We start from the raw sequence: 71106 nt of genomic DNA, 5'->3' as shown, positions 1-71106 counted from the left end.
GTAACCCTTGAGCTTGGAAGTCCCCTGCCAAGGCTGGGCACCTATCGCTACACAGCTGCCAAAATAAACTATTTACTTGGCTGAAGTAACACAGCCCTCTGTAGGATGAAACACCGCAAAGACACCTACCCAGTTGTTCAGTGCCTTTTATCTAAATTGTGCTGAAGGCGGGAATATTATGGTGACAAACTATCTAGCTAAAACACAGCCCAGAAACACTGTCTCTGTTGCCAGCCAGCTGAACAGCTTGTGATCCCATGGCTGCACGGTAAATGGTGCTGGCAGGGGATGTTCCTTGCACCATCCCCAAGGGATGGTACCATTCAGACAACACTATCAGACCAAGAATCTTTCCCACCCCACCCCCACCCCCATTTTCTAGGGATGGCACCTTGTCCTGGATCAGGTAAGTGAAATAGCTGCTCTGTGCTGAGGAGTTCACTTTTTATTAGCACCTGGGCTGGGGCACAGCATAGTCCCTTCCATACCCTGTATGACAAAAAATCTTCATTCACAGTCTTCTTTGAGCCCCCTGCAATAGCCCCAGACAGCTCTGCTAATCCCCAAGGGAAGCTGGAGAGCTTGAGGCACAGGTCAGGGGGATGGGAAGGGACACTACATTTAGGACTGATTGCTGAAGGGTTTGAACGGTTTTAAAACATTGCTGTCTGTCTGTTAAATCCAGCTCTGGCGCCTTAGCTCCCACACCTCAAGAAAGTCTGAAACTTTGCTGTCTAGGTAAGAAAAAGAGGCACCAGACAGACAAGTTGAGACCTTTACCTATGGACAGCTATGGTGGAGGGCTAGCGTTGCCCTAAAAGATGACTGAATCTGTAGGGGAGCTATGTATGTAGCACAGTCAAGGGGCATGTCTAGCACATCCAGCTGTCTCCAGCAGCTGAAAACTCTTGTCTCTGCTCCTCAGCCCACTCTGTGCAGTTTTTATTCCTGAAGCTGTCCAGGTGCTACTATCCCATTCACTTCAGTACCTGCCTTAAAACAGATAGATCCAGATCCTACTGATCCTTGTCTCCCAGGGCACACCTGGTTCATAAGGAGAGGGACAGAGAAGCCTTGTGATTAACAAGTCCTGATCAGCAAAGGCTTAAGGTCCCTAAGAAACACTGGTAGATGTAACCCTGCCACAAATCCTGCCTGCGATCTTCAAAAATAACAGAAACACCCAGCCCCTGCTGACTGCATGGGGTTTGTTACTCACGTCCAACCAATGTGACTACAAGCCTCAGCATAGTCCCTTTACCCTTGACACTTCTGTTGGGCGCAAACAATTTTATGCCTCCCCAGGTCATTCAAATGTTCTCAGAGGAATGCAGTCCTGGTCCCTGTGGCCGCTCTGGGCGTTGGAGGGATGCTGGTTTACTGGCTGAGGTCTAGACACAAGATCAAGACTATTGAAATGGGCAATGGACGGTGGGGCTCAGATGAAAGACCTCTAAAAGGGAAAGAAGATGAAAGTATCTGTCCCTTCAAGACTGAAACATCTGACAAAGAAATTGAGGTGCCCGTGCCTGGGAGGTAAGGAGGGGCAGAAAGCTGCGAGGTGGAGCCAGTTCATCACCCACCTTACTGCTTTGAGGTGATGCCTTGGGGGCAATAGCCAGCGCAGGTCCGTTAGATGATGCTCTGGCTCACTGCCCTTTATGAATGGGATTTGAGCTCAGATTCACTGCAATGTCTTTACGCTTTCTGAGACCACAGACTCTCAATGCAACCTGGGGCTGCTCCTGCAGAAAGGCCATGCTTTGAGCAGCAGAATTTGACAGCAGGTCTGCAGTGGTGGAATGGGGTGGGAGGGCACCGGGATAGCAAAGGCACCAGTAGGTCAGGACTGAGGGGCTTCCGCAGAGGACAGGGTTGGAAGGGTGAAGAAGGATGGGGTCCTTCCTTCTGTCCCTACAAGCCTGTCACTAATTATCTGGCCAACTAGCAGTCGGTAGCACAGGCTGAGCTGCTTATTCTTCTCTCAGCTGGCAGTGCTGGCAAGTTCCTAGTGCCCAAAACCCTAAAGCGAGTTAGCAGTAAGGCAAGCGTAGAACCCACTACTCCTGGGTGCCCTAGGGGAACTGCTAACCTGTAGAGAAATATATTCTCCATATAAATGATTCAGGAAGTTATACAGAGTATGGCACTGCTTCAGGAGGGCTTGTGGTGTCCCAGAGAGAGACACAGAAGCCGGTGGAGCCAGGAGAGCCTGTTCATGCCTGCCTTAGCATAGGGCACATGCAGGCATCTGGCCAGCCTTGCAAGAGCTCCTGTCCGCAGGACCTGCATCGCCGCCTGGAGCAGGCCCGCTACACACCGCAGCTGGAAGGGGCTGCCTTCCGCTACGGCTTCACCTCCAGCTACCTGCAGAAGGTGGTGGCCTACTGGAGGAACCCGTTTGACCGACGCAAGCAAGTGGAAATCCTGAACAAATATCCCCATTTCCGAACCACCATTGAAGGTGAGGGGGTCTCTGTGGCTTGAGCAGGTCTCACTCTGAAATGCACAGAGAGAATGGGGGGCTTTAAGAGGTTACTCTATTAAGACAACAGTGTGCATAACAGCTTAATGAAGGATCAGTAGTGGAGGCTATGTTATTAGTAACCCTCTATAGATTAAGATCATTGCACAGTGGTGATAAGATTAGATCTGCTTGAAGATGGGCTTCATCTGGCTCTGAACCTGCACTAAATAACAACGAGGTTTTCTTCTGCTATTGCCTTGAAGCCACCTTTGAAAACTGTAAAATTTACCCAGGCCCTGAGGTTGGAATATCCACCACCACCACCCAGTTTAGCCAGGTGAGGTTAGCCAGACTTTAGATAAGTGATCTGCAGGTTAAACTTATATCCTGTGCTTACTTTTTCCATGTTTCTCTTTTTATCACCCACACATTTTGTAATTTAGTCATGTTTTTGCACGTGTCTTAGCTGCATTATGCTATTCATTGAAGTGCAGCTGTACTTATATACTGTAAGACCAATTTCTCAGGAGGTGGATGCTCAGTCTCCTGTGACCCCAGTAACTGGGACTGGGATCAATACCTCTGTCTGTAAGTAAAAGATGAGACACAGGTAAAATACCAGGCATGTCCTTTCAGCTAGGCATCTTCTTGCCATGGGTTGATTGTGTACCTTCTGCTGTGAATGCTAATCACAGTTTTGCCACCCTCCTTCTTCAGAGTTTGGAACAGAAACTGTGATGGAACTAAGGCTTTAATTTATCTGTCTGGATGTGTGGCAGGGATTGATATCCATTTTATCCACGTGAAGCCCTCCTATGTCCCTCACAGTTGAGCTGCTCAACCTCTGCTGATGGTCCACGGCTGGCCTGGCTCCTTCTACGAGTTCTACAAGACCATCGCTCTACTCACAGAGCCAGCTGAGCATGGCCTGAATGAGGGTGACATGGTGTTTGAGGTCATCTGCCCATCCATCCCAGGATATGGCTTCTCTGAGGCACCACACCAGAAAGGTGAGCGATGAAAAGGCGCTGTTGGAATTGCCAGGTTCTTGGAGCCTCAGTCATCCCTGGCCCTCACCAGGGAATGCAGTTTGTGAATGCAGATGCTTGGCTCTGCACTAACACCCATGTGGCTGAGGCTCTGGGGCTGGCTGTGGAGATCTGGAAGGTAATGGTAGCTGGAAACCAGGTCTGCTTTCCACTTTATCCACTTTATCCACTTTCCACTGAATTTCCATCTTGTGTTCACTGTATTGCCAAGGAGCAAGGCAGAGCAGCATAGCACACTGTGCCTTTACACAGCAGCATACTCATGTGCCTCTGTCAGACCATGATCTTTGGCCAGGGGATGATACACCAAGACAAACAGGTTTCCTCTGTTTCTCTTTACCTACAGGCTTTGACAGCAAAGCAACTGCTCGGAAATTTCATAAGCTGATGAATAGATTGGGCTCCAAAGAATACTACCTACAGGGAGAAGACTGGGGATCTCTTATTACCACAAACATGGCCCAGATGCTGCCACAGTGAGTAGCAAAGGGAATCAGTGCAGAGAAGGTTTCTCCAGTTCTTACCCTACCTTCTGGCTCCACGGTCCGGGTCCTGCCTTCTGTTTGCCCTGCCTCTCATCGCCTTCTGCTTTGTTTTCTCCAGGGGTATCCCCACCCCTGTGCATTCAGTCATATTCACGTGCTTTGCATTGACAGTGGTATTTGCATTCTCACGCTTTCTAAATTTCATAGAATCATAGAAGCATTTAGGTTGGAAAAGACCTTGAAGATCATTGAGTCCAACCATAAACCTAACACTGCCAAGTCCACTGCTAAACCAGGTCCCTAAGTGCCACATCTACACACCTTTTAAATACCTCTACCACTTCCCTGGGCAGCCTGTTCCAATGCTTGGCAACCCTTTTAGTGAAGAAATTTTTCCTAATATCCCATCTGAACCTCCCCTGGCACGACTTGAGGCCATTTCCTCTCATCCTCTCACTTGTTACCTGGGAAAAAGTGACCAACACCCACCTTGTTACAACCTCCTTTCCTGTAGTTTTAGAGAGCAAGAAGGTCTCCCCCAAGCCCCCTTTCCTCCAGACTAAACAAGCCCAGTTGCCTCAGCTGTTTCTCATAGGACTTGTTCTCTAGACCCTTCACCAGCTCCGTTGCTCTTCTTTGGACACATCTTTCTTGTAGTGAGAGGCCCAAAACCGAACACAGTATTCGAGGTGCAGCCACACCAGTGCTGGGTACAGCATCACTGCCCTTGTCCTGCTGGCCACGCAATTTCTGACACAAGCCAGGATGCTGTTGGCCTCCCTTATCTAGGGAAGAGTTGTACAGAGAAAAATGGAGTGCTGTTTGGCTTCTCTTTCACTAGGCATGGAAGTAAGCTCTGCTGCATTTTGATTTGAGACCTCAAGGATCATCATTCTAAATCAGGAAGGAGATAAATTTAAAATTGGCAGGGAGAAAAGGAAGGAGCTCAGCCTTTCAGCAGCTGATCAGTACCACGAAGTATAGGACTTTCCTGGATGGAGATGGCACCAGCTGTACCATTTTTAACTCTCCCAAATTTTTTTTGGAAATCACGATAAATGTGAAGGGCTTATGTATTTGGCTTAGTGAAATGCTTCTATTACAGCTCCCGTCAGACTTATTTTCTAGAAAATTTGGAAACAGAAAATGGCTTGATTTAACCTTCTATTCATTAACTTGATTTCAGATCTGTGAATCTTATCTTCGCTGGCAGAGAAGGTTTGAGAAGGATGATTTCCGTGATGCTTGGGGCTTATATACCATGGCTCATAGGCTTTACTAGGGAAGATGTTCGACGTATGTATCCTTTCATCCAGAAGAATATACATGAACTATTGCGAGAGTCTGGATACTTACACATCCAAGCCACCAAACCAGACACTGCAGGTAATGAACCTTCTCTATATCACTATGAACTTTGTATACTGACTGCTTAAGGCGTATAAACACATAGTTGAACAAAAGCCAACCATGTTTGAGAAGCAATGAATTCTGGTGACTGAATGCAAGACATGGGGACAAGAGCTGTGTAAAAGGAAGTGAAAAGGAACCGCTTAAAGAAAGACGGAGACTACAAATATCACTTTTCAAGGTCTGTTAAATGGCATACCACTTCTCTATGGCAAAGAAACCCTTTGCAAAAAGCCTCTTAAAGTAAAGCACAGGACCCTGACATTGAAGCTTCTAGAAATAAATGTGGATGAAAACAAGAAAAATACCATAAGCAAGTGCAATGTGAAACTTGCAGAAAGGTAGACACAGCCATAATACCTGAAGCCAGAAGCATGATGTAGTGGGACCAGTAGATAAGGAGTCTGAAGAAAGGTATGGCCATCTCAGAAAAGTTACATGATTTATTTGTATAATATTATCAAAGATTATGGGGTATTCCTTTATTGAAATAAACCCTCATCAGGAAAGACAGCAGAGTTGTCTCAGACTGGCATCAGGTACGGAGACCATAGAAGGAATAGCACCCCATCCTGGCATTTAACTGGAAAAGAGGAAACTCAAAGTGAAACGTCAGCTAATGCCTAGTCTGTTGCTTGAACTGATTGCAATATCAGAGAAATAAAAGGAGACAAACCAGATACCAGGTTGGGGTTTTTGGGGTTTTCTTTTCAAAAGCCAAACAATGAAGACAGCCCCCAGAAAAACAAAGACCAGTATGTCTAGTGTCTGATCAGAAAACTATCAGAAATGTTTTTAAAAGGAGAATTCATTTACAGGTGATAATATCACAGGGAAATCATGCTTCAAATATCAGAGCTCTGGCAGGATCAAGAAGCTGTGGATCTAGTAATGGAACATATTTAATTTCCAAAAAAATTTTTGTTGAGGTTCCTTCCCCCAGTGTTCTTAAAGACATTAAACTGCCTTAAGAAAAAGATAAAGTTCATGGGTTAATAACTAGTTAACATGAGAATTCATGAATATAAATAAGTAAGCAAGTTCCAGGGGAGAGAGAGTATCACAAAAATCTGTGCTGGCACCCGTACCTTTCAATATGATCTTAATTTCTCTACAGATAAAAGTTAATGGTTAAGTGAAAATCTGACACCTATCCAGGGTTTGGTTTAATCTAAAGATAAATGGTTTGGTAACTCTCTGCAGTTAAGTGACTGGTTGATTAAACTGGCCAATAAAAACTGATGTCAACAAAGACCAAAGCAATTTAAGCAGAGGAAGAAAATCACAATGGGCTCTAGTTTGGTTGCTGCTATGTGAGAGAATCCAAGAGTCAAGGACAGTGCTTTGAAATGTCAGCCAGCTCAGACTTTAAGAGAATCTTACAAACTCTTAAAGAAAGCAAAAAGAGAGTAAGACAAAACACTAAATCCATGATATTTAGAATCTGTTCCACCCCTGTTTCATTAATATATTTTATAATCAAAAGAATACAAGAAGGGGAGAAAAAGAACCCTAAAGTGACCAAGCAGCTTCCCTACAAGCACTGTACGTAGTCTAGGACTCTTTAACCTGGAAAAAAAGAAGAGCAGGGATTTTGTAGCACACTGTGAAAGGCAGAAAATAAATAGGGGGAAAAAATACATATTCCCTGCTTAGTCTCAAAAAATATCTATATTATCAGTTTAGTTCTCATTAGGCAGGTTTAAAGCAAAGCTACAGTATTTTCACTCACCAGAAGCTGTGGTACCTAAGATGTGTACAGGTTGAATCATTAGTAAGCTGCAAACAAGACTGGTATTTCTGAGCATCCAGTCCATGAAAGTTGAATACAGTGATTCGGAGACAGCTTTCAGCTCAGAAAATGCTCACCTCCAGATGGGTCATATGTTAGCTGGCACATTTTAGCCTGCCCTACCTTTGCTGGTCAAAGCATTTACATGACTTTGATGTGTAGCAAATCACTTTAGGCCTGACAGCACAGGGAAACTGTTGTGCCAATGCACAAACTTACTTTGCATTAACTATGTCCACTATTAAATTGAAATCACATTGTGCATCATCTTCTACGCAGTCATTCAGTGCTAAAGTCACACTAAAATACACTTGAGAGTAGGCAATTCTATGGATACTGTAAAACTACAGCCTAGAGTGTGGTACAGGAATTTTCCCAAGGCAAGCTCTACCACTGCTGAAGTAATCCCCACCCGTTTTACAGGTTAAAACACAGATATAATATGCTGTGTTTATAATGTTTGTTAGCATTCCCCAAAGGCAGGAGCAGATAGCAGATACACAACACTCCACTGTTGTTTAAATTACATAGAAAGTGAACAGCACTCAGGGTCCCAGTTAGCCATCCTAAGCAGGACAGTGCTCCCAAACAGTTTATCTGAAATTTCTTTTCAGAGTGTAATCCCTTTACATCTGAATTTGCTCTTTCTGCCACACATTACCAAGAAGCCCAGAGGATTTTCTTAACTCCTATTTTCTTTTGTATAGGAATTGCTCAACTTTATAGTGCTGTCAGTTATAGCCAAAATTCCATTGGGGTGAACTTTTCAAGAATAAAGTACTACCAGGGCTAGTAAAACGCACTCTTTACTGAATTCTCATAGAAAACTCTGAAGAATTGATGTAAGTCCAGTTTAACTCCCACTGAAGTATTTGCAATGCCAGGCAACTGCAATGGTTCTCTTCTTCTCTTGAATTAGGTTGTGGACTGAATGACTCCCCTGGGGGGCTTGCTGCATATATATTGGAAAAATTCTCTACCTGGAGAGATAAATCATTTCTGCATAAAGATGATGGAGGCTTGGAAAGGTAAGAAAACAGGTGCTCTTCCATGAGAGGACTCATTAAAAGAATGAGCAATGGTAACTAATGAGGAGATAGGTAAAAGACTGGCCAAAGCTGAATTTTGAGCATGAAAGGTTACACATGACAAGTAGTAGTGTAAACTTACAGCAGACCGCCTGCAAACTACTGCTTCAGCACCGGGCAGTTTTGCTCTGGGCACATGGGTGCCAATTAATTTGCTGCTTGAAAACAAGTGGAGAACAAGAACAACTGTTCTTCAGGGCATGAGCCCAATATAGCGTATTGAGAAACAGCTTCCAATGAAACGTCTTCATCTTTTTCTATCAATAGCAAATACACTCTTGATGAGCTTTTGGCCAATGTGATGATTTATTGCGTGACATCCTCCATTGTGTCCTCAATGCGATTCTACAAGGAGAACATCTCCAAGGACCCTGGTCTAACAGGTGATGCCAGGTAATGAAGTGGTAGGTGTAAGAAAGATTTGCAAATGAGATTGAACCACGTTTGCCTGTATAAACATTTAGATTACTTTAAAACAGCAAACTTAAGTTGTTAAAAAAAATAATCTAAGTTCTTATTTTCTTTTGATAAAAATAGTTGAGTCATTTTTCTTTTGAACCTGTAATTCACACAAAGTAGCTTGTAGCCAAGACAATGCAGCGGACATATCAAACTATATTCAGTCTTGTGTTCAAACTACAGGTCTATACACTTAGTCACCAAACAAATGTGATCTCTGGCTCAGTTCAGTTAAAACAAAACAGAAAATCAGGAGCATTTCCAAGAGAGACGTTTAAACTGAATTAGGAAGCATACGGCTTAGTGGTGGATAAAACTAACGACTGCAAGTGTTAAGCACAAACTTGGGGAAGCAATCTGGAGAGCAGTACCTTCTAACAAACCAAGCACCTTCTAACAGCCACTGACTTTAAGATGACTATAAGAGAGGCTGACCAGAAAATGCTGCAGAACGGAATTCCATGTGATTGATCACACAAACAAATAGAAGAGTCTTTTCCTTTGTAGACCGAGCCAGCTTACCTTTCCTCAACTCATTCGTTACGCTGGTACTATAAATTCTAAAGTAAACTTGAGCAGGCTCATTTCTGACTGTCACAAAGAGGTGATGCGTCTTGCCATTTATCGCAAAACTGTAAAACAAGGTAAGTTTAAAAATAGGAAACGTTTCAAGATTGAACCGTGTGCGAAGTTGGCTCTACTTTACGTTTTTGGGTATAATATTCTCATACTCAAGGAGACTCAAATACAAGCAAAGCTTTTCAGCAGAGTACAAACCACAAAATGTGTCGCTGCGGTGAAGCTCTGCCAGCTGACTGTGGCAATTACTAGAGTCAGGAGGTTTTTATAGAATTTCCCCAGGACTTTTTTCAAAAAGGCACTTAGTTAATGTCCTCTAGGTTTGCAGTGTATGTTCCCACAGGGACTGCAGCTTTTTCCTCAGGAGCTAGTACATACACCACGGGTCTGGGCAAAGGAGGTCTTCAAGAACATCATCACTTACTCTTACATGCCACGTGGAGGGCATTTTGCTGCCTTTGAGGAACCAAAGCTTCTGGCACAAGACATCATGCACTTTGTCAGAAAGGTGGAACAGCTGTGAACATGCACTTTAGATACATATATAGAACAGAAGCAAGTTGTTCTGCCACCAGCAGAACCTTTACTTTGAGGGATCAAATAAATCCAATGTAATCACATAGAGAAAACAACATTTCATTTTGATAATCATTACAGTACTAAAATTGTTAATGAAGCTCTAAAGCTTTTCTAAAGAATAAAAGAAAAAACCCCAAAATAAGCAACTTGTCTTCTTTCACTCCCGGCACCGTATCATTGCTGCACTCATAGTTCAAGTGTAACAGAATACATGAACGGTTTACTGCAGTAACACTGCACTCATCTGGGGAAGAGAGTAGAAAGAAACCAGCCCCTTGATCCTTAGAACGAAGGCTTCTGTTTAAAAGCTTCTTTAAACACTCGAGTGCTAGCGTCTGAAATATGCATCACAAGCAGCTTTGGTGGAAGTGTAAAGGGTTTTGATCTCCTGAGCACAAACACTCCTACGTTCAAGTTATGTTTCATTCAAGAGACCAGGAATTACATATTCAAGTGGGCAGCTGCACACAAGGCAGCTTTCTTCATTCTAACAGGTTTTCCCCCTACGGCTAGCTTTAGCAGCTACTACACTATGTAAACAGATGTTTAATGGATAACAAGGCAGAGACAGCGTTCCTAGTGTGCTCCAAGCTCAAAAATACCAACTTAATTTCCTCTTCGTTCTTTATCATTCCATTCCAAATGGTAAAGTTAAAATATGCACCAAGCGTAGCAGGTTACTTCAACCTTTACCCTCATTTCAAACGATTCTTATCACACCATCGTGCAATTTTTGCTAGCAAGAAGCTGCAAGCAACCTTGCTACCAGTAGGCTCGAGTTTCTCTTCAAATGGGATAGGGCTGTTTGGAGCTGTTAAGCTCACTACATTACAGACACTTCTAAGTAGCTGACTGAAGGTTAAGTCCAGCAGACACCTAGTTTTGACACACTGTTCAAAGCTCTCAAGTGTTTCTCACCCTCCCTCCTTCTCCCATTCTGCACTAGACACCAGGCCAGAAGAAAGGGCTCAAGTTCTGCTCCCAAGTAATACCTTCTGACTTTGAACAGGAGTTTGACAAGTAAAGATAGTGCTGAACTTGATCACACTCGCCTCACCGCCTCTTCACATTTCATAAACATTGAAGAGTCTAAGACTTAGAAGTAAAAGCAAGCAAGAAACTAACTTTTATTGTTGTTGTCTTAAGTGAGAACAAGCTAGCATATTGGGACAGGAGTCCTATGCAGGAGCGGGCTGGAAACTAATGGGAGAAACAGCTAGGTATTGTGAAGGAGAATAGGAAAGATAAACATGGTTATCTAGTGTTTAATAGGTGTCTGCATGCTTGTAGAGATATATAGCTGTGCAACGGCATGAATGATTCCTGCCCTGAGCCTGGTGGCGCATACAGCTGCGGTTTGTGTCCGGGCTCAGAGATGTAAATAGGGGCTTCTCTGTTTTGGTGGAAGTGTTTCTCTTTGCATAAAAAAAGAGGGAACGAAGGGAATGACCCCAGAGGTATGTTCAGAGAAGGCACACTATGTTTCGAACTTTTTGACTGAACCAGTTCTTGTTTGGTGTGCCCTTCCACCTATGTATAATGTTAATCCAAAAGAAGATGATACTGTTTACACTTTGAATGTCGATCATTGTCTTTCTGTAGATGCTAATGTAGTAGGAGGCTATGATGGGAACGTGTCGCAGCGGTTCTTCTCTTATCCGGAGTAACAGCAGGGAAAGCATTAAAGAGTTAAATCACCTTGTTTGGTAGGCAGTTAAGCATGTGAGTCAAAATTGCCACTGCTTTTTGTTGTTGGTTCAAGGACATGGCTGTGAGGATTTGGATGGTATGTGCTGCGGGGATTTTAGGCGCCCCATTGCAGCAACATGGTATCAAAATCTGAGAAGATGTCAGCCTTTTTTGGCATCCATTCACTCAATTGGCAGTCTTGGCTGTTACCTTGGTTGCTGTCATGTTTGCAAGGGCCCTGCAGAACATGGCAAACCTGGTCCTAGCTGTTCAAAAACAAAAAGGGGCAATTGTCAAATTGTACGGAACAAAGACAGCGGGTTATTTTGACACTGATAATATGTCTCAGTTGGTTTTTTATTTGTTCTATTACTTATACCTTGTTTTTACTCGTTCGGTTTCAAAGGTTCTTTTTGTGCAACAGGAAGGGGGAGATGCAGGAGCGGGCTGGAAACTAGGACCATGCGTGGCAATCCGTTTGCTGAGGGGAATGTGCTCGAGCTTGTCTAGACAACAATTAACATGATGAGGCATGTTTGCAGAGCACAGGGGAGTGGGAGACGGATGGCGCCAAGGAAAGATAACACCTTGCTGTTAATTGATGGCAGCTAACCACCAATCGGGGATTGCCTAGTATGCAAGGCTTAGCTTCAAGAACCAATCTGTTTCAAACGCGCAGCTTCTGAAAGTGTATAAAACCTCGTGCTTCTGTACAATAAGTTGACATTTGCTTGCATCAAGCTGCCTCCCGTCTCTTCATTCGCCGCAGTCCTACTTCCTCTGAAGAGGGTTAGAGCAGAAACCGCTTGCTTTTAGTTCTAACTGTATATCTAACTGACCGTCAAGGCTGTTGGGCTAAAGGTTAGTAAAAAAATAGGAAGACGTGCTTCCCCACTTCCACAGGGCCAATCAATCTCTTTTTGTCACCAGTACAAGACCTCCCAATTACTCAGAAGTCCCACTCTTTGTTTGGGTTATTAAGTAACTGAAATTGAGTTATAGAGAAGTCTAATTTTATCAAATAGATAGGCAAACACTCGAGTACTCACTCAAGCCTGATCAGACTACAAAGGTCTCCTTTTACGGGTAAGAATGGCTATAGCCTTTTTAGTAAAGGCCAAGTGTATTAATTAGTCATGTACATTACCCAGAGAGAGTCCCAAGCAATCAGCTAATTTAGTAATGGCCGCATTAAAACTCGGGAGGGAAAAGGTTTATCCAGTATTTGCCAGTTCAGCAAGTACACAGCAGGAAAGTTTTACTCCCAACGCGCCAATTAGTCTCCTGTACCATAACTCAGGTCCCCAAAGAATCACTGTATCTTTGTGCAGCTGTGCCTTAAAGGGTAATTGCTTTCAACAGCCATTCAGGAGATGAAAACAGATGGACACGGTTGAACTACAGGAAGGTAGTAGACACCCTGAATAAAGGATCCAGACAGACAAGAATACACAGTTGTATTTGATAAAGTTATCGCTTAAAGCGGCACCAAAGGTTATTCGATATTCCATTAAAGTTCTACAGAGTGTGGGTCATTCGTGAAAGCCTTTGAGCGCCGCTGGTGCTTGAAACCAGACATAGTCCTCCCAAGTAGAGGTCACATGCTGAGGAGCCGAGGCACTTCTGTTGATGTCTCCATCGCAGGACAAGTTAACAGCTAGTTTCCTCCCTCGAGTCGGCACTTTATAGTTGAGCTTGGGCCGGAACCAATCAACACCACAATCACGGTGTCCTTGGAGCATAACAACAGTGCCCATGACAGGGAGAGCCTTCAGCTCACTGAAGACATCCGCAACAAAGAGTGAGCGAAAGAGCTTGCTTGAATTTGCTCAGCTTGCTTGAATTTGCGCGCCGTTGGTGGAGCAGGAGACTCCCCGGCCGCCCAGCGCTGTTTTGCTTACTTGTCGCTTGCTTTAATAAATCACATTTTCTAATTGGCCAGTCTCTGGCATTTCATTGGACAGGTAAACTCTAACAATACCTCTGGCACGACTGATTTCCCTCCAACAACGAACAACGGTAATGCTGGGGAGAGGCAATACAGTTCACCGACTTACACCCAAGCTGGTATTTCTCCTGCAGATGCCTGCTCTGTTTCAATCATGATTTCATGCCATCATACCTCAAAAGCATTATTCTCCGGAAGCCAAATCACGACCAAACACACGCAAAAACTACGCTGGCCTTAACGCCGAGTGGCTCTGCCTGCCGGTAGGCAAGCTGTAGCGCTCAGGGCTGTGCCCCCCCGACCCCAGACAGCGCGGTGCCCCCCGAAAGCCGGGCTGCAGGCAGGAGCCGCCCCGGGGCCAGCAGCCACCGGCAGGCGGGCAGGAGCCTCCCTGCCTGCAGAGAGGGGCTGGGGCTCGGCCCGCTCAGCGCCTCGGGGGGCAGCCAGGGCAGGGGGAGCTGAGCCCCACCGGCCTGTGAATACAGAGCCTCTGGCAGGGGCCTGCGAGCTGCTGGAAGAAAACGGGCTGCTGAAGGGGTAAGGCTCAAGGACACCGGAGTACAATCACTGTGGTGGGGGAGATCCCGACGTCCTACTCAAATGGCCCCCCGAAGAGAGTGAACCCCCCCGCCCGGGGAGCATGGGGAGGAAATTTAAAATGAACTCTACCTTTAAACTGCAGCGAGAAGGCAACTAACCCATAATTATCTCGTAGGTGTAGGCTTTGGGCAGAACTAACCAACTTCACTGTGTAAATAAGTATCGTGAGTAAAACTACGTGTGCAAGTTAGGAGGAGCGACCCCCCTTGCACCCGGCACCGCAATAAACACCCCGCTTTATAACTTACCCCGAGTTACAGAGTTTAATTCCGCACGTCAGACGGAATAAGCAGCCTTTTCACTAAGCAATTAGTTCTTCACCTACCATTTCCCCAGCTGTTCCCTCGCCTGAATACGCTCAAGTATCGACCTGCAGTAAATATCCAGTTTTCAGGCAGATACAGTTGACCAGAAAAGCTGGTCATTCAGCCTGTGCTGTGCACAGGGGAGGTGTCACAGCTCTCCTGCATCCACATCTAAGTCTTATCTTCTAAGCAAAATTGTGGTGTCCATGTTACATGATGGGAGTGATGGCGCATATCAAATTGCATGGTAGGAAGCTGCCTGCATTTTTCTGTTTGTGACCTGAGTGAACATTGGTGAAGTGACAGAAGAAGTCTGGTAAGCGTACCTTCGTGGAAGGAGAGTAGGAGGAACAACCGTTTGCTACAGCACGTGCTGGAGCTGCCTGGCTGGAGAGCTGCTTTGCTGGGAATAGCCAGAGGGTCTTGGCAGAAAGTGAGCTGAGAATGAGCCAGCAGGGTGCCCTGCCGGCTGAGAAGGTTAACGGTGTCCTGGGCTGTATGAAGAGCAGCATAGCCAGGGGACTGAGGGAGGGGATTGTACGCTGCTACCTGGCAGTCCCTGGGTTGTGTCCAGCTCCCTGGGTATAATTTTGAGGCCCCAGTGCAAGAGAGAGTGGTCTTTCATCCGTGAGCGAGTTCAGTGGAGGGCCATCAAACTTTGCCAGGAGCAGGACTACTTGCCTTTTGGGGAGAGACTGGGGGAACTAGATAGAAGAGACCCCTCTAGCAGCTCCAGGTTCCCAATATCTTATTCCCCAGGTTCGTCCTAATAGCCATCCGTGGTCATTAGGCTGCAGGATTTCTAGTACATAACAAGCTTACAGTTGCCAAGATGGGGGTCCTCTACGTGTCTATCCCAGCTAGGAGCTGGCGGATTGCATCCTCCGGGTCCCCATGTTATAGTTAAGAATCTATTTTTAATGGCTACGTCCCAGTTTGAAGCTATGGTTTCACATCCCCAGTATGCACAGTAATAGTGATTAGGGAAATTGCAATAGCTTTTCCCTGGATTCGAACTGGGGCAGAGATAAAAAGGTTTTATTGTTCTTTCTCATCGACCGGGTGGGTCTAGTTCATAAAAGACTAAATCTTCCAATTTAACTTGGAATTTTGGGGATCCGGCTGTCACGTTGTACCGAACTTCTATTGAATCTTCCCATCAACCTAAGGTCCAATTGAAGGGTAATGCTCATTTTTTTTTTGTTTTTTTTTAAAGTCATGGTAATCAATACCATTAATAGGATACTAGCTTTCATTTCCCCACTGTTCAGTACCTCTCTGCCTTCCTCGTCTACTCTTTTGCAGAGAGCAACGGGATATCAGTATCTTCTCGGCAGCAGCAGGTAGTCTTGAGGGGAATTTTGCTGTTATCCTGTCAATAATTTCCAAGGTCTAAAGAGTTAGTTATCTCTTAAATATATTTCCACCTGTTTGGTTGTTGTGTCCGTTTCCAGGCGAATCTTATAGTACACTTCTTAAAACTCTGTACCAGTCTGTTTCATGTACTTCCCAAAGTTCAGGTACTGACAGTTCCCATCCACAAAATAATTTACGAATTTCCACTTGATCCTCTGGTCCCCTGGTACGTATCGAATCATTGTGACATTTCATACAGTAAGGTTGTCTCTTAAATGAAACACAGGACCAATCTCTATTACAATTTAGACATCGGCAAACAACCCAACATACATGTCTGGAAGTGGGGTGTTTTAAGCAGGGTATTCCCCGGACATCTCCTATTCTGGGTGATTCGGGTATCTCCGTCTCTGTGTTGTTTTGCGGTCAGCCAGCAATGGTGAGACAGATAGCGATGTCCCAATAACGTCCTTCACACCGCCCCGTGGCTCAACATTGCTGCTCCGTGGGTGGCATAGATAGAGACAGAGAAAAGATTCTGCCAACTATACAAAGGAGGTTAACAATCTTTATCTAAGCATTAAACCCATTTACCATTATCAATAAACAATAACAGGCAATAACTACAAATGACTAACAAGAACTATAAATCCCTAACAAACGTTAGCTAACAACTCAAAACTCAAACATGTCATAAGCTAATTTCAAAACATTATCATAACAGGATGACATAACAAAGCACAATAAAACATTTCTTAGCATATATAAGGTTTGTTTGTGGGGGTTAAGAATCAAGAGCCAAGAGGTGGGCATTTAAAGGGGTAAATTTTCATGCCCCTTTAAGGTTAGGCTGCGCATGCATTTTCATTGTGCAGTTTTGGTCAGGGCGTTAGCCTGAATCTTGACCAGGAGGGTCACGGACCAATTCGTTTGTCTTGCCACAAACAATCCTTATCATTTTGGAAAAGATGGGAGCAGGAGACGACACAGTCTGTACGGTTTTGCTGTTCAGCCTTTGTCCCATCGTGACTACAGTAACCATCAGTATGTGCTTTTGTGAGTGTTTTTGGTCACGCCGGTACAGAAGAGTGCGATCTCTTCCTCGCAATCCGCCCCGAGAAGTGGAACCCATGGGATACCAAAGCAGAGTGCGAGAGACTGTTATATAAACAAAAGAAAACTGTTGACCTCCAGCAGTTACCATGTGACTTGTTATTTGTTTCTGTTCATTTTCATTACCTCGTGAAGAAAAATACCAAGGACCAGAGACAGACTATCGTGGAGGGAACAGATGGAGTTACCACCCCGACATTATTCAGGACCGTGCTGGACTCACGAGTGAAGAAGCCTGTTTTCCACCTCACATGAGACTTTGCTGGACTGTTATTCTACTTCTAGTTCATGTTTGTTAAGAAATTGTTATTTGTTGTTTACTGGTTGTCAAATGATTCATTGAATTTACTTTACATCTAACACATGGTTTTCAAAATAAATCAAAAGGGTTGGGTAATACATATAATAATAACCTACAAAAACAAAACCTAAAAACAACACTTATAACTATACATTCCACTTAAGTAATAAATGAACTATAAATACTATAGTTTCTTTAAGCATTTTTATATATATATATATATATATATATATATATATATATATATACATATATGCGTCACTACCATGGCTAGACTACAGGGATTTCGCATGCGCGGTCTTTCCAGATTGTTCCAGTACATTCTGTGGGGTTTAAAATTGCGCATGCGCATGTTCAAAGGCATACACGATGAAAGATGGCTGCTGAGTGTCCAGATGAAGTCTTGGACCCATTTCCCGAGCTTACCACTCCGGTAAGTTTGTTAATGGTAACATTTATGGCACTATGGCCAAATGACAGGTCCTTGCTTTCAATGCAATGTTTTCTCACCATCAGACCGCCACGTCACCTGCCAGGGAGGAAGGGTCTGGAGTGCGCATTTCCCCCTCTGAACATCCCGTAAGGTGAGTGTTTTTTAAACGTCTAACCTGTATGGTTCATTATAAAGGGGAATCAAACCCCCCCTTTTTTTTTTTTTTCCTCGTTGTTTAGGCAGAGGGTGCGTTTTTCTGCTGTCACACGTCAAGAACTTATGGCGGAGGTGGAAAAGTATAAAAGATGTTACCACATCCCCGTCTGTGCGTTCCTGATGGTTGTTTTCTCTGCTATTCTACTTGTATTCTTCATCAGCCTACATTGTTGTATGAATTGTTAATAGTTAATTATTCCCAGATTCCTGTTTGCTGTTAAATTGTTATTGTGTTAACTATATAATCTGTATTGTCGACTGTACATTTCGGCGTACTACTAGAATTTGTTTAATGCCATTGGGTGAAATCATAATAGCAAATTGCATGTTAGTTACAACGTGTTGAATTAATCTTATAAAACATGGAACAGCACATGGCAAAAACAATAAGGTGGCTAAACCACATAACAAAATAGGATTCGTTTTACCCAGGGGCTCCCGAGAAGCCAGGAAAACAAGTCAATATTCCAGTCTTTCCGAGTTCGGATGGAACATGGGCTAACTTCCCTGTCTCTGATGTGATTTGTTTAACTCCCTCACCATTGCCATCAATTTTCAAATAACAATTGGAAACATTTAATTTACCACAAACACTTCCTTCTTCGGCTAGCAGGTAATCGAGAATCATTAGAATAGTTTGGCTCCTGATCTGTACTTACAGTTTGGATTTTACCATCTGGTATTAAGGATAATTCCTCCTTTCCTACCTCCTCTGCTGCTGCAGAGTGTCATCTGCACATCCCATAACAAGTCACCGTCATGGTAAAACACACAGATTTACATTAGTAGAACTGCTACAGAGTGTATTTTATTTGAGTTTTTCTGCCAATATTCCCCATAGCCTTGCTGAGCAAGGGATATTGTTTTACCTGAACTAGGCAGACCTTCCCCTTATCATTTTTACTGTAACAGGTAAAGCATTTTTTCCTTACCTGGAATTTATTTCCAGATATGCCTGGTTAAAGATTTCTTTTCCACTTAAAGATTTTGGTGAATTTGGCATTCTTACTTGTTTTCTTAGTTTGTACTTTAAAGGTTTCAGGATGTTTTCCTGGTGGCCAGCAGCTCCCACAACTGTAACAAATTCTTTTCACTGAGGTTTAACACCAAATAAGTTGGTTTTGTATTCACCAACTTTTCTACATCACGATTACCTTAGTAAAAATCAACTCGAACCTTTATCCAGTCCTATTCACAACTGACTTTCAAACATCTAAATTTCCCCATCAGAGATTCACCTTTACTCTCCTCAGACCCGCTGCCTGCCCTAGAGGGGCCGTTACCGGTCCTATTGTGCTGCAAATGCTGCAGCAATCGGGGTGACATTGTCAGGTCCTTCTGCTCAATCGTCAGCAACAGCAACCCCCTCCTCCCCACCAGCAGAAGGGTTCGGGGCAGGAGATGCTCTTCCTGCTCTGCTCTGCAGGTTACACAAGCCTGCCTCTGCAGCAGCACTTCTGTTTTAACTCTTTCTTACCCTGAATGCACATCTGCTGCTTGTTGCTTTAAGTCTGTGTTATTACATATCAGCCTTCGCAGGCAAACAGCAAACACCCTGCCATGCGTCCAGCGTGACTCAGCCGCACCTTCGAGGGGGTACGGGGCTTTGTACAAACTCACCCCAATACTTTAACACTTTCACAGGGTTTTTTGACTCTCCACCCCCCCCGGCTTCAGATCTTACATACATTAGCACAAGTTTTTTTATCTTACAACGTGTTTCATTCTGGTTGCTCCATAGAAGGAACCACAACCTCCCCTCTGATCCTTTTCCATTGCTAATATTAAGGGATCTTGTGGAGCTAGGTTAATACCACACTCTTTTGCCACTCTGGGTGATTCCTCAGAGTGAAAAACATACCAGCATACATTACTTCATCCCATTTTTCCTCTCGCCTTAAAAATAACATTAATTTTAGCAAAACATTATAATTCAGTGTGCCGTTTAAGGGCCATTTTCTCTGTCCCCTAACTTATACAGGGGCCACCACTGATTGCAGTACTTAGCCAAAGTTCTCTTATTCACGCTTCCCCCAGCTGCCCCCCCCATTTCCTTCCAGTGACCTTTCTTACTATTATCTCAATCGCTATCCCAGCCACAGAGACTCTAATTTCACTTACAGCTCTCTCTCTTATCCCAAGGCGTCCAAACCTTACAGTCAGGGCGTTCAATTTCTTGTCGCCACCATACATATAATAATTCTTTACACCATATACACTTTAAAACATACAGAGGTTCACATTCACCCCTCGGATGTTCAAGACAATAACCACATACCAACATTTGTAATATACTGAATACAGAAATGTTCTCACATTTCCAGCATAAATGAGTATAACAATTATTAATAACCTTGTAATTATTAATTAAAAGGCCACTTTTCTCCACATTCCAGCTTACACTCACAGAACACACTTATCACTTACAGAATTACTACTTACAAAATGCAACACACAGGTATCTTTCTACAGCAACACCAAGAGCTCACTATTATTATAAAAAATATAGCCAAAATCACAGTAACAATTAGGGTACTGCTTCTCTAATCCCCTGAATTACTATAGTTCTCAGGTCCTGCATATGAGTTCTATGCGCCGGATCCTGATTATCCCAATTAGGTCTTTGGAGTGGCCATTTAATATCTGCTTGGGGTCCCTGGGTTTCCTCGGTAGTAAATAATTGACAAAGGATAGATTGCATCTTATCCCAAGTATAAAGATTTGGTCCCAGAAATTGATCTAATCTTTCTGCCACTCCGAGTGGGTCCTCAATTAAGTGTCCCATCTCGGTCCTTTTAAAATCTCATAGGTCAGCCGAATTTAGAGGCACAGAAATATATCCGATCACAGGTTGAGGTCCCCCCATGGGCTTTTCTCTTAGGGGGTATATTTGAGCTGCCCCTTTTTGACTTCTAGTTACGCGTCTAGGAAGAGGGGGAGACCCTTGTTCCGACTCTGGTGGGGGAGTGGGCGCTCTGGGGACCTCTGCAGGAGCAGGAGGAGGAATGTAAGGAGGGGGGGTTAGAAGGGTTCCATCTAACTCTCCCTTCTTTTTCTTTTGTTTAGTTTTTTTATTTCATTCAGCGGGTAAAGTCTAGCTCCCGGTTTTTTAGCCACACCTCCGCATATTGACTCTCCTCCGGGTTAAGGGTTTTTTTTTATTATTAACCCAGAGGTTTAATTGCTGTCTTACCCAATCTTCTTCTGACCCACAGACTGGCCAAAAGACATTTTTAGAAATCTTCTTCCCTCCCCATATCTTAGTACAATATTCTATCACTTTCTGCTTATCTTTCCCTAGGGTTCCAGGGAAATATCTCCAATTGTCCAAGATATATGCCAGAGGGGTATTCTTAGGTACAGTGGGTACCCTTCCCATGGGATTCGAAGGCTTGCTGCCCTTCGCCCCCATCTTCTGGAATATCCACAAACACACACTCACTCGCTCCCCTTGTTCCTGGCCCAGTCCCTCGCGGGAGATGGGAGACGCAGTACTTAAGAGTCCACACTCGCTTGGTTCAGTATATCGAACCTCTCACTCGTTATATTCCAGGAAACCCAATCCCGCCCGAACGGCAAACCTTGCGAACAAATTCACAATATACTTACGCGTCCTGCATCTTCGTCCGGACTCCCGTGCACAGAATTTTTATGGGATTTTACCGGTTTCTCCTTTGCTCATTATTCTAGAATTTAGGTTCGTCGGTAAGGTTGGAGTAAGCTGTTGGTCGCGGGGCCGCGAAATGTCGCGGGGCGCCTCCCCGGAGGACCAAAGCCCACTGTTCCTTATCCGAGTCACGGCACCAGAAATTGTTATAAATTGAGACCACAACGGATCATAATCCAATTAAAATTTTATTAATTATAGCAAGTAGAATATGAGCAAAGACAGCGCTGGACGGCAGGGGAGTCTGCGCTCCACCAACTGCCGCCCTGAGCAGTTCAAACAGTCCCTTTTTATACATCTTTACCCGTGTTCATGAAGTAGTGGAGGTATTGACCCTTCACCCATATATCCTTATGTGGGGTTGTCTGTCTTGTTTCTGTCGGTTCCTGGACATCTGGCGGTTATCTTATCTTTCACAAGCAGTGTCTGGTAGCTGTTTGCATAAGCATTTTCATATATTTTGTTGCCTAAACTTTACATTGAGCTTAACATAAATCTTAATAAACAATACCCTAGTCCATAGTTTCTCACACCCACGGTGGCCACTGCCTCCCAGCAGTGCCTGCCAGGTGGCCAGGGACACTGGCCCTGAGGGATGGAGGCCAGACTTCCCAGCCCAGGGATGGATTTCACGCTCTGAACACTCCGAGGTTGCTTTTAAAGAGGACACTTCCTCAGCAGAGAACTGGGATTATTTATTGTTTGTTTTCCTCCACAGCAGCCTCCTGCGGGGACAGGCACAGCCATCCCTTGGGGTGCGTGGGGATGCCACCTCCTCAGCCTGACAGAGATGAAGTGTTGTAGGTTGCTTTCTTCAGGGTGTCCAGGAAGAACTGCTCCTTCTCTAAGAAATCATGGTCCTAAGAGAGGGATAGATGGCACGGATATCAGAGTGCCACAGAAATGGGGTCACAGGCCAGGGTGCTGCTCACGAGTGATGGGAGTATCCCAAACCCTCCTCCGTGCGGCGAGCAGCGGGCAGGTACCCATCTGTGGTAGCCCCCGGGGTGTATGGGCTCCCCACAGAGCCCATAACCTCACACCGAGTGAGGCCCACAGAGGAAGGCTCAAAGAGCATCCCTGCCTGGGGAAGGACCCAGCAGGGAAGGAGGGGGCTGAGGATGGGGACATCATGAAGCCAGAGCCCAGCAGAGCTGGCTTCTGCCACCCAGGGATGGGGCAACGCCATCAAGCCAAGGATGTTATCAACCAGCCTGAAACAAGCCGTGAGGACGCACCAACCCTTGCTGCTGGTATCACTCTTCTAGGTGCCCACGGCTTCTGCGAGCCCACCCAGCCCAGCAACGATCTCACACCCACCCTGTGGCCGTCAGGCTCAACCCAGGCTTCACCCAGCCCTGCTCCCACCCAGCTGGTCTGAAGCCCTTTCCAGCCCTGGTTTCCCACCACCTCACCTGCTGGGCCCTGTGCTTCAGCAGCAACAATGTGGCGTAGAGCTCGGTGGGGCCAGCCCCAGTGTCCCTGCTACCCCCTGGGCTATGCCAAGGGAGCGCGCTGGTGGGAAGTGGAAAACCTGGAACAAGAGCCCAACCGTGTGGTACCGCTGCCGTTAGAGGAACAGCAGACGGACAAGTGTCCCTTTTTTTGCTGCCTGCATGTCCCTGCAGCAGGGTCCTCCCCAACCTCCCACTGCAAACGGCCTTTAATCCACCTGCCTCTCCCTTCCTGCCCCCTCTGCCCCCTCCTGGCACTGCCCTGGCTCAGAGGTCTCTGCTGAGCTCCTTCAGAGGATGTGAGGAGGCCAACTCACATCTGAGTGTGTGATGAGCCCCCAGGAACATCCCAAGCCTCCTGAGAAGTGGAATACAAGTGCAACTGGCCCCCAGCATGTCCCGTCCCCCCCTCCCCCAGCAGCGTGCAGGAAGCCTTACACGGTGTGCTGGAGAGGCCTCTCCTAGGGGCACTGAGGCCCTGGTTTGTGTTCAGCAGCATCGCAGAGTTGATGGGCAGTTCCTCACGTATCTGTTCGAGCTGTCTCCTCTGGCGAGCCATGCTCAGCCGCTCCTGCCCCATCCCCGGGAGAAAGAGAGAGAAACTGTTGGCAAAGGTTCAGGCCCTTGGCACAGCGGCCCCAGGCCAAGAAGGAAAGGCAAGGGAGTATTTGCCTCGTGAAGACGCTGTTCCTGCTGCTTCAGCTGCTCCAGCTGCTGCTCCATGACCTGCAGCCTCCTCTGGTGCTCGGACTCTATCCTGCACGCCTCTTGCAGGGCTTGCTCCCCTTCCTTGTACTTCTGGGATGAGAGCTGCAAGGCAGAGCAGCTGAGGAGGCTGGGGACAGGGACCCTCGCTGCCCTGGGGCAGGGCTCCTTTGTGCACCCCCTGTTCCCCTCCCAGGACAGCGCTGGGATTCAGCACTCAAGGAGGGATGTGAAACCCCAGCTGTGAATTGCAGCGCAGATGCTTCACTTACCTTGGTCGTGCTTTTAATCTGCTCCTCCTGCTGCTGGATGCGCAGTGTGGCCCTGTCCACCTTCTCCTTCTCCAGCCTCAGCTCCTGCCAGGACTTGTCCAGCAGCTCCCTGTCCCTCACCAGCTGCTCCTCCCTGGTTTTCAGCTCATGGCTCCAGATCTTCAGCTCTGCCTGCTCCTAGGATGGGCATGGGGAAAATCAATGCACTACCTGCCCTATCCTGGACACTATCTCATGTCCCCCCAAGTGATGGGAGAGATCTGCCCCTGTTTTCCTTCTTGTGTTTGCCAGTTTGGGGTGCAGAGCAACACCACCAGGTACCCAACCAATGCTCTCATCCACCCACCCTTGGGCACCAGGGTTGGCAGAACTGGGATTGTACAGGCACACACACACACACACACACTCCTTCCCCAGAAAGGACGGAGCCCCTCACCCATGCTACACACTCTAAAACATGCTCAAGGCTTGGCAGTTTGTCAGCAGTGCAAACACCCAGCCTGAATGGTTATTTTCCACCCTGGTAGCCCTCAGAAATGCAGCCCTGCCACAGTCTGTGCCACATATCTCCTCTGGACAGCTCCAGGGGGGAGAACTGGCTCCAAACATGTCCCCATGGCATGGGGAGGTTCTGTTTAACCCACCATGGGGGTTTCCTCTCACCAGACTTACAATGGAGGCGGCTGTGCCTGGTCTGGCTGCCCAAACTCCTCACAGGCAAAGGGGAGAGACAGAGGTGACTGATGCTTCAGTCAACATCTAAAACAGGCTGGTGGAGGCTGCTCCTGGAACAGCCCGATTCTCACCACCGCAGTGATGTCTCTTAAAACTTGTTTTAAACACCTGAAGGCAGGGCTGAACATCTCCCCGGTGGGCAGGACCCATCCGTGAGCTGCCAGGTGGTGCTGGAGGCCATGGAGAGGGGCTCTACTGTGGTACCTTGGCCAGGCTCATGATGGTGCCCTCTCTCTGTGAGTCCATCTTCAGGGCTCGGTCCATGTTGCGCTCCATCTGCTCCTTCCTCAGCTGCTGCTGGGTGTGAAGTTCAGCCCACTCGGCTGCCAGCTTCCGTTGCTCCTGCGAGCACTTCTGCATCACGGACTTCTGCTCTTCCAGCAGAGCACTCTGGGGAGCGTTGCCAGAGAGGGAGAGAAGAAGCACTAAGTCCCATTCGCCACAGGATTTTTCTCCTTTAACCCATCTCTGCCGTGCAACATCTAGGGGCTGGTTCAAGCCCACGGTGCCTGGTGTGAACCCTGTCACCGTGAGCTCTGGTCCCGTGTTCCTCAAGAACCAGCACGTGCCATGCGCACACACCGCGGCCTCCTGCATCCGTGAGCCAGAGGGCTGGCCTGACTGCGATTCCCCCTGTGTGAGGCTGAGGAGGCAGAGAGCTGCAGAAGGATGCTGCAGCCCAGCACCCAGCTCTTGCCTCCACCACACAATGCAGTGCAGCCCTGGAGATGTCTGCCCCACCTCACCTTCGCCCTCTCCAGCTCTGCTCGCTCCATGGACAGCTGCTGGGTCATGACTCGCCGCTGCTCCTCCAGTGAGTGCTGCAGTAATTCCACTTTGGATTGCTCTGCCGTTGCCCTCCATCGCTCCTGCGTTCAGACACAGAGGTGACAGATGCTATTCACAACCTCCAGGCCAGGAACCTCCAGTTGGTGAGACACATACCCCATACCCAGACAGGAGGGCCGACCCGGGCAGAGGACACAGTGTGGGCTCACCTGCTCCAGCAGCCGAGTCTGCTCACTCAGCCTGGCCTCCATTTTAGCGATCACCTCCTGGAGTCGGCTCCGCTCCTCCTCCATGTCCCTCTGCTGCTGCGATAGCCTGTCCTGGAGCACTTGGGGAGAGGCACGAGCAGCATGAGGCGGGAAGTTCTTCCCTTCTATCCACACCATGTTCACAGAAAAACTGTGTGTTTGTGCTCATCACCCCTGGCACATCCCCAGGACACTGCTTTGTAAAGGGAAGACCCCGAGATGTCCAGTGACCAAGGCAGGCAAGGCTTTGCCAGCCTCAGCTCCCAGCCTCTGGCTGACTCAGAGCAACTTCTCCTTGTTTTCTGGGTACCCCCAGCTCCGGTGGAGACCCCGCAGCCGTTCCGGCACAGAGGAACAGCAGACATACCCTTGAGCTGCTCGTCCCGCTGCCGTACCCCCATGGCCAGCTCCTGGGAGGTGGTGTGGTGTGTGGCCTCCACCTTTCGCGAGAGGTCATGCAAGTTGCTGGAGAACTTCTCCATCCGCTCGATGATGCCATTCAGAGACCTGCAGAGAGAAGTGAGGGGAGGGTCACCCCTGTGGGACACACTTCATCTCACCGCAATGGAGAGGGGGATATTTGGTGGCCCAAAGGCCGGGCAGCCCTGCCCTGAACCTCTCTGGGTCACAGCAGAGCAGTAGGAAGATGCAGCTCCTGCTTCCGGGGGGCACTGACGGGTATTACACAGCTCAGCATCCCCGCAGGCAGTGGGTGGGAGAGGGGATGGCCCCTGTTGCCATGGTCCAAGCCTGGTTCGTGTAGGACAGGGAATGCTGTGGCCAGGGACCAATGTGGGAACACAACTGTCAGTACCTGGTGTACGATGTGGCGCTGGTCACTGCATCGATCTCCTGGTCTTTCAGCCGCTTCAGCCGCTGGAGCTGCTCTTCGTGGTCTTTGCGCATCTCCTGGACAGACACCCTGCGGGACACGGGGAAGGAGCCTGCCACAGGCTGGCACAAACCAGTGCTCCCCATGATAGGCATTGTGGGAGAGGCTTGGTTGTGGGGCTGAGAATCAGGTGCCAGGAGCTGAGCTGGCATGGGGGTCTGTCCTGGGGCATTCCACCGACAGGCATCCACATTTGGGATGGGCCCAATTTTGGGGTTATGAGCTCCTCTACCAAAAACTGATTTGTCATTGACCCAAACTATGTGGACATCAGTGACTCACTGAACTCACTGACCTGAATAAAAGAGATTTGGGGGAAGATAAAACACTGGGTTCAGCATCTTTCAAAATACAATGCATTCACTCTGAAACCACGTCTCCAATCAGATCTCCCTGTGTCCACCTACAAAGCAAATCCCCGTTCCAAAAGGCACCAAGCTGCCCACAACCCAGTGCTTCTGGAGTCTGGTTTCTCCTTTCACCATGTCCCCAAACCACTCCCTGGTTCCTTCGCTGAGACTGTGGGTACCAGCCACACGTGTGTGCCACTCGTGCCACTCTCACCTCTGCAGCTCTTGCAGACGCTCCATCTCCAGCTTGTTCTGCTGCTCCAGCGTGGCCAGGCGCTGCTGGTGCTGCGCCAGCAGCTCTGCCCGTGCCCGCTCCGCATCCTGGCTCTGCAGCAGGAGCTGAGCCATCAGCTGCTCCTTCTCCAGCCGCAGCCTCTCCTCCCGCTGCCCGTAGGTGTCCTCCACCACCTTCACCTGGTTCCTGCCCCGAGAGGTCACAGCCAGGAAGAAGTGTTGCTTCCACAGCAATACCCAGCACTCCCCCCCCCCCCCCCCCGCAGAGCGCACACAGGGGTTTGCGAGCAGATCAGTGTTGCTGTGTGCATGGCGAAACACGCAGACCTGAGCCTTGAACCCTCCTGCTACTGCCCACTGTGCTGCCTGGTTGGGGGTGCGCTGGCAATGGGACCAGCCCCTCCTCCTTGTCACCCAGGGGACAGTGGTGATGAGAGTGGACTCCCATGTTGGCTCACCTGTGGGGCTGCTCTCTGCCCCCACCACGTCCACATCGACATGGCTCTGCGCCCACCTGCCCCAGGGGCGGATTTGGGAAGCATCCCAGCACTCCCACCCCAGGAGAGACAGAGCTGTAGGCGAGGAGGGAAGCACAGGTGAGAGGCTGGTACCTGTGGGTGCTCTCAAGGAGATTCAGTTCCTCCTGGTGCCGCTGCTGGAGATTTTCCAGCAACAGTTTGTGCTGTGTCCGCTCCAGCTCCAGCATTCGGACCTGCCAGGCACCCGGAGAGAAAGTCCTTGTGCTGCCCTGGGGACAGAACTCCCACAGCAGCACTTGGTGGCCATAGGCGTCTCTGGACAGGGAGGTTTCACCTCTCTCCCCTGTCACCCTGATGCTATTGGGACAGGATATGGCTCCTTCTCCTCCCTCTGGGTCACCCGTGGTCCCCCATTCAGCAGGCAATGGGGCTCACCTGGCTCTCCAGCTCTGCCACACGGGCCTGGGCGCTCAGCAGCGCTGCCTGGCAGCCTGATGCATCCTCATGGAGCTGGGCTGCGGGAGCCCCCTGCCTCGTCTCATGCTGCAAGCCCGGGGCTGAGAACTCTGCCTACAAGGATGGAGAGAGAAGATCGAGGCCCTTCAGGATCAGTGGCTTTGTGGTGCGGCCATCAGCCTCCAAAAGAAGGCACCTGCCTTACCTGCAGCTGCGGGGCAGCCTGGACATGTGCCCTGGGTGCAGGAACCTGCGGAGACACAGGGATGCTCTCAGGGAGGTAAAGCCCTGGGGAGAACATCTCCTCCTAGCCTGGAAACGGCGATCCATCTCCAGCCTACTGCAGTACCACCCCCACCCCCTCCCCAGCCCAATCCCCATGCTGGCGTGGGTCCCTTCTCCCCAGGTGACACTCGGCAGCCCCCACCCCAGACACAAGCATGCTGCGCTCTTCCTTCTCTGGGGGCAGAATCAAGGCTGAGACCACAAGCCCTCTGGGAGACAACATGTGTCCCACCACCAGGGCAGGGCGAGGAGCCCAGCTGGATGAGAAGGAGAGGCTTCAAAGACCAAGCAAGAGCTGCCTTCTCTGTGAAAGGCTTCAATTCTCCTTCAGTTGTCTAGAAATAATCTCAGAGCATCTTCAACACTATACTGGGGAAAATCAACTGAAGAAAAAGTCCTTTATCACCTGGAGCCTCTGTTGTCTAGTTAATATAATATGTATATATGCCTGGGGAACTGTGTAAATGCTGCTCAGGCCATGCAGGGCTATAAACACACATGATTTACAAAGCATCCATAGCACCCATGCTTTGGCCTGATAAACGCAACTTGTGGCACCTCGGGGAGCTCCAAACTCTTTGCCTCCATGGACACGGCTTCCCAGAGATGCAAAGTGGGGCACATCCTTCCTCAGGCCGAGGGAGCACGGACAGAGCGGGATGGCGGCGAGTCGGCAGCGGAGGGCTCGCGATCGCTGCCCTGATCCTGCACCGCTCGGGGCACGGACCCAGCACACCTACCTGAGTGAGCGGGGCAGGGCCTGGTGCCTCCTGCTTTCCTGGGAATGAGCCTGTAGAGGCTGAAAATTGGACAAGTCCATGATTTGAATATAGCAATGGGAACCATCCCCTCCCAGCAGGATGAGGGCCTGGGTCTCCTGGGCACAGCGATGAGGGTCGCGCTCCGCTCTGGGAGCTGGCAATGAGGGCAGAGGGTCAGACAGGCTTGTCCGTGTCTGCATCCCCACTCCACACACAACGGTGGGACTCTGCTCTGCAGAGTAAATCAAGGGACAAAGCACAGCTCCTCCTCCATCTCCATCACCTAGGGAGGAGACTGGGTCCCCTAAGCCACTTTCAGCGGCCTCTGAACCGGCGCACAGCCACAGCCCAGAGCAGAAGGGGGTCTTTCCAGCACATAGCACTGGTGGGACAAGTGTGGGGGCAGCAAAGGGAAGACAGATGGGGCAGCGTGAACTTATGCACACCCATTGCTCCGGCAAAGCGAGTCCCTCACAGCCTTCCGAAACCCCAAAGGCAGCACTGCGGAGCTCAGTGTGCCCCAGCACACCAGCAGACATGGGGATGGTGGGATCCTGCAGCTCAGCAACCTGCTCCGACAATGGCTGGTCAAAGCCTGGGCAGCATTCATGTGGCCAAGGGAAGTGCTGTGGTTCCTGCCTTTTTTGGGGGGTTGGTTTTGGGTTTTTTTCAGGGCAGGGAGACCCTTCTCCGCATACCAAACTGTACAAATCTCTGCTGCCCGAACCGTACAACCACAGGAAACGCACCCAAGGCACCGGCATTTCTGGAGGGATGCCCCTTCGCAGGATCCGATGGTTGAACCGAGGCTTGTTTCGTGGTGCTGAGCCAGGGGACCGGCTGCCTGCGTGGGCACAGAGACACAAGTGACGCACAGCAGTGTCACAGCGCAGGGAGAGGCACGCAGACATTATCCCGCTTGGCATTTTTGCAAGTTTAAAGCTTGGCTGTCGCACTGCGATCGAACAGGCAAGGGCCCGACGATCCTTCAGCGCTGCCTTCCTTCCCGGTTACACAGGTCCCAGACCAAAGTGGTCACGGCTGGCTACCAGCCCTCCCCGCTCCCCCACCTACACATGCAGCCGCTTCCCACAGGAATTCTCCCTTGTGGAGGTGTCTGAAAGGTGAAGGAGGCCTCACCTGGAGCCATCTGCACTCGCTGCCTGGTCCTGCGGGACAGCTGCCTGCTGCGGTGCTCCTGTGGGGCTGGCTGGCTGGCTGCAAGCAAAAAACATCCCATGGGGGAGAGCCCAGGAGGCAAGGAAAGACAAGATCCTTTCCCTCAACACCAGTTCCTGCCTTGCAGGTGAAAACCTATCCCACTCAGCTGCGGCAGGATTCAACCTGTTGGCTTCAGAGGGAGCAAAGACACCTCAGAACCTCCATCTCTGGAGGAACACCAGTTCCTCCTTGCTGCATCCACCCCCTTCCCCTGGGCAACATGCCCCTGCCCACGACACACGCGGCTGCTTCTCTGCAATTCACTTCTGAGTCCCATCCCAATGGCACAAGCCTGAACCTGTCTGTGCCAACTCAGCTGGAGGAGGTGGTTTTCCTGGAACTAGGAGGAACGAAGGGGAAAGAAGGCAGGAATGAGGAGCATGCGTGGAGCTCGTGGGGGTATGCTGATCCAGGACAATCCCACAGGACCTGGGGCAGCACGTGCAATCTCAGCCATGACTAGAAGGAGAGCCCAGAGGTGCGATGGCCCTGCAGGCTGCACCAGTGGGAGAAACCTCTGCGTTATTAACCCAACCCGAGGCAAGAGAGCACTTAAAATGGATTTCTTAAATCCGAGCAGAGGATTTCTGAGACGTCCTCTTGGAGCAGCTGCATGATGGGAGCCCTGTGGCCACCAGCTGTGCTTTTACCTGACAGGAGCGTGGGGATCCAGCCCTCCTTCTGGGGACTCCAAGGGCTTGGCACTTTGCTCCTGAGCCTTCGCCTGTGCTTGGGCTTTCTTGCGAGACAAGGCAGCGCTCAGCCAGTTGTCTTCCTCCAGCAGGTCAGGTTTAGCCAGCGCTGCCTCTGCAGCCGGGAGCTGGCTGGTGGGGCCGGGCTGCTGGGCTGTGCCAGGGCTGGGGTAGCTCACTGCAGGATTGGCTTTTGCTGCAGATGTTGGCTTCGCATCCATAAAATCCTCATCTTTCAAGCCCAGCCAGTCACCTCGAGTCTGGCTGCTCCGCACAGGGCTGTGCCTGGCTGAAGGAGGACATTTGGAGCGGGGTTCTGGTTTTGGTTCGCTGCTGTTCTCGGCTGGAAACCTGCTGCAAGGAGAAGCAGTCACATACGTGCCTGTGAGAGGACCCCGGGGACCCTGCCCGGGGACCCTGCCCGGGGACCCTGCCCGGGGACCCTGCCCGCTCTGCCGCGGGGGCAGCGTGGCTGCTGGCTGGAGCTCCACACGCAGAGCACAATACCTCACAGGCTGCCTCCTCGCCGGCTGGCCCTTGGGCATGGAGGCCACCGTCGGCTGGTACGCTCCAAAGACAAAATCCTCCTTGTCCCAGCCGTCTTCCTTCTCTGTTCAGACAAGCAGCTTTGAGTCAGCGCCTAGAGGAGCGGCTGTTTGCAAAGACACCAGCCCTCCTCCTCCTCCCCTGCAATTCCCACTGCGATTGCTGCCTCTGGGAAGACACAGCTGGAAACATCTTCCCTGGAAACCTGCAAGCAACGTGTCTCCTCCACGTGGCTGGGAAAAGTTGCTTTGCTGAGAATCAGTCCATGTCCAAAGGCAACTGAGTTACAGCTGCTGTGCAAATGCCCCCAGGCTGCCTCGAAGGCAGGGTACAACACTTTTGCATCAGTCACCTTTGCCCCAGAGCTGACTGGGAGCCCATTAGCCACCCTGCTGACCACTACAGAAAGGGTATTTCCCCTTCAAGGACATTAGAAATCAATCTCGCCCTCCCAAGCCAACGCCATCACCTCTGCAGACCTTCCCAGCATCCCTGGCCACGCTCACCTGGCTGCTTTTGGTACTTCTTATCCAGTTTGAACTCTCTGCGCTCTCCTGTGCCTGGCTGTTCCAGGATTTTGGCCACAGAATTTTGTCCCAGCAACTCATCCAGCTTGGAGCGGGCTGGCCGGAGCACCTCTCTGTTGGTGACACAGTGGCAGATAGGTTTCCCTGGGAGGCAGGGCTGTTTCTTGTCACACAGCCTTGCCAGGGTGCTCTGGCTCTTCTCTGTGAAACGAGGCTGCTCTTGCCCCTTTCTGGGACCCACAGGCAGAAGCTCCAGCATCCCCCCCCCCCCAGCATGCTGGCACCATCCCAACGCACAAGCCATCCCCTGCTTTACTCTCACTGCCTCTTCATTGCCCTTACTTTTCTGCCTTCTTTCCCTGCTTCTCAGCTCCTTTTGAGCCACTGCCAAGTCCCAGCGCATGCATCAGGTCGTCATCAGTATCTTCAAAAGTGAGCTCAGCCCTCCTCTGGACCGGGGCCACGGTGTGCAGGGGCGTCTGGGGTGGAGGTGGCTCTGTGGATGGGATCACACATGGTAAAGGTTTGATCAGGGCTTTTTTTTTTTTTAAACAGGAGATCAAAGCATCCCTGCCTGCTCTTATCTCTCAGGACCATTTAAAAAGTAATTTTTAAGATCAGCGAACAGATCTCACAGCAAGTAACACAGCGGCAATGCACTACTGCCTGGTCTGCAGCCATGCATCCACTGCTGGGACACTGCTGGGTGCCACTGACACTGGGGTTTCCAGCTCTGGATAACGCCAGGAGCTTCTTTAGCTTTGAAAGTTTCCAGTCAGATAATTCCTGTCCCCTTTTGCCTAAAGTCCCTCTCTACCAACACACCTTAGACCTTGCCCTAACCCACCAGCTGCTACTTGCATCCAGAGTAGATTTATCAGGGTGAAAGGTGATTTTAGGGGACCCTCAGACCCATTAGCATCCCTGCTGCAGGAACAAGAGGGACAAGTGCCTGTAACACAGCCACAGCTGGATCCCACCCAGAGGTGCCCCAGTTGTGGTGTGGCACGGACTGGTGCTGCTCTCAGACACGCAAATCCTGACCCAGAAAATTTGTTCTCATTTGGCAATGCGTGCAGAACGGGCTGGATGAGGTCAAAGGTAAGATCAGAGCCTCCATTCCTGGAAAGGAAAGCTCAGCTCCATAATCTGCGGCGCACTGCAAGTATCAAGCACTTGGTGAGCTGTGGCACAATTAACCCCGTTACCAAGCTGCTCTATAAATTACGTTACTGGCTAATAAGAGGTAGGACTAGGTGGCTTTCAATGTAATCATTTTGGATCTCACACAGACTAATCCATGCTGCTGATTTATGTAATACAAAGAGGATGCACTGAGCAACCCCACTTACCTTTCTCTTTGCTCTGTTCTGGTTTTTCCTCAGAGCTGCTTTTAGCGCCTGTTGGAGCTGGTTTCTTGGGAGCATCCTGCTCCTCATCAGACAAAAGTCCTGCCAAAGGATCATCTAAATCTGGGAATTACCCAGCAGGTACAGGAAAAGAGAATAACAAAACAAACAAACAAACGCAACGTTATTTAGAAGAAGAGCTCTGCACTACGCCAGCCACTGTTCCCCACAACGTGCACGTGGGGACAGCAGAGTGTATCTGCCCAAAGCCATGAGCGCGGGTCCTGCAGGGACCTGGGATACCCTTGAGTCTCCCTGAACTTCAAACACTCAAAGACTTAGATTTCCGTTCAGTTTTTCCACGTTTTCATCCTCCCGGAAGAAAATAACTCAAAAATTTGGGTGCTTTAATGCCTGAACACAGCTTAGGCAAAGAAAAAGGGGAGAAAGGCCACCTAAATCACCTAAAGCCCATTAGGGTTTTTGTTTTGTTTTGTTTTTTTTTTAACAGATTTTAACAGATCCTGATCTTTGTTAAAGCACAGGCTTTGAGAACCAGATTTCAGCTGTGCCAGGAAACCACTCCCCTGTTCAGAAGCTGGACAGAATCCCCCCTGACACAGGGGCTCCCAAGTGTTACAATCATTAAAAACCAAAGCACATATAAAAATGCAAATGCCCCCAGGAATCACCCCCCAGTCCTGTCCTGGGGAGGGCCTCGAATGCAGAGGTTTTTTTCCCTTTGGTCACCTCTGAAGGATTACATTTGCACTAGCATCATAGGGGTGAAGGACTCCGTATCTTATTAACCAGTCAAGCCTCCAGCTAACCGAGGAGGCAAAGAGCACGGGCAGAGCCCCCAGTGCCCCCCCGCAGCCGCGTGAAGTGAGATCCCACCTTCAAAGTTAAATTTCTTGTTGTGTCGGGGAGCGGCAGGGGATGAGAGCGCCTTCTTTTCCATCGCAGGCACTTTCTCTCCTAGAAAGAGAGGCCACGGCTCTCAGAGACAAGGTACTGCAGAAATGCCCCGGTCCCACCCTAGCTAAGGGTCGCTTTTTGGGTGGCAGCCCCCTAAAAGCACCCGCTGTGATGGACAGACCCCCCCACAGCCCTGCCAGGTGCACATCTCTCCGGAGGGGTCTCCTTGCAAGCAGAGGAGAAAAGGGCCAGGGGAAGATCAGGGCACTTTAGGGGCTGGCAGATCTGAAATGCAGCTCCTCTGGCTCTCCTTGCCCCCAGAGCAGGGGGCTCCCCACCAGAAACACTTTGCACCGCCCCAGGGAACAGCCGAGTGGTGTTTGGTGGGAGGTGGCAGTGGCTGCTGGTGTGAGTGACGTCCAGGGATCTCCTAAGGGATAACACATGGCCAGAATAACACTCCTGCAAAAAGCAACCAGGAAAAGCATTTTAGGGAACAAATCCACTTTTTGCTCCGTATCCCAGATAAGGATAGGAAAATATCCCTGCTCGTTTACAATCAGGGTGTGAAAAGAATAGCAGAATCTCCTTTTTACCTTCCTCAGGAGCTACCAGCTTCCCTGTGTTTTTTACTCCTCCTCCCAAGAAGTCACATTTCCCAGGACCTTTCACAGTTGCCTTCCCTGGCCCAGAACTGGGTTTCGGGATTCCCAGGAGATCAGCTTCCATGTCGTCCATATCCTGGAAAGCAAGAGGACAAGGATGGGGAGCAGGGTGAGAGCTGCTTCTCCCTTCGGAGGCTGGTGCTGGAGGCCATGGCAGCGCGCTGGGGCGGAGATGGAGGGGATGGATGGAGATGGAGGGGATGGATGGAGATGGAGGGGATGGATGGAGATGGAGGGGATTTAAGGACTTGCCTTCAGGGTCTGCAGCACAGCTTGTGGGTCTGTGTCGGAGACACTGGATCCCTGCATGCCAGGGAGGGGAGACATCAGAGGGGAAGAGATTTTTGGAAACTCCTCACCCCTTACCCCATATCCCTTGATATCCGTTTTATGAGATAGAAGAATACATGCCCAACTCCTCCTGGTGTCCTCCTCTCTGGAAACCCCCTGTGCCCCAATTCCTTTGCTGAGATCCTGCTGCCTCTAGGAGAAGCATCAGGAAAACCCAAGGCCGTTGCTCTGGGTGAAGGTCCTTCCTACAACACTTTACCCAAAGTGCACGCAGGAAGGCTGGGCTGCAGCAGCACGTGCCCCCCAGCTTTGCTCCATCTCACCCAAGGCACCAGGAAGCCCTTCTTCCACCACCACCCCCGCCCTGTCCTGTCTTCCCCACCCCACTGGGATGCTGGAGAGGGGTTACCTCTTCAGCCAGACATCACAGCTCATCGCTGGCACGCCACTGCTGACCTGGCCGGGGTGATACCGCCGCAACCTTGGCCCGGCTCAGCCCCAGCCCTCGGGACTCCCAGGCTCTTTCCTGAACCTTGGACTCACCTCTGCAGAATTTATGTCCTTCGCAGGGAGTCTGTCGAAGAAATCATCTTCTAAAATGGACCTATGACACAAGCCCGGGGGTTAGCAGCACCACACGTGAGCTCGGCCAGTGTGTCCAGGGACAGCCAAGCCAGGCCAGGCAGCGGGAGGCAGAGGAGACCACACAGGGCTGCCACACCAGCCGCATCGTACAACGCAGAAAATGAGGCTAAAATAGCACTGGGATAAAGGACGGCAGTGCTGGGACTGCTCTATTTAAGCAACTGTTACAAAGCAGATTTACAGAAGATGTACAAGGCTGGGGGACACCCAACTCTTGCTGGAAAGCTTCGGGCTCTGGGCTCCCAGTTCCCAAAGGCATCGCAGAAGATAACTCGCCTTCCCAGGCAATCACTGTTGGGGCAGGGAGGGAGGTGGAAAAGCCAAGGATGGGGCAGATCAGAAGGATTTGGGGAGGACAAAGAGATCTTCAAGTGAGATCTCTCACAGGAGAGGCTGTGTCTGAAAGGCACTCACTTCTTTCTGGCCTGCAAGCCAGTGTCCTGGGCTCTCCTACTGCTGCCCACAGCCGGCTGGGAAGCTTTGGCAGATTTAACAGAGGTTTCATCTGGAAACAAGACAGGGAGAGATGAGGATGATGGACACGGGCATATTCCTGACCTAGGCACTCCAAAGGGGGATCTGCTGTCTACCCCGGGGCCACAGAGGCTTTTAATCAGAGGTGAACTTCACTTTGCCTCCCCAAAAGCTGATGTCCAGCCTATTCAATGGCCTCTGACTCCGAGAAGCCCTGCTCCCTGCTCCATCCCCTCCTCACAGCTGGAGCCCCCTTGCAGATCAATGGCTGTTGCACCAGCACCTCCTGCTCCCAGGAGGGGAGTAAGAATAGAAGGACGCTGCCCTTTCAGCTGAGAAGAAGGTTCGTTTTACCATCATAGCCCAGGAGGTCACCAAGCACATCATCGATGGAGCCTGAAATGAGACAAATTAAGCTGTTGAGGCAGGTGAGCTCACCAAGCAGGCATAGGAAAGCTCCCAGTTTCAGTATGGCTTGCTCTTTGGAAATCTGCTAGAATAAAGTTTTGGTCTTAAGCATCATCAGCGTCAGGCCTTCCTTGTCAGTCTAGAGAGAACTGCCAGGACCTGATCAGTATTTTGTGGATAAAAAATTTAGCTTCACTTAGCCAGAAATGGGGTATCTTTATCAAATGAACCAGCTGCTTTGTATTCAGTTAGTCACTGGCCACAAGCAGCACTTAACCTGTGAGCTCTCACCCCGCAGGATCTCGAGTCCCTGGGCAACCCCAAAAGCACTGCTTCAGTATCAGGGGCTGCAAGAGGCCTCCAAACAGTATCCCTCCAAACAGGGATAAGGTGATGGGAAGAACTGAAACAAATGCTTATATTCTCCCCTGAATTTGGGAAAGCCCACAAGAAAGGAATGTGGGACCTCAATAAACAAATCCGCTTGATGTGAGAGGCAGGTGAAAATTTCTGGTTCAGGAACGACATGATGATGCACTCAACCATCTGCAGCTTTCAGACAAGGATCATGAAACATTTCAGTAGCCAGGACTGCCACCTGAGAGTGTCCCCCCCCCCCCCCCCTGCCCCAGGCATTCCCAGCAGATCGAAGCACCTACGGACAGCAAAAGGAAAGCCTGCAGCATATGTACGTACCTCTTAAACTTTTCTTGGGTTTTGTAGCCTGGGGAGAAAGAAAAATTCCCTCATTAGAAAATGAAGCAAGTCTGTCCTGGACTTTCTCAAAACACACTAAAGCCAGAGGCAGGTTTCTCCAGAGCATCCCATAAACAGCAGCGAGGCCCTCCTCCTGCCCGTGCTGTTTGGGAAATGACACGTGAAATGCAGAACTACAAAGGTATTTCCAACTTCAGAGACACGGGTGAGCACAGCCCCTCCCGACTGCCAGCTGGGCAGGACCCTCCAGCCCTTGGGATCACTTCTGCCTCCAGGCAGAGCTGCCAGAGCATCAGATCCGGATTTCCCAGCCCCGCCTCAGCCCCGCACCGCAGGGCCACGCTCACCATCAGCGTCCGTTTACGGATTCTTCTTCCACGTTGCAGGGGGACCCGGCACCACTGGTCACATCCACACCCACCTCCTGCCTGAAGGGAGAGGAGGGTTCCCCGATGTGCCACCACGGCCGGAGGCACCTCTCCCACAGAGATGTCCCTCTCCGGCTCGGGGGGCTGCAGCCTGCCAGGCTGGCTCCGCGCCGCGCCCACCCCCCGAGCCCCTCTCAACAAGGCTCCATTTGAGTGTGAAAAACACCCCCCCCCCGCTCCCCAAACCGGCTTCGTGCTCCTGCAGCCCGGGGGGGACATCACACCCCCCCCAGGGAACCAGGGAGGGTGAAGGTTCCGGCCGCCCCCGACCCCAGCACAGCCCGGGGGGTCCCGCTTAGCCCAGAGCCTGCGGAGCAGCCAGGGGCAGAGGGAGGGAAACCCCCCCCCCCACCCCCCCTTGGGTCCGGGGCACCCGCGGGGACCTGGGACAAGCAAAGCGCTGCTGGAGGCGAGGGGTGCGCGGCCCGGAGGCGCGGAGCCCCCCACTTACCGCTCAACCGCCCCCCGGCTCCGCCTCTGCGCATCCCGTTGCCATGGCGCCCGCTGCCCCCTGACCCCGGCGCCCCGCGCCAGCGCCCGCCAGACCCCGAAGCCCCCCAGGGCCGAGCCCGCAGCCCCCCGAACCCGCAGCCCCCTCACCCCCAGCCCCCCGAGCCCGCAGCCCCCCAGCCCGCACCGGTAGCACGCCGGACACCCGCCCCCGGAAGGCCGCGGCTCACCCGGCACGGCACGGCCCGGCCCGGCCCCTCCCCCCCGCGGGACGATGGGATGTGTAGTCCCCGCCGGGCCGCCGGAGCTGGGGGTGCCCCCAGCGCTGCACCCCCCGCACGAGGGGCTGAGAGCGGCTGCGGTGCCCCCGGCCACCCCCAGCACGTGCCCTGGCACAAAGCGGGGCTTTAACGCCCTGGCCTGGTGTTTAATTGTTGTTAATTGGCGCCAACAAGGAGCAACGCCAGCCCTCCTTTCGAGACCCCCGGGCACCAGCGGGAGCACAAGGAGCCAGCCCCAGGCCAGGCACCGGGGGATTACAGCCCCCAGCCCCGCCATGGGGCACCCAGCGCCCAGCCCCCTGTGGAGCACAGCAGGCTGGGCGCAGGAGACCCCGGCAGCCCCCCCGTTGTTATAAATTGAGACCACAACGGATCATAATCCAATTAAAATTTTATTAATTATAGCAAGTAGAATATGAGCAAAGACAGCGCTGGACGGCAGGGGAGTCTGCGCTCCACCAACTGCCGCCCTGAGCAGTTCAAACAGTCCCTTTTTATACATCTTTACCCGTGTTCATGAAGTAGTGGAGGTATTGACCCTTCACTCATATATCCTTATGTGGGGTTGTCTGTCTTGTTTCTGTCGGTTCCTGGACATCTGGCGGTTATCTTATCTTTCACAAGCAGTGTCTGGTAGCTGTTTGCATAAGCGTTTTCATATATTTTGTTGCCTAAACTTTACATTGAACTTAACATAAATCTTAATAAACAATACCCTAGTCCATAGTTTCTCACAATCCCCCCTTTTTCTTTTTATCCTATTGTTTATTAGACGCTACTTTCATTCTCGGCACTGCAAGTAAACCTTTTTCCACAATCCCAACATTTATCATAACACTCACAAGGTAATACGTCACAATTACAATAGGCATAGTTGGGTAATACATATAATAATAACATACAAAACCAAAACTTAAAAATAACACTTTTTCTTAACACATTTCTTTTTTTTTTTTTTTTTTAACATGCGTCACTATCATGGCTAGACTATAGGGATTTCGCATGCGCGGTCTTTCCAGATTTTTCCAGCACATTCTGTGGGGCTTTAAAATCGCGCATGCGCATGTTCAAAGGTATACACGGACCATTCGCGTGATCAACAATGGCTACTGCGTGCCCAGATGAAGTCCCAAACCCATTTCCCGAGCTTACCACTCCGGTAAGTCTGTTAATGGTAACATTTATGGCACTATGGCCAAATGACAGGTCCCTGTTTTCAATGTAAGGTTTTCTTACCACCAGACCACCACGTCACCTGCCAGGGAAGAAGGGTCTAGAGTGGACATTTCGCCCTCTGAACATTCTGTAAGGTGAGTGTTCTCAAAACGTTTAACCTATATGGTTCATTAGAAAGAAGATCAAAATTTTATATATATATTTTTTTTTTTTCCTGTTGCTGTTTAGGCAGAGGGTGCGTTTTTCTGTTGTCTCACGTCAAGAACTTATGGCGGAGGTGAAAAAGTATAAAAGGCGTTTCCATATCCTCGTCTTTGCGTTCCTGGCGCTTGTTTTTGTTGCTATTCTATTTTTTTTTTTTACTCAGCTTACATTGTTATCTGAATTGTTAAGAGTCAATTGTTTCCAAATTCTTGTTGGCTATTAAAATGTTATTTTGTGTGTACATTTTGTCATACTACTCGCATTTGTTTAACGCCATCGGGTGAAACCATAATAGCAAATTGCATGTTAGTTATAACGTGTTGAATTAATCTTATAAAACATGGAACAGCACATGGCAAAAACAATAAGGTGGCTAATCCACATAACAAATAAAATAGGATTCGTTTTACCCAGGGGCTCCCGAGAAGCCAGGAAAACAAGTCAATATTCGTCTTTCCAAGTTCCGACGACGGGAACATGGGCTAACTTCCCTGTCTCTGATGTGATTTGTTTAACTACCTCACCATTGTCATCACCTTTCAAACAACAATTGGAAACATTTACTTTATCACAAACACCTCTTTCTTCGGCTAGCAGGTAATCGAGAACCATCCTGTGTTGATAAGTTGCATTTCACGTCAAAAGCTTTAGCTGTTTGATTAGTAATAATTTCCAAGACAGCCTGTAGACGAATGATATGATTCAGGTTGTAGATAGGTTCTCGAGCACCGTTAATAAGTTCATTAGGATTCCAAGTTGCAGGTTTATAATACTGTATGATACATTGGGGTGTCCATTCATTTAATAAATATTGGTACCCCCTCAATTCTTGGGAGTCTGGAAAAATCAGCTTGCCACTGTTGCCCTGGCTAATTTTCAAACACATTTCACATCGCTGAGTCACCTGTTTTATTACGGTATACAAGTTCTGCCCTATCAATTTCTGATTTAGACTTTTATATAAATTATCAGCTCCCCAATGCATCCTATTATGTTCTATTACGGCTGTGGTCCATATTAAATTGGATGGTACCACTATACGACCATCCCTCAAATAAGTCCACTTATTTATTTTATCATTCATGTCCTGAATGACCTTTAAGTTTTCTTTAGAATAATTTGGCTCCTGATCTGTACTTACAGTTTGGATTTTACCATCTGGTATTAAGGATAATTCCTTCTTTCCTACCTCTTCTGCTACTTGTATGGCTTTATGGTCGGCCAGGCGGTTTCCAATTTCCAAATCAGTGCCTTAATGGGCCATCTTATGTTCTTCCTTCCTGGACGACCCTCTTATAACAGAGGGGGCCCTTCCTCACATCAAGGTCTGGCATGGCATATGTCCCCACCGCTCAACGCCTACTGGGTTGCAGCCAGCAGCAGAGCTCAAGATCCTTCTTGGTGGCAAACACAGAGGCCAACCCAGTCTTGCCCTTGATTGTGGTAGGAGGCACTTGACCAACCTTATTCCTTGTACTTTGTTGTCAATGCAGAGTTTCATCTGCGCATCCCATAACAAGTCACAGTCATGGTAAAACACAGATTTACATTAGTAGAACTACTACAGAGTGTATTTTATTTTAGTTTTTATGCAATATTCCCCACAGCCTTGCTGACCAAGGGATATTGTTTTACCTGAACTAGGCAGGCCTCCTGTTTATCATTTTTACTGTAACAGGGAAAGCATTTTTCCCTTTACTTGGAGTTTACTTTCAGATATACCTGGTTAAAGATTTCTTTTACTTCAGGGAGGTCCTCTCTTCCACTTTTCTGTTGAATTAAAGATAAGCTCAACATCTTAGTTAATTGATCATTTTTAACTTTTGGTTTCATTTCCCCTTCTTTAAACGTCTAGGTGTTCTAATAAATCTCTTCCCAACAAAGATTTTGGTGAATTTGGCATTCTTACTTGTTTTCTTAGTTTGTACTTTAAAGGTTTCAGGATGTTTTCCTGGTGGCCAGCAGCTCCCACAACTGTAACAAATTCTTTTCGCTTAAGTTTAACACCAAATAAGTTGGTTTTGTATTCACCAACTTTTCTACATCACGATTACCTTAGTAAAAATCAACTCGAACCTTTATCCAGTCCTATTCACAACTGACTTTCAAACATCTAAATTTCCCCATCAGAGATTCACCTTTACTCTCCTCAGACCCGCTGCCTGCCCTAGAGGGGCCGTTACCGGTCCTGTTGTGCTGCAAATGCTGCAGCAATCGGGGTGACATTGTCAGGTCCTTCTGCTCAATCGTCAGCAACAGCAACCCCCTCCTCCCCACCATCAGGAGGATTCGGGGCAGGAGATGCTCTTCCTGCTCTGCAGGTTACACAAGCCTGCCTCTGCAGCAGCACTTCTGTTTTAACTCTTTCTTACCCTGAATGCACATCTGCTACTTGTTGCTTTAAGTCTGTGTTATTACATATCAGCCTTCGCAGGCAAACAGCAAACACCCTGCCATGCATCCAGTGTGACTCAGCCGCACCTTCGAGGGGATACGGGGCTTTGTACAAACTCACCCCAATACTTTAACACTTTCACAGGGTCTAGATAGCAGCGGGAGGGGAGAGAGGGAGGTGGTAAGAGCTGGGGGGGAGGAGGGCGGTGGAGGTGTATACGGAGGGGGAGAGGTAGGGATCTCATCCTCACTTCTATTCTTCTTCTTTTTCCCCCCTTGTTTTCTTTTAACGGGAACACGAGGGCCCTAGTTTCAGACCCTACCCATAAGGAAGCATACTCACTTTCCTCCAGGCAAAAGGGGTCTTTTGAATTCACATATATATTCAAAGCCTGGCATATCCAGTCTTCAGATGCCCCGAAGACCGGTCAGTAGAGGTGGTCACCCCTAATTTGTTTCCCACCCCAAACTTCCATACAGTAGTGTATCAATCTTACTTTACTCTTACCCTGCCTAGAAGGGTACGCATCCCAAAATTTTATCGTTAGTCCTAGCAGACTCTCCGGTGGTATCTGTGGGAGCCTAATCTGGACCCCAGAACCACCCATGGGATCACAGGGCTTTGCTTTTCCTCTGTCCCGTCTTCCGAGGCGCCTTCTTTCACTCACGCACTCGCTTCCCCTGGTTGCTGGCGCAGCCCCTCGCGGGGTCTGGAAACCGCACTACTGAGGGTCCGCACTCACTTCGCCCTCCCTGGGCGTCTCACACAAGCCCGCTTCAGGATACCCAACCCCAACCGAACGGTTAACCGGCCTATACTCACGCGTCCTGCGTCTTCATTCGGGCTTCGTGCACAAAGATTACGGGGTAACCGGTTTTATTTGCTCACTGTCACATTTGAGGTTCGTCGGTAAAGGATTTGGCGTAGAAGCACCCCGACAAGGGCCGCTTATCCAGCGGGGCGCCTCCCCTGCCACGGACCTCAGGCCAGATTGCCGTTATCCGAGTCACGGCACCAAAATTGTTATAGTTTACCTGTCCAATGAAATGCCAGAGACTGGCCAATTAGAAAATGTGATTTATTAAAGCAAGCGACAAGTAAGCAAAACAGCGCTGGGCAGCCGGGGAGTCTCCTGCTCCACCAACGGCGCGCAAATTCAAGCAAGCTGAGCAGCTCTTTTTGTCTTCCCCGAGGTCACTTCTGACACCCTCAGTAGCCCCTCTGCTGCTTCTGTTGTGGTGGTTTCTTGCCAGACAGGACGTTCCCATGTTTGGTGTAGCAAGATCACATTGTGGACATGTCTCTTCTTGTTAAACAGGAAGTTCTTAAGACCACCACGACGGGTTCGTTCCTCTTGCTTGCCTTGGTCGATCAGCAAATTACCTTGAGTTACTTATTACAGTACCAGCCCAGGAGAGAGGGGAGGCTGCTGCAGCCCCCGCCCCGGCTGCGGCCAAGGAAGTGTGTTCCAGTGGGCACACGCGTGCCGAGCAGGCATGCCCACCGCACACACGTGTGCATGCAGTTCGGGTCAGCGCTAGGTTATGCGGTGTGCATACCCGCACAGGCAGGCAGAGGCAGCCCCCAGCCCCCGGTGCCTGTAAGCACGCTGCAGGGGGCTGCGCTTTTCCAGCCCCGGGGGGGCACCGGGGCCCGGGGGGCAGCGATCTCCCTCGGGCTCTCGGCAGAGGAGCTCGGCAGCAGCCCGGGCTGCGAGAGGGGGGCGGCTCGGGGGGCGGGGGGCCACCCGGGGCGGGGGGACACCCCTCTCGGCCGGCGGGCGGTCCGGCAGGCGGTGCCGCGGGCTGGAGCGACCCCGCCCGCCCCTCCCTCGGGGACAGCCGGCGGCTGGAACCCGGTGGCCGCCCCCCGCCCCCCCGCGCCGCGGTGCGCTCGCTGCGGTGCGCGCCGGCGGGGCCGCTGTGCCCGGGCCGCAGACCCCGCACGGCAGCCGGGGAGGGCTCCGCCGTCCCCCCCCGCCCTGCCCGGGGGCGGCTGCGGGAGCGGCGCGGGCGAGCCGGGGGAGCTGCGGGTGACGGGCGCCCCCCGAGCGGTTGCGGAGGACGGGAACGGCCGCGGCAGAGGCCGCGAGTGCGGCGTGAAGGTGCCGGTCAGCCGGAGCCGCCTCCCGCGGGGGGCCCGGGCTCGCTGCCGGGTCTCCGCGCGGTCGGGGCTGTCGCTGCCGAGGTTCGAGACGTTTCGCCGCCGCCCCTCGCCCCGGCACGCTCCTGCGACGGCGGCGCTGGCCGTGCCCGGCTCGGGGCAGGCGTTTGCCAGCCGGAGACCGGACCCCTTTTCCGGGAGAGGCCGGAGCGAGGCGGCGAGCGCCGGGGAGCGCGCAGGGAAGGGAGCGGGCAGCCCTCCGCAGGGGGCGAGCCCGGGGGCTGCGCTGCGGCTCCGCACTCGCGGCTCCGCCTCAGCCGCAGGCAGCCCCCGCAGAGCCGCCCCCGGCCCCGCGCCGCGCCGCAGGCAGCCCCCGGCGCCCCGGGAGGCGCTGCGGACCGACGGCTTGCACATCGGTGGTCAGCAGAAGGCAGCTCTGCGCCTTAAGTGGCGACGTAGAGAAAAGATGTGTCTGCAGCGAAGCACAGGAGAGGGTCCGGAGGACAGAGCGTGTTGCAGGCGCTTGGCAGCACACGGCCTCGGGAGGGGGAACAGACGCCATGGGTCAAGCTGGGGCATAAGGTAAGGTCAAGGAGAACCAGTTGGTTAATGGGACCAAACAGAAATGACTTGAACCGTGCATGAACACTTGACGTGCGGAATTAGACTCTATAACTCGAAAGTTATAAAGTAGGTATGTTTATTGCGCGCAGATGCACGGGGGATCGCTCCTCCACAAGCGTGCATACCCGAAGTGAGGAACCATCCCACATTTATACAATGAAACAAATGAATATTCAATTAACGCCTATACATATTCGTTACCTAAACCCCGCTTCGTATGTTAATTAGCTTATCAGTCCGTTTCCTGGAATGTGGTGGTCTTGCAGGTTTGTAGGTGATTCATGTTCTTGTGACCATCCGATCTTCTCCAGCAAGGAGACTTGGCACTCCCTTCCTCTAGATAGCATTTGAATGTCTCTCATCTTCTCTCATTCTCTTTTAAATAGCCCCTTTTGTTAGAGAAAGAAGGGCAGGCGTCTCCCCGTCTCCCCTTTGTTAGAGGAAGAGGGGCAGGCGTCTCCTCAAAAACTGTAGTTGTCTCCTCAGAGCTGTGTGCCTATGTGATCAGACACCGCACCCATGACTAGTCACCATACCCACATTTCTGAGTAGACATATACAATCACAGTCGGTGTTAAGCGTCCCCATTTCACACTATTTCTCCATATCAATCCCCCCTTTTTATTAAATTAAGTAAATTCTTTTACTTAAGCAGTCTTCCCGAATGATATAAAGCATCATACATAAGTGTTACCCTTTTAAACACTCTCCAGACCCACAAATATAACATAATGGTTAGTATTAAGGAAATTCCTAAACTGATCAATAAGATCACAATGGGGTGTACCATAGTGTTAAGAATTCCTGTTGCAGAAGGTGACCAGCCAAAGAGAGTATCCCACCAATTATGGTTTCCATCCTGTTCTACCTTTTTTAAAACTTTCTTGATCCCCTCTACATCATGATGGATCATAAGAAGAGTTTCATGTCCCTTTTCTTTGGTTTCTTTCAGTATACGTTGTAAATCTGCATGTTTTAATAGTTCTTTTATACTACTTATATTTAGTCCTATGGGGGTAGGAATTATCATCTGTGATAGGGTAAAGTTGGATTTTAAGAATTGGTGAGACACTACTGGGGCTGAGTAACTAAAATCGCATCCTGTTATAGTAGTGAAATTACAAATACAATAATTTGAATATTGTGCAGTCTCCTTTACCTCCCCATCTATGGTTATTGTGTTACATCTAGTTCTCAAACATGCACATCCCTTCCCTGCATATATAATTACTGTTTTCAAGTTTGCATTTGGTCTGGCCTCGAAATGACATATTTTCTGATCTGTATCTAAACAAGTATCCTGAGCCATTATAGTATTGCTTTCACAGAGGAAGCCCTGCTGCTCTCGCATAATACAGGATTCTAAATCTACTGTTTGCCACTTGTCGCCTATTTTCCTGGCCCATGTTCTATGTTCAAAAGGGTATAGGAGCACCCCATTATGGTTAATTCCAAGGGCTACAATGGGATGTATGGTAATTATTACTGCATTATGTATGGTTAATACAAAAGCTGTGATTGTGTGTGTGTTGGGGTCGTAGGTAAAGTTCACCATATTCCACCATGACTGGAGTTTTCTTTCTACTTCTGTATCATTGTCCCAAACCATCTTTCGAATTTCCGTAGGAAATATGCCTTCCTCTCCTTCTCTTATTATGGATGCAGCTATTGATTGCATCCACATTTGGGCTTGGATACAACTTAGAGCCAGGGCGACATCGTCCTGTAAACCACCTAATGCCTTAGTGATGAGTTGATGATCTTCCATGTTTATTTGTTCCCACCTGGGGAGTACCTTTGATATCAACCATTGGTGCGCCCCTAATGCCAATAATGAAGATTTTAGTGGTTGTTGTAGTTTTGATAGATCGGCCGTGGTGGCGGCTAGTTTATTCATTATCACCTCTGAGTCTATGGAGTTTAATACTCCGAGTCCTGTTCCCAATATTCCAGTTACATCCCTCACCATTCGGTTTCGATAAATATTTCCCCTTTTTCTTAACCAAGTTGTCCATCCCTCATAAGAGGTTCGTAAGAAGGGGGAACAGGATGGCTTAACATCAGAAACATTGACTTGTATTTGTAACTCTATTCTTTTAAGAGACCATTCTGGGTTAAACAACATTTGTTGCTGACCTGTATTTCTGATTACATATGGTCCAATTGTATAAATTTTTGGATTTGGTTTAGTTAACTTAAGATCAAGCGTTAATGGGGTTGTTGTAACTGTGGTGGTGGTAGGAACAGTGGTTAGCATGATTGTTATTTTGATCTTATAAGTCAGAGCTGTTCTTGGGGATTCCTTTCCTAGGCATATTATAAAGATGGGCTCGGTTAGGGTAAAATTGTGCCAACATTCCCGTGAATTAAAGCACATGGTTGTATTTAGAAGGGTAAATTCCTTATCTACCTTTCTGACATTAATCAGGGTGTCTCCTGAAATCTTGGTGTTATCTTTTTCATTATATGTTCGACACCCTACTTTTATCCTATCTCCTAATTTTCCCCATAATCGGTCGACTTTGTGTACATCCTCCCGATCCCATTGATTCTTTTGGTACACCTCATTTTCAGAAAAAAACACCATAGCTAGTTTCGTCTTTGGGTCCACCTTTCCCATTATTCCAGTGTGTTTTTTCTGGGCATGGTTCCAAGGCCAGTTATCAGGCTCTTGGTTGTAGGCGAGAGAGAGGGTACAAAAAAACACAAATGGTTTAAACCCACTATTGATCATTTTAAGAATCTAAACGTTCCTCATATACATATAAAATCTGTTTTGATCAAAAATATCTTTGTTTGAGTTGGGGCTTACCGATAACAAGTTGGGAAAGACTGGCCACTGGCTTAGTCCCAGACTCTTCTGTTCTGTATTGTTTGTTGTGGTGCCCTTCCCATATAGTGGATCCACAACCGCTCAGGTTCACTTACTTGCCACCCACATTGTTCCCATTTGTCTGAGTAAATTTGAGTTTCAGTTCTTTTTTATCTGGGGTTACTCTCCACGAAGTTGCAGGGGCTTTCTTGATCCGGGTATGGTGAATCCAAGAATTCTGTCCCTCAACCTTGATTGCGGTGTAGGTGGTGAGTAGGACTTGAAAAGGTCCGGTCCACTGTGGTTCCAGGGTTTTATCTGCAAAACACTTAACGTATACATAGTCCCCTGGTCGTATATCGTGAACAGGTCCATCCAGACCCCTACTGCGTGTTCCCATCACATGCTTCTCAATTCTTATTAATTGTTTGTTTAGTGCCACCATATAGGAAGTCATTGTTTCTTCACCAATCTGTGAAGACGTCCCCTTTTGTACCCCATAGGGTCGTCCATATAAAATTTCAAATGGGCTAAGCCCCTCTTTTGCTCTTGGTCTAGTTCGAATCCGTGTAAGAGCTAATGGCAAAGACTGGGGCCAAGTTAGATTCGTTTCTTGGCCTAGCTTGACAATCTGTTGTTTGATTAGATGGTTCATCTTTTCCACCTGGCCACTTGATTGTGGTCGGTATGGGGTATGTAATTGCCAATCTATTCCTAGATGGTGGCTGATCTGTTGCACTATTCTGGACACAAAATGTGGTCCTCTATCCGAGGACATTACCGCTGGGACTCCAAACCTAGGTATTATCTCTTGGAGCAGTATTTTGGTCACTTCCCGGGCTTTAGCAGTTCTGCACGGGAAGGCTTCTGGCCAACCTGAAAAGGTATCTGTTAGTACCAACAAATATCGATACCCCCCTTTTTTAGGAAGTTCCGAGAAATCAATCTGCCAATGTTGCCCTGGAACATTTCCTTTCCCAATTTTTCCCAACTCTGGCCCCTTGGTAATCTTAGGATTAGTCTGGAGACAAAGATCACATTGTTGGGTTACTTGTCTAATAGTAGTATACAAATTTCGTGCTATTATGTTTTTAGTGAGATCCTTATATAGAGCTTCTGCCCCCCAGTGCCTTTTTCTATGTTCTTCCCGAACTACTGACCATACCATGTAGGAAGGAATCACTGTTCTCCCATGTGAGATTACAGCCCACCCTTCCTCATTATATGATCCCTCTAGGTCAGAAATCAGTTTGCGATCTTCTTTAGTATAGTCTGGTTTACCTTCTAGAGATATTTGTCCATCGGGTATTAGCGCACCCTCTACCTTGATTGCTTTTCTGGCTGCCTGTTTTGCTTCCCTGTCCGCCAGTTCATTTCCTCTTTCTAATTCTGTGCTCACTTTCTGGTGTGCCTTGATGTGCATAATTGCCACCCTTTCAGGAAGCTGGACTGCATTTAGGAGTTTCAAAATTTCTTCTGCATGTTTGATGATTTTTCCTTGGGAGTTTAATAGTCCCCTTTCTTTCCATATTGCTCCATGAGCATGTACCACTCCAAAGGCATATTTAGAATCAGTCCAAATATTTATAGGTTTTCCCTGAGCTCTCTCCAGAGCTCGAGTAAGGGTTATGATTTCAGCCTTCTGTGCCGAAGTGTCAGCTGGTAGCGGTCCCGATTCTATCACTTCTTCAGAGGTTGTAACAGCATATCCGGAATGTCGCTTTCCATTCAGCATATAGCTGCTCCCATCTGTGAACCAATGTTCAGCTCCATTAATAGGAACATCCTTGAGATCTGTCCTACTAGAATAAGTGGCTTCGATTGTTTCTAGACAGTCATGATCGACTGATTCGCCAACATTCCCATTAAGAAACGAGGCCGGATTGACGATGTTTGTAGTCACGATCTCAACATCATCTTGTTCCACCATTATGGCCTGGTATTTTAGGAATCTCTGTGGGGAGAGCCAATGCCCCCCTTTTGTTTCAAGGACTGCAGACACTGTGTGGGATACTAAGACAGTCATTTTCTGGCCCAAGGTAAACTTCCGGGCCTCCTGGATGTTTAGGATGACAGCTGCTACTGCTCTCAGGCAACCAGGCCACCCTTTTGCAGTGGCATCCAGCTGTTCAGAGAAGTATGCCACTGCCCGTCTGTATGGTCCCAAATCTTGTGCCAGTATTCCTAATGCCATTCCCTGTTTCTCATGGGAAAATAGGAAAAATGGCTTACTCACATCAGGAAGTCCTAGTGCTGGTGCCGACATCAAGGCTTTCTTCAGTTCATGGAAAGCTCTGTCTGATTCAGCATCCCACTGAAGATCCTTCTGATTAGCTGCTATCAGGGAATATAATGGTTTAACAAGCAAGCCATAATTACATATCCAAAGCCTGCACCATCCTGTCATTCCCAGAAATGTCTGCAGTTCCTTTACAGTTCGTGGTCGGGGGGCTTGGCATATGGCTTCTTTTCGGGCCTTCCCTAGGACCCGTTGTCCGGCACTGATCTCGTACCCTAGGTATGTGACTTGTTGTAACACCACCTGTGCCTTCTTCTTAGAAACCCGATATCCTTGTAGTCCCAGAAAGTTCAGCAGGCTCACAGTCCAAATAATACAAGATTCTTCGGTTCTGGTTGCAATAAGAAGATCGTCTACATATTGTAACACTTTCCCTCCTCCTGACGGTGGTTCCCATAACTCCAAATCCTTTGCTAATTGGTTTCCAAAAATTGTGGGGCTATTTTAAACCTCTGTGGCAACACCGTCCATGTGAGCTGGGTCTTTCGACCGCTTCTGGGATTTTCCAATTCAAAAGCAAAAATTCTTTGGCTGGCTTCATGGAGAGGGAGGCAAAAGAAGGCATCTTTTAAGTCTAAAACTGTGAACCAAGCTAGGTCAGGTGTCAGGGTGGTTAGTAAGGTATAGGGGTTAGCTACTACAGGATACAGATCCTCTGTTATTTTGTTAATGGCCCTTAAATCCTGAACTATCCTATAAGACCCATCAGGTTTTTTAACTGGGAGGATAGGTGTGTTAAATTCTGACTCACATTCTTTTAGTAGTTTTAATTCTATGAATCGCTCTATATTTGGACAAATTCCTTCCCTATCTTCCCTTTTCAGTGGGTATTGTTTAATTCTTATCGCACCCTGTCCTTCCTTTAATTTTACTATAACAGGTGATGCATTCTTGGCACGTCCCGGCATGTCAGTTGCCCATACTCCGGGATATACCTGATCAATAATTCTGGTATCAATTTCCCTTTTTATAGGAGTACTGGCCAAAGATAGGCTCATAACCTGTATGTATTGATGATCATTTACCTCCAGAGTAACTTCCCCTTTTTTAAATTTGATTGTTGCCTCCAATTGTTCTAATAAGTCCCTACCAAGAAGGGCCTTTGGGGAATTTGGCATAAATAAAAATTTATGGATCCCCATTTGTTTTCCCAACTTATATTTTAAAGGTTTACAAAAATAAGCCTTTTCAGTTTGGCCAGTTGCACCCTTTACTGAAACATAATCATTTTCCAAAGGCATTAAAGCTTGGTTCAAAACCGAATAGGTAGCTCCTGTGTCTATTAAAAATTCCACCTCCTCCTGTTCTTCTCCTAATTTTATTTTTACTAATGGGTCGGCTAGTCAATTTTCTTCTTCCATGTGAGCTATTGTTTTCCCTTGATTACTGCGCCATTTAGTATTTTCTTGATGTCGGCGTTCAGGGCATTCGTTTTTCCAGTGTCCTGTCCTTTTGCATATTGCACACTGATTCCTACCCAGGGGTGTTAGCCCACGCCTTGATTTAACTTTAGATTTTTGATTCTCATTTTCTCTTACTACTGCTAATATTTTCTTTTGGTCCTGCTTGTAACCTTCTTCTCGATTACTAAATATTCTCCATGCTTCCTCTACTAATTTTTCCAAGTCTCTATTTTCAGGAGGTCTCAATTTTTGCAGCTTGCGCCTAATATCCCCCTGTGATTGTCCTAAAAAGAGGGATATTAGTTGCTGTGCGCCCACCTCCGAATTTGGGTCCAGAGACGTGTGCCGGCGCATTGCATCTCTTATCCTGTCTAAGAATTCTGAAGGTGTTTCAGAGGGACCCTGTCTAACCTCATATAACGCTGCCCAATTTATTGTTTTAGGAATTGCTTTCTCCATTCCTCTGAATATCCATTCCTGGTATGCCTGTAATCTTCCCATTTCAGCGGCGCGGTTTGGGTCCCATTCCGGGTCCAACAAAGGAAACCACTCTCTATAATTATCTCCCTTTATATTATAGTGTTCCTTTGCGAGATCCCCCGCTGTTTTTATGACCAATTGCTTTTCAGTTTCAGTCAAACAATCCAATAATAATTGTATATCACTCCAGTCCGGATTGTGCTGTTTTATTAGAAATTTAAAATTCTGTGCCGTCTTTATCGGATCATTACGGTATTCTCGGGCAGCCTCTTTCCATTCTCTCAGATCAGCGCCCGTGAATGGAACTTTTATTTTCATTGTTCCTCCGTCCGGATTCACGGCTTCTCGGAGGGGTGCCTGTAAAACAGACTTCTGTCTGGTGCATGAAGACACCGGACTATTTGGAGCCGTAATGGCAGTTTTTGTGTTTCCTTGTGTGGCAGCGGGTGTTTGGCTTTCTTTATAAATAACTTGTGGAATTTCTTCCTCTTGTTCGCCTGGGGGTGGACTGGGAGCCCCGGCCGAACCTTGTCTCTCCACTCTATAAGATGGATTAAATAAATCATTTAATTCGGGCTCTTGTTCTCCGTTTAATTTGATACACCTTTGTCCAATACTACATGCTGAGCAACATCTTTTCAACTTTCCTTTACGCTCCCTCCTATCCTCTCTTTCTAGTGCTAGTACCATAGGATCCCGAGGGGGTACTAAGCCGCAGTCCTTTTGCCACTCAGGTTTGTCCCGGAGGACGAAGAACATGTCTGCATACGATACTTCATCCCACTTTCCCTCTCTCCTCAAAAACAACATTAATTGCAGGAGAGTGTTATAATCTAACATTCCTCCTTCCTGAGGCCATTTCACATCACTCTCCAATTTATACAAAGGCCACCACTGATTACAATATTTAATCAATTTTCTTCTATTTTCGGTACCACCATATCCTACGATATCACTCCAATGTTTTAATATACAACCCAAGGGCGATTTTTCACAGGGCTTACTCCTTCCATTTCCCATTTTACAATTTTAATTACTTTGTTTTTCTCCGGCCGCCTTAGCCACCCAAGGTCGGAAACGCGGATAGAGCTCCTTACTCGTATTGCACTCGAACGCGTGTCTCAAGCACTCTTGCACTCACACTCAGTCAAAATAATTAAGCTATACACGGAAAATCAAAATGCGCATCTCAATCACACCATTCACACTCTCCGGGCAGCCCTCAGTCACACAAGCAGTATGTTATACGGTACCGTGCACTTATGTACAACTTTTAGGAACACTGACAGTTCACAAAGTATGCATTTCAATGAACAATTGCCAAAAAACAAACAACAAACAAAAAACCACATTTTTCCTGGTCTTAAGCAGAGTGTTAAGTTTTCCGCTATTTGCCACGAATTACCAGAATATTATTATTTTTCAACATACATTTCATAACTCCAAGTTTTGAACATGTAACAAGGCAACACACAGAACAAACAAGACACAGAGCGCTATTTCAGTTGTTATATTCTAGGAATTCCCCAATTCTTAAGACAACTTAAAGGAAGTTTTTAGCTTCCTTTTTTCCTACGCAAAAGTTTCCCTTTTACTTTTGCTAAGAGGTCCCTCTTGTTCCTGTGAGATTCCGCCTTATTCCGTCCCGCCCCCCGCTTTCCGTCACGAGGCCTCCAGGCTTTTAGGAATGGCAGTAACCTCGGGTTTGCTCGATCTGCCCTCAAGATCGCTAGCGGCCACCCCTTGGTCAGCAAACCCCCTCCCAAGGTACCTTTCCTCCTGGGGACTGTGCTGCGCGCCGGACGTCTCCGTGCGTCTCACCAGCCGCCCCGTTACTAAACATACCGTTTTATCCGCGGATCCAGGGGTTCTCTTCTGCTCCCGGGTGAACAGCTGAGAAGAGGAGGCTCCTCCGAGGAAATCTCCCGGGGCGCGCCTAGGAGCGTCCGCTCCGCAGCTGGTCCCTCAGCCGAGCAGAAATCCTCCTGGCTGGCTCGCCAAAACTGATGTGCGGAATTAGACTCTATAACTCGAAAGTTATAAAGTAGGTATGTTTATTGCGCGCAGATGCACGGGGGATCGCTCCTCCACAAGCGTGCATACCCGAAGTGAGGAACCATCCCACATTTATACAATGAAACAAATGAATATTCAATTAACGCCTATACATATTCGTTACCTAAACCCCGCTTCGTATGTTAATTAGCTTATCAGTCCGTTTCCTGGAATGTGGTGGTCTTGCAGGTTTGTAGGTGATTCATGTTCTTGTGACCATCCGATCTTCTCCAGCAAGGAGACTTGGCACTCCCTTCCTCTAGATAGCATTTGAATGTCTCTCATCTTCTCTCATTCTCTTTTAAATAGCCCCTTTTGTTAGAGAAAGAAGGGCAGGCGTCTCCCCGTCTCCCCGTCTCCCCTTTGTTAGAGGAAGAAGGGCAGGCGTCTCCTCAAAAACCGTAGTTGTCTCCTCAGAGCTGTGTGCCTATGTGATCAGACACCGCACCCATGACTAGTCACCATACCCACATTTCTGAGTAGACATATACAATCACAGTCGGTGTTAAGCGTCCCCATTTCACACTATTTCTCCATATCACACTTGAGTGAAAGTTAAGACTGCTGTGCCTTTAAATGGGGACGAGGCTCGTAAGACCCAGTGAGGATTAAGTGTGACTAAAGGTCATTGTAAACGGTTTTTCCAGGTGTATAAAGTATTTTCCTGTCGCGACGAGCTGTGCTAGCTTTGTGGGTTTGCCCCCCAGCTCCCGTCCCCGCAGAGACGCGTGCCTGGTCCCTCGGCCGTGCGGGTGCTCGATCCGTTGCGCGGCGGGCGATGGGATCCGGCCGTTCGACGGCAGCATCAGGTCCCGAGGAGACGGTCGCTGCCAGCCCCGGCCGGCCTCGGCGCTCGGAGGGGCTGCGCGACGTCCCGGTGCGACATGTCCCTTCCCGGGGCTCGCCCCCCGTCTGGGTGCGAGGGGGGTGGCGGCGCGGCGGGTGGCGGGCCTGCCGGGGTGGGAGATGCGGCTCCAGGTGCTTTGCCCGCCGGCCCGGACGGTGCTTTCGCCTCTCGTTACGCGTTCGGGGGAGGCAGGAGGGTCGCCGTTACCGTCAGCGAGCCCGTGCTGCCGCCGCTGCCCGGCGTCGGGGCTGTGTGGCATCCCGGGGTGGCGGGGAGCGGAGCGATGCGCCTCGTCCTTGCAGGGTGCTGAGCTGCCCTTCCCCGGGGCCAGGGCTCGCTGCCGCTTCCAGCTGCACAGGATTTGGTCCCGCAGCCTCAGTGTGAGGGCTGGATTTTCGCGAAACGAGGAGGAGCTGCTGGCACCTTCTGTACTGACGGGCGGCTTGATTTCTTGCCGTGCTTTTCGTACATCTTTAATAGCCCGGTGGAGTACAAATTGTAAAGGAAACTTCATACGCAGAGTTTGAGAGTTTGAAGAGAGATTATTCACCCTCTAGCTGTCGTGAGGTTTCACCTCTCCTTCCTGGCCGGACTGATCTTCCAGTTAGAAGTGAAACAAGGTCAAACGGTTAAAAAAAAAGGCTTCCTTCTGTCAGGGCGAATCTAAATCAATCAAATTCCCAGGCACCAAAGTGTGTTGTGTAACAAATGGGAGTGCAAAGGTAAGCACGTAGCTTTGCGTGTGCGAGAGCGGTTGTGGGACTTCTCTGTAAGTTCTAACACCTTGCTCTTTGCGCTGTTCTGCAAATTTGCCTGGATTTTAAGTATGGACAGAAGAGGGAGAGAACGAACATATGCATTTGATTTGCCTAATAGAAAATATCTTGGCAGAAACACATGCTTGTGCTGTGTATTCTGTTAGAGCTTGGCTTTTTAAAATACTCATGTGTTCTGTCTAATGAAAAGCTGGTAGTATCTCCCATTCACCTAAGAATATGTTCAAACATAGCTTGAGATATGCTGCTAATCACGTTAAGAAAAATGTATAGCTTAATATCAAACTAGCTAAAGTGCAGTCACTGGGGAATATCTCGGTGCTTGTAAACTTTAATTTAAAGAGTGCTGTGAGGCTGGATTACCCGATACCCAGTACAATTGAAACAGCAGTATACCCCCTCTTTTTTGAAGGAAGACTGTAGGTCGTTTTGAACAGCATGGAATCAGAATCATTTAGGTTGGAAAAGTCCTTTAAGATCATTGAGTCCAGCCATTAACCTGACACTGCCAAGTCCATCACTAAACTGTGTCCTTGAGCACCACATCTACACATCTTTGAAATGCCTCCAGGGATGGTGAGGCCACCCTGAAACTTCCCTGGGCAGCTGGTTCCAGTCCTTGACAACCCTTTCGGTGAAGAATTTTTTCCTAATGTCCAATCTAAACCTCCCCTGGGGCAACCTGAGGCCGTTTCCTCTTGTCCTATCCCTTGTATCCTTGTTGGATCTGGTAGAAATGATCCCCAGATGGCAGTGTGTAAAGGATTAATTTAAATTCCAGATTCTGGTTGCCTGGCATTAGCAAAAATAAAGCTTTTGTGTTATTTCTCTTAACAGTTAAAAATTAGATGCAGGAAAAATAAAGAGAAACACTAAGTACTGAATTCCTCCCCCACCCCCCCCCCCTCCATTTACATTTTGGTAAGAGGGAACTAATTTGCTCTCCTGTCTGCTGTGCATCCTGGTGCTGAGCTAATCTTTTCTATGCCCTAGATTGTTATTAGCCTTGCTTGCTTATTACTGAAAGATTTACTTTCTAGGACTCCTTTTAATTCCGTTTGCTGCTACACTGCCTTTTGTCTTAAATGTTATTTTTTTGTAGTGTCCTTTGAAAGATTCTTGGCCTTTTCTAACCCGGGACAAATTTATAGTAGCCTGATCGAGTTTTCCTAATCATGAATGATCTTCCCAGCAGGATATGTTCTTTGTCTTCTTCCTAACGTGATTCAGGACACACTCTGTTTTAAAGTGCCCTTACCCTTGAACCATTGTGCTGGGATTTAGTGTATTGACCCAAACTCTAGTAGATTTTTCTTGAGGCTTTTCTGTGTCACTTTGCACAGCACTCGTAAGATACCCGCTGTCAAAGTGCTTGCACTTTAGTAATAACACCTTGGCATTGTTAAAGTAAGTATGTTTAAACTTTCCTTTGGCCGACTCATCTGTTTTAATTCCTTAAGTATTCAGATTTGTTCTGAGACTGACGCGCGGAAAGCAGACTCCACAATCTGTAAGATTGTAAAGTAGGTATGTTTATTCAGCGCTGGGCAGCACGGGGGGTGGGGTGGGGGTGGGTGGGTTAGTCCTGCCAAAACCGTGTGCGCCTGACACGAAAACTTGCTCTGTTTTTATAAGGCATCTCATTACATATTCATAATGTGTTGTAATGCACCTATACATATGCATTACCTATCCCCGCTTTGTATTAAAATTAGTTCTGCGAGCCATTTCCGTATTTTTTTCTCGACTGAGTTTGCGCAGTGTCCCCTGGTGGTGGTCGTCAGGGGTCCTGAGGATGAAGGCAGGCGAGTCTTGCTAGTTACCCCCACATCTGGCGCAGGCTCAGTAGCGTCCTGGTTTTTGTCCAAACCGCAGAACTGGCTTTAGCTTGTTCTTGCAAGGTTGTAATTGTTCTTTTGACTTATATGGTCATAAAGCTGGACTTATAAGGTCATAAGGCTCTTTACTCCCGTATACCTTATCACAACACCCAAACAAACCATGTAAGATCTGGCAAACAGCTAAGCAGACTATTATAATCGTTAAAACTTTACCCTAAACGGCCAAGCAGACTATCATTACCCTAAACAGCTAAGCAGACTATCATAATAATCGTTAAACTTTACTCTGTCTCTTAACCCCTTCTCTCTCAGTCCCCCCTTTTCAAAGAAATTAGTAAATTCTTTTACTCAGACTCGAAGTATTGATTAGATTCTAATTTTTGTCGCAGTTGATTTCTCTTCCATTCACTATAGGAATTTCCAGTTCCCTTAAGCCACCAAAATCCACAACGGATAGCTATACCAATAATTAAAAGTAGAAAGACAATCACAATGATCATTACAAATAATTGTTTTAACCATGTTAGATTGGGCAACCAGGATGTCAATTTCTCCCATAATTCAGAAAAGCCCCAAGAAGTGTTATCTTGTGTCACTTTATGTAGAATATTTACTTGTTTCCTAATTTCTTGGAGGTCCTCTGTAATTCGCCCGCTTTGATCTGCATACATGCAACAATCTACATTGATCACAGTGCATACCCCCCCTTGGGAGGCTAATAGCAAATCTAAAGCCATACGATTCTGTGACACTATTTTTGATAAGTCAGTAACTTCCTTCTGAAGTGCCAGGAGAGCATCAACTGTCCTATTTTCCACTGTTTCTATTATAGCTGAGATGTTTATTATTGCCTTTTCCAACTCACTAACCCCTAAAAACGGAATGAACCATCGCGCAAAACTGTGGAAACTCGTTGGTCTGTTTATGAGGGGGTTATTTACGATGTTCCGTTTTTTCCTTATGGGGGGTCGTGTTGACCCGTCAATGATAGTAATATTGGGGACCAGACCTCCCAGAGTGCATGCTCCTCGCCATCCTATGGGCAAGACTTTACGAGCCATTGTGCCGCACAACCAATACCACCCTGTCCCTCGTGGGGTCGGGAGACCGGTATAGTTCAATTTCAAAAATCCCAAATCTCTACCTGTCATATTTAATGTATGACTTCGGTTACAATTTGGGTGTTCTCCCATGAACAGTCCTTTTCCCGAACTTACCAGGCAGTTATCCCCCAGTGTGCTGGTCTCTTCGACAGTGATTTTTAATTCTCGTCCCCACTTAACCTGAGGATCTGTGCTCCAGATTGTATTTCCCCAAAAGGAGCCGTCTTGGCGGTTCGTCAGGGGAACTGGCAGTGGGATGCCTATTAACGGTATCTCATAACCAGAATGTCTTGGCATTTGGGTACAGATCCAACAATCTGTCTTATTTAAAATTTTGGTGATGTTTTGAATCGCCTGAACATACCAGTTCTCTCGCCAGGCCGCTGTGTCTATCACCTGTGAAATTATCAGAATCATATTAAATTTAACCCACATCCTATCTTTTTAGCTTGAGCTTTAACGGCCCTTGAATTTCTGATGTCCAAAGCTTTTGTGGCGACTTCTTTACACGGGTATGATGAATCCAGGCATTCTGTTCTTTAATTTTGACTGCTGTGAAGGAGGTGAGGAGTACTTGGTATGGTCCTTCCCACTGTGGTTTCAAGGTTTTTTCTGCAAGAGACTTTACATATACATAATCTCCAGGTTGGATATCATGTACAGGCCCATCCAGACCCCTTCCTCGGGTCCCAGTTACATGTTTTCCAGTTGTATTGAGCTGCTTGCTCAATGCCACCATATAGGAAGTCATAATTTCATCCCCAATTTGCATTGATGTCCCCTTTTGTATTCCATAGGGGCGTCCATACAGAATTTCAAAAGGGCTCAGTCCTTCCCTCGCCCTCGGTCTTGTCCGTATACACAAAAGGGCTAAAGGGAGAGACTGAGGCCATGGCGAGTTTGCTTCTTGTCCCAACTTTACAATTTGCTGTTTGATTAAGTGGTTCATTTTCTCCACTTGGCCACTCGACTGAGGGCGATATGGGGTGTGAAGTTGCCAATCTATACCTAAATGGTGGCTGGTTTGTTGCACTATTTTTGAAACAAAGTGTGGTCCTCTGTCAGAGGATATGGTTGCTGGAACCCCAAAACGCGGTATTATTTCTTGTATTAGTATTTTAGTTACCTCCCGAGCCTTGGCAGTTCTGGTTGGGAACGCTTCTGGCCAACCTGAAAAGGTATCAGTTAATACCAGCAAGTATCGGTACCCCCCTTTTCTTGGAAGTTCTGTGAAATCAGCTTGCCATTGTTGTCCAGGCCCATTACCCTTTCCAATCTGGCCCATTTCTAATTTGGGAGTATTCTTTGGATTAGTCTGGAGGCAAAGGTCACACTGTTGAGTCACCTGTCTCACTGTGGTATATAAGTTTCTAGCTACAATATCTTTTATCAGATGTTTATACAGAGCCTCCATTCCCCAATGTCTCTTCCTATGTTCTTCCCGTATTAAGTGCCACAGTAAATATGAGGGGACAATTAACTTTCCCTGTGGGGTATAAGCCCATCCCTCTTTATTATATGATCCTTCTAAGTCTGAAATAAGTTTCTGATCTTCCCTAGTGTATTTTGGTTTATCTTGTAGGGAAATATGCCTATCGGGGATTAAAGCCCCTGCTACTTTTATTTTTGGTTTGGCTACTTGTTTTGCCTCTCTGTCCGCCAGTTCATTCCCTTTTTCCAAATCTGAGCTCACTTTCTGGTGTGCCTTAATATGCATAATTGCCACTTTCTCAGGGAGTTGGACAGCTTCTAGTAACTTCAGAATTTCTTCTGCATGTTTGATATTCTTTCCTTGGGAGTTCAATAAACGTCTTTCTTTTCAAATTGCTCCATGTGCGTGTACAACTCCAAAGGCATATTTTGTGTCTGTGTAAATGTTTACAGTTTTGCTCTGAGCCAACTCCAGGGCTCGAGTTAGGGCAATTATTTCTGCCTTTTGTGCGGGGGTGTTCATGGGCAAAGGTCCTGACTCTATTACCTCTTGACTGGTGGTGATGGCGTGTCCTGCGTGTCGATTGCCATTCAGGACATAGCTGCTCCCGTCTGTGAACCAGTTTTCTCCGTTTTCTATGGGGCTATCCTTTAAGTCTGGGCGACTTGCGTATGTCGCTTCAATAGTTTCCAAGCAGTCATGATGCACTGGCTCTCCTGTGTTTCCGCTGAGAAAAGAAGCTGGGTTGACAGTGTTAGTAACCACGATTTCCACATCATCCTGTTCCACTATTACAGCTTGATATCGCAGGAATCTTTGTGGAGATAGCCAGTGTCCACCCTTTGCTTCCAATACTGCCGACACTGCATGGGACACAAAACCAGTCATTTTCTGGCCCAGGGTGAATTTTCGGGCTTCCTGTATATTTAGTATCACAGCCGCAACTGCCCTTAGGCATCCAGGCCAGCCCTTTGCAGTCGCGTCTAACTGTTTAGAGAGGTAGCCACCTGCCCGACGATACGGACCTAGCTCCTGTGCCAATATTCCTAGGGCAATGCCCTGTTTCTCGTGAGAAAAAAGGAGGAACGGCTTACCCACATCCGGGAGTCCTAAAGCCGGGGCTGACATCAGAGCCTTCTTTAGTTGTTCAAAAGCTTGTTCAGCCTCTTTATTCCATTCGAGGTGTTTCTGCTCAGTCGCTGTCAGCGCATATAATGGTTTAACAAGCAGTCCATAATTGTAGATCCACAATCGACACCACCCTGTCATTCCCAGAAAGGTTCGCAATTCCTTTACCGTCTGGGGTTTTTTAGTTTGTCATATCACCTCTTTGCGGGCCTGCCCCAAAGTTCTCTGTCCCGCACTGATCTCATAGCCCAAATAATTCACTTTACGCTGCATTACCTGGGCCTTCTTCTTGGACACCCTGTATCCTTGAAGCCCTAAGAAATTCAACAGACTCACCGTCCACGCCATACAATCTTCCTCTGTGTTGGTAGCGATCAGGGTGTCATCCACATACTGTAACGATTTTCCTTTCTCGGACGGGGCTTCCCAGGATTCCAGGTCTCTCGCAAGCTGATTGCCGAAGATGGTAGGACTATTCTTAAATCCTTGCGGCAACACCGTCCAAGTGAGCTGGGTCTTTCGACCTCTTTTAGGATTTTCCCACTCGAATGCAAACAACTTTTGACTGGCTTCGTGGAGAGGGAGGCAAAAGAAAGCATCCCTTAAATCTAGAACAGTAAACCAGATTAATTCAGGTGCCAATGCAGTCAGTAGGGTATACGGGTTTGCCACGACTGGGTAGAGATCCTCAGTAATCCTGTTCACTGCGCGCAAGTCTTGAACCACCCTATATGACCCATCGGACTTCTGAATAGGTAATATAGGGGTATTGAATTCAGACTCACATTCCTTTAATAGTCCTAGCTGCAAAAATTTTTCTATCACTGGCCGGATTCCCTCCCTGTCCTCTTTCTTTAGAGGATATTGTTTAATCCTTACCGGTCGTTGACCTTCCTTTATCTTAACTTCAACAGGTGGAGCATTTTTCACTCTTCCAGGCACATCAGTAGCCCAGACTCCTGGATACACTTGGTTCAGAATTTCCTCATCAATTTTCCCTTCCGAGGGGAGACTAGTTAGGACTAGACTTAATGCCTGTGTATATTGTCGATCCTTTACCTCCAGAGTAATTTCCCCTTTTTCAAACGTGATCTTTGCTCCTAATTGTTCCAACAAATCTCTCCCCAAAAGTGCCTTTGCGGAGTTGGGCATGTATAAGAACTTGTGGATGCCCCATTGTTTTCCCAATTTATACTTCAAAGGTTTGCAAAAATACGCCTTTTCACTTTGACCAGTTGCTCCCTGTACGACAACGTAATCATCTCCTAAAGGCATTAAGGCTTGATTCAAAACTGAATATGTCGCTCCTGTATCTATCAAAAACTCCACTTGTTGCTGCTTTTCCCCTAGCTTAATTATAACCAGTGGATCCGCTAGAGTAGATTCCCCAGGTTCCCGTCAGTCTTCTATTACATTGGCTATCTTCACATTCGCCGAGTTTTTCCGACCCCCTTCCCTGTTTCTAGGACATTCCCTTTTCCAATGACCAAAGCCCCTGCATATAGCGCACTGATCCTTTTCTAATCGAGACGAATCTCGCCTACCACCTCTCCGTTCCCCTTTTTCTTGAATGGCAGCTATCAATTTCCTTTGTCCCCGCCGATATTCTTCTTCTCTATTACTAAACACCCTCCATGCTTCATCTAACAATATTTCCAAATTTCTACCTTCTGTAGAACGCAGCTTTTGAAGTTTTCGCCTTATGTCCCCTGCAGATTGACCCAGGAATAAAGAAACTAATTGCTGGATCCCTACCTCAGACCCAGGGTCCAGCGGCGTGTTACGGCGCATCACATCCCTCAGCCGATCCAGGAACTCAGACGGGGACTCAGAAGGAGTTTGCTTAACTGCATATAAAGCTGACCAGTTTAAAGTTTTGGGAATTGCTCTCTCCATTCCCTTCGAAATCTATTCCTGATATTCCTGTAATCTTTGCATATGTGCCGATCTATTAGCATCCCACTTTGGGTCTTGGAGGGGGAAATGTTCCTTAACATCCCCTCCTGTAATTTTATAATGGTCTTCGGCCAAATTTCCTGCTGTTTTCAAAACTAGCTGTTTTTCAGTTTCAGTCAAATATTCCAATACTAATTGTATATCATTCCAATCGGGATTGTGTTGTTTTACGATAAATTGGAAATGCCTGGCTACACTTATCGGGTCACTTCTATAATCCTTTGCAATCTTTCTCCACTCTCCCAAATCAGCAGTGGAGAAAGGCACTTTAATTAGCATTGTTCCACCATCTGGCCCCACCGCCTCTCGGAGGGGTGCTTGTAAAATAGACTTCTGCCGAGTGTGGGAAGATACAGGGCTATCAGGAGGATTTGAAGCTCCTTCCGAGTCCGCATCCTGGTCCCGTGCCCGGGGGGGAGGTTTAAACAAGTCATTTAAGTCTTGTTCTGGGGCTTGGTGGACTTTGTCTGCCTTTGTACACCTCTGCCCAATGCTGCAGGAAGAACAGCATCTTTTCAGTTTACTTCTACCCCCTTTATTTTCTCGCTCCAATGCGAGTACCATAGGGTCCTGTGGGGGTGTTACCCCACAGTCCCTTTGCCACTCCGGATGGTTTCGCAGCGTGAAAAACATATCTGCATATGACACTTCATCCCATTTCCCTTCTCTTCTCAAGAACAGCATAAGCTGTAACTGCGGCGAATGAAGAGACGGGACGCAGCTTGATGCAAGCCAATGTCAATTTATTGTACAGAAGCACGAGGTTTTATAGACTTTCAGAAGCTGCGCGTTTGAAACAGATTGGTTCTTGAAGCTAAGCCTTGCATACTAGGCAATCCTCGATTGGTGGTTAGCTGCCATCAATTAACAGCAAGGTGTTACCTTTCCTTGGCGCCATCCGCCCCCCACTCCCCTGTGCTCTGTAGACATCTCATCATGTTAATCGTTGTCCAGACAAGCTCGAGCACATTCCCCTCAGCAAACGGATTGCCACGCATGGTCCTAGTTTCCAGCCCGCTCCTGCATCTCCCCCTTCCTGTTGCACAAAAAGAACCTTTGAAACCGAACGAGTAAAAACAAGGTATAAGTAATAGAACAAATAAAAAACCAACTGAGACATATTATCAATGTCAAAATATCCCACTGTCTCTGTTCCATACCATTTTACAATTTCCCCTTTTTGTTTTTGAACAGCTAGGACCAGGTTTGCCATGTTCTGCAGGGCCCTTGCAAACATGACAGCAACCAAGGTAACAGCAAACAAACAATACTGCCAGTTGAGTGAATGGATGCCAAAAAAGACTGAAATTTTCTCAGATTTTGATACCGTGTTGCTGCAATGGGGCGCCTAAAATCCCCGCAGCACATACCATCCAAATCCTCACAGCCATGTCCTTGAACCAACAACAAAAAGCAGTGGCAATTTTGACTCACATGCTTAACTGCCTACCAAACAAGGTGATTTAACTCTTTAATGCTTTCCCTGCTGTTATTCCGGATAAGAGAAGAACCGCTGCGACACGTTCCCATCACAGCCTCCTACTACATTAGCATCTACAGAAAGACAATGATCGACATTCAAAGTGTAAACAGTATCATCTTCTTTTGGATTAACATTATACATAGGTGGAAGGGCACACCAAACAAGAACTGGTTCAGTCAAAAAGTTCGAAACATAGCATGCCTTCTCTGAACATACCTCTGGGGTCATTCCCTTCGTTCCCTCTTTTTTTATGCAAAGAGAAACACTTCCACCAAAACAGAGAAGCCCCTATTTACATCTCTGAGCCCGGACACAAACCGCAGCTGTATGCGCCACCAGGCTCAGGGCAGGAATCATTCATGCCGTTACACAGCTATATATCTCTACAAGCATGCAGACACCTATTAAACACTAAATAACCATGTTTATCTTTCCTATTCTCCTTCACAATACCTAGCTGTTCTCTCATCTCTTGTTAGGTCAAAATATTCTCCAGTTTCCTCTCCTGTCTCTCTCTTCAGATATTCTCTAACCTCTTTTTTGCTAGTTAATTGCGAGGAGGCAAAGGGGGTGTGTAGCTGGGTGACCATGACCTGCTTTATTTTACAGTCAACTAAACACGGAATACAGAAAAAAAAACCCCGTATGGGAGACATAAGGCAAACATCAATAAGGTGGTTAAAGGTAATTATAATAAATCGTGTAATACTTTTGAGTCATGGCCCAAAGTTTCCCAGCCGTGAGAAGAGACCAAAGGCATCCCGCCCCTGGCTCTGTTGCAGATCTTTGTTTTAAGGCTTTTGAGTTTTGTATACTTTTGTAAATTAATTCACAGTGGTCACTCAGATTCACGTAACACATCCTATCAAAGTCTTCACACTTGTGTCCCTGTGCTAATAATAAAAATCAATAGCAACTCGGTTCTGTAGCAACATATGATGGACAGAATCAACATCTGTTAATAAGCCAGAAAAAAAAGAACAGTATTTGTAGTATTACTTTGTTTAGCAAGCTAGCAGCCTAATTTACTAAGCAAGTTAAAAGCGTGTACTATTCTTACAGAAGAGATTAGAGAAGCAAAAATCTGTTATGCTGCATTCCAGAACTCAGCCTGAGAATTACAGTCTGCTGTGAGCTCTGCGTTACAATCATTTGACACATGTTGGGGTTGCGATTGTGAAAGTTGTCCGTTTACAATTTTCATTGACATTATCACAGCTAGTTGTTTTAAAAGCAACCCTTGAGCTTCCTGATGTTCAACTTGCTGCAAAATATTCTGAAGCCAATCAATCAAGTTAGTATTAAAGTTAGTGACTCTCTAGGACCCTGCAAGACTGTGGCAAGACTCCCGCATCCTGACTGCCTTAATAGCCATCTCATTCATTTGCAAACAGTTGTCCCTGGGATACCTTGCCTGAGTCACAGAATCGGCACAATTAATTTCTCCAGCCAACTGCTCATAGTTAACAGCAATTCCCCGATTAAGGTTTTCAGTCAAGGCCACTACACGTAGCTCACAAAAATCAGATAACCACATCATATACTGTATCAGTTAGTACCATACAAAGCAATAACTTCCAATCATGCAGTGTGAGCGTATAAGGCTCTGCCATCACTTCAAGAAGGAACATAGCAAATGTATTATGAATCCTCCCTTCCCGCACTGCTTTGCTTAACTCTTTAACAGCCTCGTATTGCACAGGCTGCCACTCTGCAGGTTGATTTGTCTGACAAAATACTGAACATGCCATAGCGACTCCCAAAACCCATCACTGAAGTGTTTCCCACTTGCATTCCTGCCACCAATCCCTCAGACTCCCTTTCACCCTCCTCAAAAATACAATCAATGCATCAGGAGAGACAAGGGGGTGGGGGAAAGGTCTAGCTCCTTTTCCAGATCTATAGGACCTGGATCAAAAGGTTTATCAGTGTCAATAAAATCATTGTCCGAGTTGTCCTGTTCCCGTGCTTGGTCCTGTGTTGTGAGGGTCGCTGCAATCAGTGACAGAAGCTTTGGGGGCAGAGGAGGTGTGGACGGAATCGCCATCACTGACGGTGTCTTGAGAAGAGTCGCGCTGTCGGTGGAATTTACAGCTTCCTCTGGTTTAGCACCATTAGTGGAATTAGTCCACACTTCACAAAGAGTAGTCAGAATTTGCCACCAAGGTGCTAAATGCATTCCCAACACGGAGTTCCCCTCCGCGGCAGCATCATACAATTGGCTGCTGTATGTGCACACTTTCATTCTTTCAAAGTCTCTAAAGTTTCTTGGCTGCTCACCTGTCTCGATGAATACAGGTGTTATCCTCGGGGTTTAGGTTGTCCGCCTGGTCCAGCCAGCCAGACGATCGTTCAGCCAAGCCGTCTCCTCCGGAACGCAGCCCTCTTCCAGGAGCTGTCTTTTTTATCGACCAGTTCCGTCCTTATTCTTCCAAGGCTTCGGGACACCACCATAGGGGTCACCATTTGAGGAGACTGAGGCACGGACTCCCTGATCTGACTAGAAGACCCTTCATGAGTCCATATACGTCTTTCTGGGGACAAAGCCTGATTCCCCGTTACGGATTTCCCACAGCTCACCTCTCAACTCCGGAGGGATTTCTGGCCGGCTCCTGCTTCCTTTCAGCAGATCATTCAAAGTTCTGTGGGATTCGCTGCATGTCGCTCAGATAGGCGATTCGAGAGCCCTTCACGTCAGATCCTTAAACGCATCACGTCGGGGTCACCAATTTGCGGCGAATGAAGAGACGGGACGCAGCTTGATGCAAGCAAATGTCAATTTATTGTACAGAAGCACGAGGTTTTCAGAAGCTGCGCGTTTTAAACTAATTGGTTCTTGAAGCTAAGCCTTGCATACTAGGCAATCCCTGATTGGTGGTTAACTACCAGCAATTAACAGCAAGGTGTTACCTTTCCTTGGCGCCATCCGTCTCCCGCTCCCCTGTGCTCTGCAAACATGCCTCATGTTAATTGTTGTCTAGACAAGCTCGAGCACATTCCCCTCAGCTAACCGATTGCCACGCATGGTCCTAGTTTCCAGCCCGCTCCTGCATGTAACAAAGTATTATAATCCAATGTTCCATTAAATGGCCACTTAACTTCGCCCTCTAACTTATACAATGGCCACCACTGATTACAATATTTAATGAGGGTCTTTTTACTTTCTGTGCTTCCCTTCCCAACAATATCCTTCCAATGGGCGAGTATACAACCCAGAGGACTCTTTTTTAGTATCCCTCCTTGGGTGTTACCCATTTTCAATATACTCTTAAGGAATTTAAACTGACTTTTAAATTCTCTTTTCACGCCTGTCAGCCACACTCTCACTTATTCTCACTCAATTCCACTCTCACGGACGTCCATGCACTCAGAGAAAATCACACACACATCACTTCACACAAACACTATGGTTCGACAAATTCAAATCGGTAGTCTATTCCAAATGCCTTATTGCCATAACCAAAATCAATACCAAAAGAAATCTAACATAGCATCGCTCCAGTTAACAACCTTTTAGCAGCTGTAAATATTTTGTGAATTACCAGAGGTCCGCTTACCCCTCTCCTGCTTCTCCTGGTTACCTCGAACTCAGTCGATCTATCCCCGAGATCGCTACCGGCCGCTCTATCGGCCAGCGACTTTCCCAATTGCAGTCCCAAACCCTATAGGTACCCAACCCACGGGCACTATGCTGCACGCCAGACGTCTCTGCGCGATTTATCAGCAGCCCCGAATGTGCGTACACTCAAGTCCCTTCGTTAAACATACCGTTAAATCCGCAGCTTCAAGAGGCTGTTGTCCACTCCCGCGGTGATCAGCCGGCAGCGGAGACTCCTCCGAGTAAAATGCTCGGGGCGCGCCTAGGAGCATCCGCTCCGCAGTCGGTCCCGCAGCCGAGTGGAGATCCTCCTGGCTGGCTCGCCAAAACTGACGTGCGGAAAGCAGACTCCACAATCTGTAAGATTGTGAAGTAGGTATGTTTATTCAGCGCTGGGCAGCACGGGGGGTGGGGTGGGGGGGGGGGGTGGGTAGTCCCGCCAAAACCGTGTGCGCCTGACACGAAAACTTGCTCTGTTTTTATAAGGCATCTCATTACATATTCATAATGTGTTGTAATGCGCCTATACATATGCATTACCTATCCCCGCTTCATATTAAAATTATTTCTGCGAGCCATTTCCGTATTTTTTTCTCGACTGAGTTTGCGCAGTGTCCCCTGGTGGTGGTCGTCAGGGGTCCTGAGGATGAAGGCAGGCGAGTCTTCCTCATGACCTCCCACATCTGGCGCAGGCTCAGTAGCGTCCTGGTTTTTGTCCAAACCGCAGAACTGGCTTTAGCTTGTTCTTGCAAGGTTGTAATTGTTCTTTTGACTTATATGGTCATAAAGCTGGACTTATAAGGTCATAAGGCTCTTTACTCCCGTATACCTTATCACAACACCCAAACAAACCATGTAAGATCTGGCAAACAGCTAAGCAGACTATTATAATCGTTAAAACTTTACCCTAAACGGCCAAGCAGACTATCATTACCCTAAACAGCTAAGCAGACTATCATAATAATCGTTAAAATTTACTCTGTCTCTTAACCCCCTTCTCTCTCAGACAGGTCGAGGAAAGGAGCACTTGTTCTTTACAGAGGATGAAGTAGCAGAAATAAATGTGTAAATAGGCATGACCATTAGGCCATTAGGGGTGTTTCTGTGGGTATGTCTGCTATGCCCAGAATGGTGTAAGAACAGTAATCCGCTTTGCAAATTTGGCTGTATGACCATATCACTACGTTTAGAGGTGCAGGCATCAATAGATGCAAGTGTTTTCACAGAATTAAGAAAACCATCTTGTCCATGCAGTCCAGCCATAAATGATGCACAGAACAACAAATGATAGAAAAAAAATGTATTTTCAGATGCATATGAGTAAATAGAGTATTCTGTGCTGTCCTGCACACGCATGTGTGTACATGTATTCGTAGCCAGTGAGTCGTGGCTCCTAAGCCTGATTTAAAAACTGAATGAGTTCATTATAATCCCTCCCCCCAAAAAAAATAAAATCTGAGGACTCAATCTAATCTGCTTTACTAAATGAACATGTGAAAGTGCTTACCAGGGATAAACCTGGGGACTCTACATATTTCTCTCTTTTTCCTCCAACAGAATGAAATCACCTTTGAGACAATAAAGGAGTTGGAAGAGGAGCCAGTGTGTCCCATTCAGTGTTCTCTGTGTATCTGCGTGCACCGCTTCCCCTGTTTGGTTCCTGATCTAGACGGGAAGGACAGGGAGGGTGTAAGGACACTGCAACTCTCAGGGAGAAGATCGGCTTTTGTGCTGGCTTCAGCCAGTTCTGAGCTCTTTGGGGCTTAAATCTCCCAGAATGGGTGTGACGTTGAGTTGTCTACTCCAGGGCAAATGGAGAGGAGGAGGGGCGCCTGGAGGGAGGACCACTGGCTCAGGGGACACCCTGAGCATCAGAAGTTGTTGGAACCACTGATGACTAGAGCTGTGACCAGGGGGGACCTCTCAGATTTCTCTGCGTGTGGTACCCCAGTTGCTGGGACATACATTAAGCAGAGATTGTGCGGTGTGGTGGGAGGGTGACTTGGTTTGCAAAGGGGGAGCTCAGGCCAAACCCCTGCCAGGCAGGTAGAACTGCAGATCCTCCCTGTGCTTCGTGTTCACCTTGCCTATGACAACGTGCCACAGAAAAGCTGAGCACAGCCCTTTGCTGACGCCCAGCAGCTTGTGCTCCCTGCTGTGCCCCTCTGAATTTTTTTGGTTGATCGTCATTTCATGGAAAGCTCTATTGTCCCCCAGCCAGGGCTACTGCAGCAGTAGCAAACCAGGGCTTCTAGTTACTCCCCGACGCCTGCCTTCCTCCCCCTCTGCATCTCCCCAGCTCTCACAGAGGAGGGGTTGCCAGTGGTGCCTTCTTCAGGCAGGGCACATCTGCAGCTTCCATTGAATACCCTCCTTTCCTTTGAAAGCCCTGCCTCCTTCTGGCGGGTGGGGTTTGCTCATTTCCATGGGCGCTTTTGCAGGTGGTGGTGACATGGGAAGGAAAGGGACATACAGTGCTGGAGGTAAAGAGCCGCTGCGCGTCTGTTTACACCGTGTTTGTACAGCTGAGGTGGATACAAATCGGGGGTGGCTTTGCTGGAGAACTTTGCCAGGGATATAACT

The 71106-nt window shown here is 48.2% G+C and overlaps 1 protein-coding gene and 1 pseudogene across 3 annotated transcripts; one reads left to right on the top strand and one right to left on the bottom strand.

Moving 5' to 3' along the window:
- The first annotated feature begins 1907 nt into the window (after nt 1-1907).
- On the top strand, nt 1908-5048 carry LOC308058128 (epoxide hydrolase 1-like; annotated as a pseudogene). The gene is made up of 3 exons: nt 1908-2464; nt 3247-3477; nt 3863-5048. The product of its transcript is annotated as an epoxide hydrolase 1-like (transcript).
- A 17164-nt stretch (nt 5049-22212) lies between these two features.
- On the bottom strand, nt 22213-38077 carry LOC308058124 (fas-binding factor 1 homolog). Of its 2 annotated transcripts, XM_080412117.1 has the most exons (30): nt 37997-38077; nt 37629-37656; nt 36879-36920; nt 36465-36555; nt 35949-36009; nt 35367-35417; nt 35046-35190; nt 34429-34509; nt 33535-33654; nt 32525-32678; nt 32162-32295; nt 31617-31719; nt 31068-31463; nt 30337-30414; nt 29946-30040; nt 29176-29234; nt 28356-28400; nt 28130-28264; nt 27827-27927; nt 27196-27402; nt 26554-26661; nt 26107-26246; nt 25701-25819; nt 25449-25571; nt 24907-25092; nt 23968-24144; nt 23663-23800; nt 23429-23561; nt 22952-23070; nt 22213-22396 (listed from the first exon to the last, which is right to left on the bottom strand). In XM_080412117.1, exons 1-30 carry the CDS (start codon nt 37997-37999, stop codon nt 22313-22315), a joined length of 3456 nt encoding a protein of 1151 aa, XP_080268243.1. In that variant the 5' UTR covers nt 38000-38077; the 3' UTR covers nt 22213-22312. The 2 variants fall into 2 exon arrangements, with proteins under 2 accessions (XP_080268243.1, XP_080268242.1); XM_080412116.1 differs by lacking the exons at nt 35367-35417; nt 35949-36009; nt 36465-36555; ... (1 more) ...; nt 37629-37656; nt 37997-38077 and having other exon boundaries at nt 31068-31460; nt 35046-35337.
- Nucleotides 38078-71106: the final 33029 nt, after the last annotated feature.

Source organism: Falco punctatus (assembly GCF_963210335.1).
Source record: "Falco punctatus genome assembly, contig: scaffold_25, whole genome shotgun sequence".
Classification (NCBI taxonomy): Eukaryota; Metazoa; Chordata; class Aves; order Falconiformes; family Falconidae; genus Falco; species Falco punctatus.
This window is presented reverse-complemented; position numbering and strand designations above follow the sequence as displayed.

Bases quoted from the DNA above. Each gene is read 5' to 3' on its own strand.
- LOC308058124 (XM_080412117.1), bottom strand. The intron at 32,679-33,534 runs GTAAGTGGGGTT...TCCCATCCACAG, and splicing joins AGAACAGAGCAAAGAGAAAG to AGCCACCTCCACCCCAGACG. The intron at 25,572-25,700 runs GTGAGCCCACAC...GTCTGAACGCAG, and splicing joins AGACTCGGCTGCTGGAGCAG to GAGCGATGGAGGGCAACGGC.